At 31.9% G+C, this 72089-nt stretch overlaps 1 protein-coding gene and 1 pseudogene across 1 annotated transcript; one reads left to right on the forward strand and one right to left on the reverse strand.

The window, feature by feature from the left end:
- The first annotated feature begins 9068 nt into the window (after nucleotides 1-9068).
- On the forward strand, nucleotides 9069-53387 carry LOC149552926 (endoribonuclease Dicer homolog 3a-like). The gene is made up of 31 exons (XM_089790260.1): nucleotides 9069-9106; nucleotides 15539-15710; nucleotides 15835-15930; nucleotides 16020-16154; nucleotides 16230-16299; nucleotides 19896-19960; nucleotides 20209-20283; nucleotides 29181-29310; nucleotides 29793-29877; nucleotides 29964-30177; nucleotides 30428-30588; nucleotides 32143-32173; nucleotides 34316-34373; nucleotides 34513-34571; nucleotides 34690-35156; nucleotides 35263-35554; nucleotides 35695-35904; nucleotides 36401-36608; nucleotides 36712-36830; nucleotides 36948-37236; nucleotides 37619-37944; nucleotides 38155-38241; nucleotides 38344-38710; nucleotides 39228-39325; nucleotides 43548-43602; nucleotides 49721-49827; nucleotides 49929-49949; nucleotides 50032-50092; nucleotides 50642-50706; nucleotides 51879-51907; nucleotides 53291-53387. Exons 1-31 carry the CDS (start codon nucleotides 9069-9071, stop codon nucleotides 53385-53387), a joined length of 4287 nt encoding a protein of 1428 aa, XP_089646386.1.
- Nucleotides 53388-57177: 3790 nt separating this feature from the next.
- LOC149552927 (DNA mismatch repair protein MSH2-like) overlaps nucleotides 57178-72089 on the reverse strand; it is a 17428-nt pseudogene continuing 2516 nt past the window's right edge.

A 72089-nucleotide genomic window follows, 5' to 3' on the forward strand; every position in this document is an offset into this window, starting at 1 on the left:
CAAGTAGACAAAAGATCAATGAACTAGCTTAGGAATCTATAGAGGCCAAGAGGACCTCATATCGACAAACCCCAATGTAAACCATAAAATGCGAGAAAGAAGGGGTAGAACAAAGCACAATTGCACAAACACCTTCCCAAAACCATCAGAATGATCCTCCTCATCAACATCATCCTCCCTGGAAAATTCACAATTTCAAAACCCACCATCCTTCCTCTTCCCACTTAGAGCCATAAATCGAAATGCATAATTTTATATATTGGTGATAGGATCAATACTATTTTTTAAAATATAAAGAAATTATTAAAAATGAACTTGTTAAAAATATTTACAAATTCATTAGTTTGATATACAAGTTCATCAAACAAATAATGGTATATATGTGACTTAATCTAAGTATGTAGGGTAAATCTTGAAAACTTTTGGAATGGATGAGCCAAGACTAGTCATTACACCTATGGTGATTGGAGTTAAATTGTTAAAAGATGATAATACTGCAGATATAAATGAAACTCAATACATATCAGTGATTGGTAATTTGCAATGTGTTGTGCATAGTATGCAAGATATTGCACATGTTGTTGGAATTTTTGCAAGATTTTCATCCAATCCAAAGGAAACACACATGATAGATGTCAGGAGAATATACAAATTTATCAAAGGGACTCAAGATTTTGGACTATGGTATAGAAAAGATGGTGAATTTACTCTTAAAGTCTATACAAATGATTATTTGGATGGTAATTTTGATGATAGAAAAAGCACAAGTGGTGAAGCTTTCTTTTTAGGATAAATATTGATAACATGGTTAAGCAAGAAAAAAAGTTTCATTTCACAATCTATTGCTGAAGTTGAGTATGTTGTTGCTGCAATCAATTATTCTAATATTATTTTGATTAAACACCTATTGGAGAGAATGCAAGAAGACATAAGTGAGCCTATTACTATTTATTGTGATAACACTAGTGCAATAAATATATTAAAGAATCTAGTGATCCATGCAAAGACAAAACATATATCAATGAAGTATCACTATTTGAGGGAGAAAGTACAAGAAAAACAAGTAAGGCTTGAATATGTGAAGTCTAAGGAGAAATTTGTAGACATATTTACCAATTCATTTCCTAAAGATACTTTTGAGTATCTAAGAGGTAAACTAGGGTCTTTCTCCTATCCAAAATTCACTTAAGTGAAGATGCATGTTGTATCAATTCATGGAAGAACAAAAATATATTTGTGGAGTTGATGCAAGAGTTCACACTTTAAGAATAGTTATGAAGTTGTGAAAATAATTGGAATAAAATTGATAGAAATAGTATGTGCAAGGTAAGGTATAACTACAAGGCTTTATAAGTTTCACATTGGAACTTATAGTTGCATTTGGCATTGTTGTCAAAGTGGGACACAATCTGTGAGAAACAAAATAAGTTGAGGAGATTCAATAAGGAAGAATAAGAAAATGGGGAGTGATATACTATGGGAGAGAATTTGTAAAAATAATGAGTAGTAGATGTAAAAAAAGGGGGAGAGAAACAAGAAACTACTGCAAAAGATCAAAGATACTGCTGAATAGAAAGAGATTGTATCCTATGGGGGAGAAATGTTGAATATTATTACTACTGAAGAATTAGACCGAGTACACTTGATGATGAAATTTTTTGTAGAGAATTTAAATGTCATGCCCAAACTATGAGGCAAAAGCACACATATTTTTTTTTTTTAAAATAATAATTAAAATGCTCTAGGTTCGATATGGTTGTAATCACAGTTTAAGTAAAGGTTCTCTATATTACGTCTTAAGTTTATAAACTTGAGAAGGAATAAATCGTTAAACTGAAACTCTCATTATTAAAAGGATATTGATGTTTATTTCATTTCATAATAATCTTAAAAAAATAGATTTAAATTTCCTCTATAAAAATATAATTAAAGATAGAATTAACGTTTATTACATAGTATCTTTCATCTCATACAAGGTTAACATTATAAAAAAATAATTTTTATAATCTCTTTGCTCTAAAAAAAAACAACATCTATCAATTATAATTTAAGCATTTTAAGAAAACTTTATGATTACAATAAAGAAATAATAATTAAATTACATCTAAATTGAGAATCTAACTTAATTAAGATATTTCCATTAAAGATAACGGTTACCAAAATCAAACCAAATAATAATTAAATAATTCTTATATATACTTGAAATTAAATAATGCTAACTACTAAACAAAATTAACTAACTAATATAAACTATCTTTACAAAACAAAACAAATGAAAAACTAAAACAAACTTTAATTACCTATTTACTAACTAAATAATCATAAACTAACTACAACCAAAAAAACTAACCTATACTAAATTAAAACATATAACATAAAACAATGCTAACCTAACTTAAACTAAAGAAAAACTTAATAAAACAAAAAACTAACACTACCATCTACACCCTACTCTACTCCCCCCACTCCCTCACATCACATCGACCCCCCCATAAAATGCAGTTTCAAAGCACTTGCTCAGTGTCCCAAACATACTTGCAGCAGACCCTACGTCAGTCCTATTCCCAGACATGTGGGCTCTTGGTGGAGGAAAGGTAGGTTGCAAACTTGCTTGCCTTTTTTTTTAAAAACTAATTAAACTTTTCATCCAAGTATAAGGTGAGCACCCAAGATAAAAAGGGAGAGGGTGATGGGATGTTGGACAGGTGACGTCATCTTTCATGATGACAATTGACTTTGCTTAAAACATAAAAACCTTTTTAAAATGCCTCTTTAGAACTGACGTCCACCATGGGGAGATGGGTATGCATTAACACATAAAGTTTATTAGGTAGCAAGTAGATATTTAGGATATTATGTTTAGTTATAATTTTATTTTATTTTTTTGATATTTACTTTATTACTATTTTTAATTTTAAAAACAATATTCAATAAAGAAAAAAGGATACTAAGGGAATCTTCTAGATTCTTTTTCACCAAAGGCATTTAATTTGTTACTCCCATACAAATTTCAGAGACTATTTGGCTCTAGGATACAACTTTTTTTTTGACATATTTTTCTAAGTATAGATTTACAAGGTAATGTATACATTTTTTCAAGGGGTATATTATTTGAATGGATTTAAAACATGGAGTTAATAATTGTGTCACAAAAATACATGATTAATTTATCTACTAAACAACTTGAATTGAACTATCAACCATAACCATTTTTCTTTCCTTAACATAATTTTAATTTTTAACATATAAAGAAACTTGAAAGTTTTGCTTAACTAAACCATCATTATTTCATCCTATTTTTTATGTGTATCCATAGAATTGAAAATTATGATTAAATCTCATGATAAGCAATATTACTCAATCACCATTTTTATTGGCAAACCTGATTCAAAGGCTCAGCCGAGAAAGAACCAGGAAGAAAACCAAGTGTCGTTGCCATTACAACAAAGTTTGAAATACAAATTACATAGGATTTCAATCCCAAAATTACAACAATGCAATTGAATTTCCTTTATGACCCTCATCAAGGGTTCCATATCAATTTTTTGCAACACATTTTTAAGAATCATGGAGAAAACAGAATCTGATCAGGTGACAACAAGCATGACCAAGAGATAATTCAAACATACATATTCATACAAGGTTTTCACAATAGGATTCACAATGAATCAAAACTAGGGAAAGGTGGATTCTTCCAATAGGAGAAGTCAGACACAAAACCAAAATAGATGCCCAATCGGGGCTATAAACCAAAAACTTCTATTCTTCCATTTTAACATGCCATACGCATACGAGGTTTGTACTGACAGGTAGGGGCTCATAACACCCTACCCTCTCTCCCTCTTCTCATCTTGAGAAGAGACTCTACATTGGTTGGAGTCCAACTAAAAAGACCATTCCCAAAATTGGTCACTTTTGCCCTATCCAAGGGTGAGTAATACCAAAACACCCATACAAGAAAGCTTCAAAATGCAAACATAAACATGAAAGAAAAATATTTAAAAAACCATGGTTGCAATCCTTCCCAACATACCCAACATACATACAAACTTCCAACTAACACCACCATAGCATAAGGATGAAACAAGCATGAAAATCTGAACAAGGGAGATGAAAATTCATACCTTCACAAAGAGGTAATGGCAAATGAACAATTTGAGTAGAGCTTTTCCCTTCCTTCACTCTTCCAAGACTAACCTCTAAAAGTAGAGATTGGGTAACCACCTAAACTACTCCAAGAAGGGCCTCTAAATAAGCCTCAAACTCAACCACCAAAAAGAGCAATAACTTCTCCCACCCACCTACTAATCTAGAAGTTCCTAACTCAACCCATACTCTGGTTAACCACTAAGTGGAGTTGAGGTGATGCAACTCATGGTAGCCATAGTCAATATTCGCACAAAGGCAAAAAGATACTTTTTGAGTGATCTCAAAAGTCAATAAAAGGGGCTTAGGGGTTGGAAAAGACCCCCAACCCATACCCATACCCTTTGGACATAAATATTTCATGTTTTAAAGCCTTAGGAATAGGTTTGGGACCAAACAAAAGCTAAGAAATAATTAGGACCATCTAACAACTCTAAAATAGAAGATTAAGCACTAATCTGGATTAAGGGTGACTAATCTCAATTAAGAACCAAATTAGCAAAAAGACACTAACTTAATCCGACTTAGGTCCAAGGGTTACACAGCTAACCCTAACTAGCACGCTGAAGATCACAAACAATTCACAAGTGTCAAGCGACACTAAATGAACATAGGTACGAAAATTAACATTTACTGATCATAGAAAGATCCATACATACATCTCACAATAAATTTGATTATGAACAACAAGGTTTCCACAATTAGCACATAGGGATCAGTTATGTTCCTCTATCGCGTTTCTCGGCTAAAATATCCTGCACACTCATTGCACCCATCAGTAGTCCCGTAAAATCACATGTACATATGTATATACGTATCAAAAATTCACATAAATTGAAACATACATCAATCGGGGTTTCTGTCATCCTACTTAATTCTTAACCATTTAAAATCTCTTAAACCAAAATGTTAATCCTACCTTTTACTTAATTCATCAACATACATATACATAAAAAATTAAATGATGAACATCAAATATTTGAAAATAACATCACACAACATGAAATAATATGATATATTCAAAGCATCAGATAATGTCTCGGCATCTCGAGTCGTGAGTATCAAAATAATAGTAATGTATCACTATGCTATGATGGGTCGGGGCGAGGCCTCACATTAAATGAGAACCAAGAGCTAAAAATTTGAATTATTGTCAATGCATAAATGTGATTATCTTATGTATTGTTTTGTAATATAAAATCACATGTTGACATGTTGCCATCAATTCCAAAGGGGGAGATTGTCAGCCCCAACTGATGATGTAACAAGAACGCTATGAATGTATGTGAAACAATCATACTATTTGTTATGTACTTTTCATTGATTCCAAAGTCTAAGTTGGCTAGACACTATTCTAATTCAATAGAGTGCCATAGCATTTGATTGATGAAGAGGATTTGAAGAAAGTATAATGATTCAGTAGAGTTGATAAGTATGGTATTCAATGGTCACTTGAATGAGTTGGAGAGTGATAATGTAATATTGGTTTGATTGTTTTACAATCATGTTATCCTATAAGTAATGATGAACTTTATGTATTCACTAAGCTATGCAAGCTATACTAAGTGACAAGGTTAAATAAGGAGTCCAATATTGCCTGAGCTACTACAACGTTAACCAAATAATTCATATATTAACTGAGTAAGGAGTCACCAGAGTAAAATTTAATGTTCACCAAGTATGAGTTGGAAGAAAAAGTTAAGAAAAATGGAATCTAAGGCCAACTTATGGCGAAAATAAATAATGTTTGAGAATTTCAAAGGTGTGAGTCAAAGTTTGTTACAAGATCAACGATTGAAAAAATACAATGAAAATATGATGATAGAGATTGAAACAAGATAAGGATGAGAACAAAATTTAATGAAAGTTCCATTTTCTAACTAACTAAGTATAATGAAACTGATGTCTATTTATGTGGCAAAGTGACAAATTTTGAAAGAATTTGGAAACAAAAAGTTTACTATTTAAGGAGATATAGAAAAAGTTTTTGGTTGTTAATTAAGTCATTGGTTGAATGTTGAATGGGTGTGAATTATTGATAGAGAAGGAAAGAAACAAAGAGAAACAAGAAGTGTGGAAGGAAGATCAAGTAGAGTTAAGGAAAAGTGAAAGTGTGAAGGAGTGAATCAGCCAAGCAAAGATCGAAGAAGAGAGAAGACATAGCAGAACTGAGATCTAAATAGGTAAGGTAGTGCTAAATTACAGATTGTTTGACTATTACTTTCTTACCATTGTAGAAGAAAATTATCTTAAATGAGTGGACCTAAAATTTTTGTGAAATCCTATGGTAACATTGATTAGTGATGCTTGTAAGTCCTTTAGAGTGGGCCACTCTTTAGACAAGATCACGGAGTGATAAGGTCTAGATGATCTTTCTATTAAAACCCATTAACTAGGTCACACTAAAAATGTCCATGTAACCTTTAACAAGAATCTCTCCTAGTAGAGCCCACTTCAAAATAGAGAAATTATTTGGGTTGTTAGTCCCAAGTGTTTTTTTCCTTTACAAGATTTCTACATTAAATCATGGTGTCAAATGTGTGAATGTTTTTATGTTGTAAATTGATTTTAATGGTATTTACTTATTATTACAAATTGGTAACAACTAGATAATAGTAAAGTAAAAGATAAGCTATTTTTTTTTATACTCGATAATAACAGAAACAATGAGATAACAATTTGGAGTAAACTATTTACAAGTGTGAATTGTGAAGTTGAACAAGTTCACCCAATTATTTATTTAGATGTTAATAAATTTTTATTGGTACTAAAATATTTTGGAGGCCTACAAGATAATTGGTTATGACTAATTCATCCCTCTCCCCCTGTCAATATCTAACAATTGATATTTATTACTATGGAATTATATCAAATCTAACATGGGCTTGGCCAAGAAATAGTGAATGCAAAATGAATTATGTGGGCATCAAGCAAGAAGTTATCGCCGCTAGAAGTTCATCTATCAAAGTGAAAAGATAGTAAAGTTAGTTTACAACACACCAATATCATAGATGTAAAATGAGGGAAACCTTCATTATCTTCAAATTCTGCTAAAAGGACAAAGACCCAATCTTTTATTATTATAAGAAAAATGAGCTAGGCCACATATATTAGTAGTTGAATGTGGAACTTAAGACCTCCTATATGAAGGTTACCCCAATTCACTGGTAGACTGTCGAGGAGCTCTCCAAATGTACCAATCTTACTCCATGTATGTAAAATGAAGAAAATCGTCAAACTTAAGGATATGAAGAAAATCCTCAAACTTAAGGCTACGTAAAAAGGGAAGTGCCCCTATATAATTTTGTGTATCTATAGTGGACAAATGTCCATGGACTTGACTAGAGGTTATCTTGACTCCTTTCTTTCCTACTAGTGCCTATTTGAATGGAGGAACCATGCAAATTTTTTTTGATAATTTATAAAAAGTTTGGACTAAACCATTTAGCGATAAAAATAAGTGGCAAATGATTGCTAATGTGCAACCTAATTCAATAGGTCTTTTCAATAAATTCTCTAGTTGGGAAGTGAAATCCATGGTCAACAGTTTAACTCAAAACATGTCATCGCCTAAAGGGCAAAACGAGAGACAAAATAGTAGATAATTAAATAATATAAAGAATGTGTCAATGTTAAATATGTAGACATGATTTTTTTATATTTCAATTAATTATCTAATCCTCATTTTTGTCAAATTAGAATTAGAATGGGAATTTGACCAATTCTACCTATTTAGATAGAAGATGGAATTATGGTTTTGGGGGTTAAATGGGGATTCCAAATTCTAATTTATCTAAATTCTAATTCCAATTTTGTACACCCAAACACTAGATTTGAAACTTTCTAGATTTACGAAAGTTAATTCTTGTCCAATTTCAGCGACCAAACATGCCAAAGGCACAGTGTTCAAGGCAAGTTTGAAGGTGATTAACACCAAAAAGTACTCCAAAATTCCAAACAAAGCCTCATTGCTGATAACATCTTTGATAGAAGGCACGAATCTTGGTCCACACCTTACCAAACACAAGTCTTGGCTCAAGGAAGATCTCTTCAAATGGGTCCATTACGAAGGGTATACAGATGAAAAAAATTCATCAAGATAGAAAATCGAGCATCTAAGCAAGCAATCAAGAACTCCAAGTAGGCAAAAGATCAATGAACCACCTTAAGAATCCATAGAGGCCAAGAGGACCTCATATCCACAAACCCCAATTTAATCCATTAAATGTAGCAAGGAAGGGGTAGAACAAAGAACAGCTGCACAAACACCTTCCCAATACCATCAGAATGGTCGTCCTCATCAACATCATCCTCCCTAGAAAATTCATAGTTTCAAAACCCACCTCCGTTCTTTTTCCCACTTAGAGCCATAAATTGAAATGCATAATTTTCTCTATTATTAATAAGATCAATTCTCTTTTTTAAAATATAAAGAAATTATTAAAAATGAACTTATTAAAAATATTTATAATTTCATTATTTTGATATACAAAAGTCTTCTATAAATTTTTTAAATACAAAAAATTATTCTTGAATATAATAATCTACTTAAATATATTTGTATTCACATTCAACAAACTCAAATACATCACTTCCTCAACAATCTTGTCAAGGATAAAATCATTATGAGGAAGCCTCCAAAAGAAATCCTATAACACCGAACCAAATCAACCAATAATAATTAAGATAAATAATTTATATAATATATAAATAAATACAAACATGTAAAATAGTTTTAATTACAACTAATAAAATAATATTATAAATTGTAAATCAATTACTATTTACCACTTCAGAGTTCTTGAGTTCTTACTATACTGTGAACACTAGTGAATAGTCACTACTCCTTATAGAGTTTTTCGCACAACATCACATCGGAAGGAAAATTCAGATTTGTTGTAACTGAAGATCAATTATCTAACATGGAAGCTGCGAAGGAGGACAGAATTGTTTCAAGGAGGTATGGCAAGCAATTATTTTTTTAATAGACATGATTTACCTACAATCAATAATGACAATTTGAATTTTCATATATATGTTTTCTATCAAGGAAGATGAGGTAAATTTTCATTGAAAGTTCAGTAAGAAGTTGTTTTACAATAGTAATGAGAGCACTGTTTGTGATTTAGAATAATGATGTTCTTTTGGGTTTTACTATTTTTTAAAAATAAATATGCGTGAAAATAGCTATATAAATTGATTTAGGTTTCCCTATTGTGTATGTGTTTCTAAGTATGAATATTTCCTGTCATTCTCAGTAACAAGGATCATTTTTTTTTGATTTAGAATAATAACATTGCTTTGGTTTTTAATGTTTTTTAAAAAATAAATATGTGTGAAAATAGTTATATAAATTATTATAGGTTTTCGGATTTGATTGGTACATGTTTTGAAGTATGAACATTGGGGATGAAAGATAGCAAAAGATGTATAACTTCTCTTGCTATCTTTAATTTTCATCGGGATGATACATATTATCTTGCGATCTTTCATTTTCACCCTGATGATGGACCCCTACTTGTGATTGGAAGGGTTGATGTTAAATAAAAGAAATTCACAATGGAATCGATAAACCTATGATCTTACTATCTTTCATTTTCATCCCCATGATGGATCCCTAAGTGTGATTGGAAAGGTCGATGTTAAAAAAACACATTCACAATCGAATCCAAAAACCTATGATAACTTATGATAGATTATAAACCTAATATAGAAAATATGTTTGAAAATAGTTACATAAATCTAATATCTCTTTGTATCTTAATAGTTGATCCATATTTCTGACAATGCTCCAAACTAAATATTATCTATTTAAGAAACATTCACTAATCCCATCACAAAATTTCTAAGCATAATAATTTGTAGAACTCATGATATTAAATTCTGAAAATTTATAATTAAATTAATGTCACTTTCAAATATATTTTAGGTATGATTCTAAAGGTTGATGTAGATAAAATTGACATTCTTGAATCCACAAACCAGGACAATAAGTAAGAAAAAAGATAATAATCATCCAAGTATGTTTTCTACACAATCTTTTAAAAATTGATTTAGATTAAGCAATTGTTTCTCCTTACATTTCTATTCTAATGTAAAAGTTCTTAGGGTCCATTAATCTTGATCAGCTAATCTTGATCTATATATTTTTTTAAAATATATTATCTTAGACCTAAAAACTAAGTTTTATATGATAAATAATAATATTCTTGTCGTCAAATCTGATTCTGGAATCTATTGTGTTTTATTTTTCACATAACTTTCCAATTACAGAATGTGATCCATATTTAGAATGAAAGAGAGAAAACATAATGATAGGTAAAAGAGTGATATGAAAAGTTGATGTAGAAAATAAAAAACAATACGATCCAAAAACTAGGAAGACATTCTTTTAAAATGTTGCATGGCAGCCAAAAAATTAATACAAGGGTTGTTAGGCCCTTACCTGTGGGAAGCCATGATTGTAGAAGAAGAAAATGCTATGTTCCAATGGAGGGAGGATGTAGCCCTCAAAATTTCAGAGGAATACAGAGAAATAAGTAAACTTAAATGAGAACAAATTTGAGAAAATTGGCAGGAAAGTCTAGTTGGAGACTCGTTCTTCTCAGCCAGGCCTTGGGTTTCTTATATACAATGCAACTCAGGCGGGTATTATTAAAAAATAGAAATAAGAAAAAACATGGTGACAACAGATCACAAGAAATTATAACTTGCATTATTCATATTGATCTGGCTGCACGCAAACAACCAATTACATAACCTCTATAAATAGAGGACTTCCAGTTGTTTAGAGCTTACATGTGGATCATCTAATGTGACAGCACTAACACTTCACTTAACAACCTTGCCATGTGTTTGGAGACAAATTCAATTGTGCATACATGTAGTGGAGTTAACTACAATCCTACAAAACTGATGGCTAGAGAATAGGGAGCAGTAGTCAACTGTTAAACAGAATAGCAGATTTGGTGCAACAAACTAGTGACTTATTCCAACATCCTCCCTTAATTTCTACCACTAAAGACTCTTTCAGTGGGAGAAATTACAATAATAAATTTCAACATGATAGGTCCCGACATTAAGCCTTTTGAGGTACCCATTTACAACATAGAAATTTTTAGTTTCCCTTATCACAATCACTATGAAAAATTCATTTTTCTTGTTAAGTGGTTTTAGCTTACCACAAACTCTTCGGAAAAAAATGCTTTAGGATCTTTCATGCAAACAAGTGGTTTTGGTTTACCACAAACCCTTCAAGACTTTTAGGTTTTTCACCTAAATAAGTGGTTTTGGCTTACCACAAACCGTTCAATAGATTTACTTAAACAAGTGGTTTTGGATTACCACAAACCCTTCAAACTTCACAAAACCATTGATCCAATGATAGGTAAACCAACTCTAAACTTTTCTCTAGCATACTAATATTGAGTCCATATGAAAAATAATCCATCTACCGAGTCACATGGGTACTCAGCTGCTTGCTCGCTAGTTCTCTAGGAATATTTTTCAGATACATAGTTCATCAATATAGTAAAAAATTTTGAGGTGTTGGGTACAACCGATAGTGCACCTCTTGCTACAACCATCACTATTTTGATCTTCATATTGCAATCATTGATTTCAATGATCAGCCTTTCTTTTCATTTGACAACAACATATCTTCTAAATCACATTTAAAACAACAGCTTCTTAAAAAGTCACAGCCCAAAATTCCAAACACACCATTTCCAGCAATATATTTTCCTTCAACAAAACCCTCTAGCAATATTTCTAGCTGAACTTCTAAATGAATCTCCAGTTGAACCTGGCTAAACTAGGCTCTGATACCATATTAAAAAATAGAAATAAGAAAAAACATGGTGATAGCAGATCACAGGAAAATATAACTTTCATTATTCATATTGATCTGGCTGCACACAAACAACCAATTACATAACCTCTATAAATAGAGGACTTCCAGCTATTTAGAGCTTACATGTGGATCATCTAATGTGACAGCACTAACACTTCACTTAACAACCTTGCCATGTGTTTGGAGACAAATTCAATTGTGCATACATGTGGTGGAGTTAACTACAGTCCTACAAAACTGATGGCTAGAGAATAGGGAGCAGGAGTCAATTGTTAAACAGAATAGCAGATTTGGTGCAACAAACTAGTGACTTATTCCAATAGGTATTACTCTGGTCTATTTAGTTGAGGGCATTCATAATCGTTAAGTTGTTTTGTATTCTTCCTTAAAGATTTGTTCCTTTATGGGTTTTATGGGTAATTGATAGTGGCTTGGCAAGCATATTAGCACCCTTTAAGTTTTATGGATATTTGATAGTGGCTTGGCAGGCATATTAGCTCTCTTCAAGTTTTGTGTAAATAGAAACCAAAGAATTTAGAACTAAAGAGGTGATAGTTGTGTCTGAAATTATATTGAACGCAATTCTTGAAAATTCAAGGTTCACTTATGGCATATGTGAGGTCATAGAAAAATTGGTCCCTAAACATTCTTGAAATTTATCAATTACTCTCAATGCAAATGGCTCACGCGTCACATATATCTTACAAGATACTGGTACTTGGAAATGTTTAAAAAAGCTAAAGGGTAATTCAACTTGAAATTGACAGTGTCTCCCAAAAAGTGGGTCAATATGCAGCTAGTCATTACAGAGAAATTTTGAATTGTTCCTGACTGCCAACAGCAACACAGATTAGAAGAACAGAAGGATCTGCTTTGGTATTCAAGTGTTGTGGTATACAAATTGCATCTGGTTTCGCTATAGAATTTCATGTTTCAGGGAATGCAATCCACTTGTCAGCTGTTAGGTCTCATCAAGGGCTAGCCACTTGACACATTTGTGCTAATCTGGTATATCATATTCCTTGTGCTTTTGGTAAAAGAAAGAGGAAACGATATTCTCTTTACTTTTTTGGAGACATTCAGTTGCTAAGTTGTATTGGATGTCTTCAGGCTTAATCTAAATTTATCTTGACTTCCTACTCTCTCTCATGAAATAGATAGTCAAGGAAGGCTGTAAAATTTGGGGAATACAATTACTTGCTAGCTATCGGGTCTTCCAAGCTAGTTGATAATAAAAATGGCATGATAATTTTCTTAGCAAAGTTTGTATGTTTGCTGAGTATACCCTGCATTTGTGTAGCAAGACTCCCTCATATCTCATTGTTCATCCTCTTCTGCAATGACCAACATTAAAATGCTTTGAGATTGAAGGTAGTGGTGCTTTGTCATGCTTGAAACCTGCAAATGTGAAAATAATAGATGTTTCTTTAGTGTCCTTTGCATGATCATCTTAATGGTGGTTATTGCTACTACAACTTTATTTTGTTAGCTGAAATTTTATACGTTTTTGTGATGCATGAAATATATTAAATTATTGCCATGGGCTAGAAACTACAGTGCAAGAATCGCTACAATGTTCTGTTCATGTTATAACTTTCTGATGCATAACGCTTTTGGCTGTACATTGTTATAATATTTCTTGTCAACTTAAAGTGCTACAAGGAATACTACAACAGCTGAGATTATGTGGATTCTCATACTACAACCATGCACATGGTATACCTTATGAGATTTTGTGCAAAATACAATTATAGTGACCATGTAATCAATGTTATGATGCGATATGAAACTTCCTCTTTTGGAGTGCTCCACTTCTTCCACCCTTCTTGTTATGCACAAGTAATGATTGTTTTTCTTCTCCTACTTTGCATAACCAATTGAAGTTGGATTTTTTTCCCATGGCCATCAATGATAAGCACGGTATCTCCCTCAGTTTCCCATTACTGTACAACATGTGGAAAAAATAAATGCTACAAAAATGCCATTGTCATGGAAATATATACATGTTTACAACACAAGAATGTCTTGTAAAGATAGTAATAATTGTGAACTTTGCATATATTTCAGATTCATATCTCCTATGAGTGTGTTCTGACCTTCCCCTTCCTATTGTCTTGGAGAGTAGATGGTTCTTTTGTCATCCTTGCTATGGAACATATATTCCTTAGTGGTTTTGTATTGCACAATATCAGAAGCTATTTCACATCTGACTGGTACAAGGAACAAGATACTTGTGTTCTTTTGTAAAATATCCTTCTTGGATTTGAAACATTATGAATTAGTTACGCTTCTTATGCCATTCTTGATTTCCCATACGTTGGGTTGCCTCTTTCCTAGGCTTGGCTAGTAGTTAAGTTGGCAGAGTTAAATCCCTCCATTTCTCTTTCACATATACTGGAAAGAGTAGTCTCATATTCTTCTGCCTTATTTGAAAGTACTCTGTCTCTGAAGGCTCTACTTTTCCATCTTGAGGCAGAATCTCACTCTCCTCTACTACATTTTGCTTGTGTTAATCTAGTAGAGACAACCTGCAAAATGATGATTCATCAAAACAAGAATAGAGTATATTTTACCTTTCTTGAACCATTCTTGGTCTGTGCATGGTGTAGACTCCTTCAAACATTCACCAATCTCCATGTTCTTGATTCCAGGGCACTCTTATTGAGATATTTTCTCAACTCAAACTGTGATGCTTTGATTGGCCGTTGATTCTCCTTCCCTTATACTCTATCATAGCCCATCCATGTTAGTAGCTTGGAGCCTACACCCTCAGTATGCTTTTCAAAATTGCCAACAGATTGATCAGATTTCACATTTTGGAAGAAGACATGTTTGTTGCTCTCTTTGCATGCATTTCACTATCTAAGAATTGGAAATTAGGTTCATATTGAATAAATACTAGTGTATATTTTTCTTCTTTTAAACCAAAATAGATAACTGTATAAAAATCGATATTCCTAATGCTGATGTGTAGAAGGCTGAAAATATTAGAATTGTATGTCAAGATGAGAGGAGCACCATACTGCAGAACAATGTAAGTTTGTAGTTGCGTTTGTAGTTGCGCTTCATATTGTTCGAAGTCCATCTTCACATTCTGTGCAATCAAACACATTTTTTTCAAAGGACTTCAGTACTACCTTAACCATTCAATCGATATTTTCATTTTTCAATGCAATTGAGGTTGGATATGAAGAGTTAAAATAACTCTGAATTTTTTTCTTATTCTCTCGTCCATTATACTCTTTGCCGTTCTTAGTACTATTTATTGAGTGCCTGCTAGAAATATTTTAGGAGTCACTAAGCTGTAGGTCTAAAATGACCATTCTTCTACTTTAGAATGTGTTAGCAAGCTATGACATTTAGTCTTGTCTGTGTTGATGCAAAATAGTGTACTAAGCATAAACTGGTCTATTATCTGTAGAGTGTTTTTATGTGTCTTTGGGAAAGCTCAACATCTAAAATGTTTTTCAGAAAGCTTAGACATGGAGACGTAGTTGCGTGATTTCATTGAATGTAACTATGGAAATATGATGTTTACAGCTATCAATTGAAGATTCTTGCCACAGCTATTGAGAGGAACACAATTGTTCTACTAGAAACAGGCTGCGGAAAAACACATATTGCAGTTCTCCTTATGAAATATATCGCCCAAAACCTGCAAAAGGAGCACAAAGAATGCCTGATAATATTCTTAGCACCTGCAGTTGCATTAGTCAAATAGGTAATATCGAGTACACTAGTCTGTCAATCTAAAATAACATGAGAGATACGATGTGATCAAGTGCCTGATTGAGAACATGATCATAACCTCTCTTCTTCAACTTTGAAAATTCCAGCAATTTGAATATATAACAAGACATACAAACTTGCAAGTGGCATGTTATATTGGAGGGAAAGCAGTAAAAGACTGGAAAGAAGCAACATTGAATGAGGTAACTAAATGAAACTTGAATATAACATACCATTGGATTCAAATTGCTTTTCTATTTTAGTTCTGAATGGTGTGGGGATCAAATTGCAGGTGCTTGTGATGACTCCTCGGATTTTATTTGATCGCTTGGATAATAATTCAATAACCCTAGAGAAAGTCAACCTCGTGATCTTCGATGACTGCCATCATGCAAGCAAACATCATCCATATGCTAAAATTATGAGGGTAAGTGATTGAATTTGTTTCTAAAATTTTGTTAAAATATGAAACTAATTAACAATTTCAATGTTTGTATTGAAGGTTTATCAGAAAACGACTCAACAAAAACTTAAAATATTTGGAATGAGTGCATCGTTGGTCACAAAAAAGGGTGAGTACACTATCTTATATAGGAAAATAAAAATAAAGGACTATCATTAAATTTAAGAGACATTTTTCCTGAGATCTCATCTTTCTAGCTGGTATGCATATGCATCATATATTCTTTTAAATTGTATGTACCTGGACCTATTAAATTTTTTGTGATCTGACAGTTACTGTCTGTGCCTCATCTTACAAACATACAATTTTTTATCATTATTCATATTCTTGACTGATGATGATATGGAAGTTGTTGTGTCTTTGGCCCAACACTTCATGTCCTCCTTGTTTCTGGATTTTCATGTCCTCCTCATTTCGTGTTTTTATGGATGATGCTTGAATGATTATCCCATTTCAAACTTGTCACATCCCATCAGATGCCTCCACAGTGAATGTGCAAGAAGAAGATAAAATATATATTACAAAAAGAGATAGTAAACAAATAAATAAAATAACCAATTAGTATGATTTTTCTATGGATTGATGTGGAAATGCTATACTTCACCCTGTTTGGTTGAGGACGAACCCCTGGTGTAGTATGGGATGCACCAAATCCTCTTCCCAAGTATATGACAGAGCAAAAGAACAAGGAAAGGAATGAGGCCTATGGTGTAGTACACAATGCACTAACATCTTTCTCTTTTGGGGATGCACTGGGGACAGTGGATAGTTATGCACTGTATATGGGGACAGTGGATAGTTATGCACTGTATATGAGCTGATCATTATTCTTAGAGTGATTTTGTAAGAGCCAATAATTATTGTCTGGTGTATCCTCTATTAGTTAGTCACTATTGCGTAGTAATATATGATGGAGCTTCTCCCTGTGTATGCGATGAACAACAAGCTAGTCAGCTTGTACTGTACCTGCACTGAGAAGGACCTAGTCCTTGCATAAGGAACACCTTCTTGAGACCTCTATGTTATTGGAAATGTTGGGCAAGCATAACATAGTGGTCCAGACCACTATGTTATGGAAAATGTCAGGTAAACATTAATGTGTACCTGTGATGTGAGGGAGTTAGTCCTTGTACCCATGTGCATATGGCTAAGTGATAAAACTAATGACTGATAAATATGGGTATGGAACCAACATTGGATGTTAGTAGATATGTTTTATTGGATGGGACCAAGTTCTTAGTATCACATAATTAATAGATAAGATTAAAGATATCAAGATTTCATCAAGAGGAGAGAGTAACCTTCCTTTGATTGCTAAATATGAAGCCTCTAACTTACCTTGGGAGGATACATAGGGAGGGTTACTAGGAGTGTTTATAATCTCCACTTTGGAATTAAACAAAAGTTACTTGGTTGTTTTAGTGAAAATCAAAAGTAAAAATAAAAGTTGCAATTGAGGGTGGTTGCTGCATATGCATCAGGTAAACAAAGTTCAAACACTAGAGACCTATGAATCCCACTTGAGTTTAGATTAAGGATATAATATTGTACCATTGAATGATCCTAATTAAGTCAGACTCTTGGTCCACATTTTCTTTGAAATCCTTCAATAAATTTTAAGCCTATGAGAATGGTTGGCTAACCCTAAGACATCCTAGGGAGAGTTTGAAAGGGAATATTCTTATAAGAATTGTCAACAAATATCAGAGTGTGTAGTGAAATTTGTGTTATTTAATTTTTATTAATTTGATGACCAAGTTTTACTCTAATTTGAGATCCTGTCATGTCTGGTAGTTATCATGGTATATCTAAAAATACTAAAATTTGTCTCCTTATAGGAGCATGAATTGCTCATTATACAATTGGCAACACCCTCCATGGCTAGTTTGTAAAATAGTAACGAGACTCACCAAGGAATTTCTATTAATATACCTGGCTCTCTGAGTCACTGTTTAGTCACCATCGAGTCCGAGCTAGGTCACGAGTCTAATTGCCCTTGCTGAGTTAGAGCTGGGTCTGAGTCTCATTACTTTGGTTTGTAACTATCTTAATACTTGACATTACTATATATTTGAATGAGCAAGAGAGAATGCTTACAAAGTAAACGAAATTGAGTTGGTTGATTGATATCCTTTATTTAATGGGACCAAGTTCATAGTATCGCTTAAATCAATAGTTAAGGTTAAAGATATCAAGATATCATCTAGAGGAGAGAATAAAATCCCTTTGATTGCTAACTACTAAGCCTCTAATGTCCTACAAGAGGATAAGTAGGAAACATCAGTAGGAGTGAACTGTCAAGGCTTTGATCTATGTCTAGGGATGACTCTAGTTATGGAGACTGAACACTATCATGAGTGAGCATGGAGTGTGATATCGTTGTTGCCAGCATGGTGAATGGAGGAGTATTTATAATCTCCACTTCAGAATTAAAAAAAAGTTACTTGGTTGTTTGAGTTAGTGAAAATCGAAAGTAAAAATAAAAGTAGCAACTTAGGGTGGTTGCTACATAGGTATCAGGGAAACCAAGTTCAAACACTAGAGACCTATGAATCTCACTTGAGTTTAGATTAAGGATATAATATTGTACCATTGAATGATCCTAATTAAGTCGGACTCTTGGTACACATTTTCTTTGAAATCCTTCAATAAATTTTAAGCCTATGAAAATGGTTGGCTAACCCTAAGACATCCTAGGGAGGGTGTGAAAGGGAATATTCTTATAAGAATTGTCAATGAATATCCAAGTGTGTAGTGAAATTTGTGTTATTTAATTTTTATTAATTTGATGACTAAGTTTTACTCTAATTTGAGATCTTCTCATGTCTGGTAGTTATCATGGTATATCTAAAAATACTAAGATTTTTCTCTTTATAGGAGCATGAATTGCTAATTATACAGTTGGCAACACCCCACATGGCTAGTTTGTAAAATAGTAACGAGACTCACTGCAAGTCACCTAGGTTGGTGAGTTAGGTTACCCATGACCATGACCCACCAAGTTGTCAAATATCTTATATTTCTATAAGGCATTTCTATTAATACACCTGACTCTCTGAGTCATTGCAGAGTCACGATTGAGTCCGAGCTGGGTCACGAGTCCAATTACCCTTGCCGAGTCAAAGCCGAGCCGGGTCTGAGTCTCATTGCTTTGGTTTGTAACTATCTTAATACTTGACATAACTATATGTTTGAATGAGCAAGAGAAAATTCTTATAAATTAAAAGCAATTTACTTGGTTGATTGAGTTAGTGAACATTGTTAAGTAAAAATAATAATAGTAGCAACTCAGGGTGGTTGCTAAAAAACTGAATAAAATTTGTTTTACCCATAAAATAGAGGAATTTGTCTTATCTCATGTATTTAGGAATCATCGTAGGTTTACCCTTGGTATAGGCAAAATAATTTAATATGTAGGTGAATAGAGGCTTTTGCACTGAGATATTAGATTAGTAGTAGTGAAGAACGGACACCAAGAACAAGAATAAGTGGTACTGGTGATTAATCCTTTTTTAAATTAAGTCTATAGAAATTTCCTAACCATAAATATTGATTCATTCCATTACTAATCTAATCTAATATGATACAATATACTGTAATTATGAAGTATATATCTCTTGGAAATAACACTCAACAGTTCGTAAATAATATATTTAATGTTGAGAAGATGCTATTAGCTATTTATATTTGCATTGATATCCACAGGGTTTTCTTCCAGCAGTGATTGTGAGAAACAAATAACACAAATTGAAGAAATCTTGGATGCTCAGGTAAATCTGATGACCCCTATTGTGAGAAACTAGTAACATTTCCGTCATTTCTTGGTGTTTTCTTCATTTCTCGGATCTTACTTGTAACCGCATTAATTAACATGCCCAAACAGACCATTAAAGTGTAAGAAAAGCGTGAACTTGAGTCGACTCCAGACCCTCCAAAGCAAATAACTAAATTTTATTCCTTGTCAATTGAACATCAAGCCCTACAAAACAAATTGGTTTTTGTGCATCATCTTTTTCAGGAAAGCAAAGCAAAAAGAATCAGAGCAAATGTTGAATATTGTCTTCAGAATCTGGGTTTGCTCTGTGCTTTAAAGGTATGGTTTTTTACTATTTTAATATTAAAGTTTTATTTCAGTAATGTTCTGTTGAGATTTTCATTTGTCACACTGAACATATATAGGATGTTAAAGAAAATATGTTTGTAGTTCTCATGGTATTTAAGATGGGCAATTGGAGATGGATTTACTGTTGCTCTAACTAAACCCCTTCTATTATTATACCTCATCATGCAGTCATTCCTTGGCAAGTCTCAGTATGGTATCTTCCATGCACGACTCTATTGTTTGATCCAGCTGTCACTTGCATCAAGTGCCTTTTTGTGCAGTGGCTACATGACCGTGTTATTCATCTTGATATTTTTTTATTTCGACTTATAAAAAAATCAGTTGATCCTTTCGGTTGTTCATTAAAAATCATAAAACCAGTTTCTTTAGATTTAGAAGGTTTAAGCACTCTTACTGCTACAACATTCACATGAGTTTATCTCTGAAAACTTCTAATCCTTTAACCGATAGTGATGCTGATCAAATATTCTAAAAGCAATTTTTAAAAAATATTTAGAAAAGAAAACTATTGATAAAATTTAAAAATGAAGGAGAATAAACCTGCTACTGAATCTTTTGTTTTCTACATAACTCACCTCCTTCTCTGTAGATGGAGAAACGATGTTTTCATTAGACCACCAGAGTTGCATTTTTCATTCACAGACAAACTCAATGTAGTTCTGATGATCTAACTAAAAAATGATTTCAACACTTACAACTACAACCTCACTTATTTTATAAATGAATTCATAGTCTAATGAAAATACTAAGTCCTGTATGAAGTCTCCAAACACATGCTTCATTAATAAACTAACTGAAAATGCTTTGAATGTTACATGAATTCAGAGCCCGGATATATATAGGAGCGAGGACCTTGCATGCAACTTTACTACTGAGATTTTCTCCACGTGTCTTCCACAATTCTGCTAAATTATCATTATTATTATTTCACACTCTTAACCAAATACTTGCGCATTTGCTGAATCGTGGATTACTTCATCACTGCTTGATGCCTCCATGTGTGTGTACTATACCTGCAGGTTGTGCCTCTTCCACAGTGATGTAGCTAACATGCACAGATCAATCACCAGGTTGTTCAGACCTAATTACATTATGGTGGGTTCTTTTGATATCCACAAAGTAGATTCTGTCATCATCTAGATTCCTCTCACTTTGTTTTTTCATGGTTCTTTGGTCAACTAAACTTCATCTTAGTGACTGTTCCACTATTTGATCCAATGAAATTTCATTTCAACTGTGCAAATTAAGTTTCTTATGATGAATCCAAAAGCATACCTCAAACTGTTGTCAAGGATCAAGCTTACCTATACCTACTTGGCTGTCGTAGCTGGGTGTAAATCTTTTTCTGCCTGTAATTAAGTCTAAGGCAGTGCATCGATTGAGCATACGTGCAGGTGTAAATATTTTTCACTTTTGTTATCCTCTACTCCTTTACGATATACTAAAATGATCAAGATTCAAAAGAGATAACAAGACTTGCAAATAGGGCTTGGGAAACATGATTTTGTGTATGTTAAAAAAGATAACATCTGGACGACATCTTGATATTGGAGCTTTGCTCCTTGAGAATGATGTTTTGTTCTGCTTTCAGTTGCTTGAGCTATATCCTATATGTCTACACTTTTGCCTTCACACACTTTATAAAGGATAGCCTTAGGTCTAGTGGTTATTAATAATAGCTAAGTGAATTTAATTGTTTCTTTATGATAATATTAATTTGTTCAGAACTTTTATTCATGTCTTCTTGTTACGCCGAGAGGCATTCTATACAATGGCAGCACAAATGCCCAGCACGGGAATATGCCAAGATTCCTTGTCAATAAAAAAGAATTGGGAGCAGTTACAAACTTCCAAATTAAATATTAAAAAATAATTCCCGAAATAATAGCTGGCCGAAATAATAGGAAGCCAAAAAGTAGGGCCCGAAAAAGCAGGACTCGAAAAAATAGGGCCCGAAAAAATAGGGGCGAAATAATTTCAATATGATTTTTTTTTTTGTTAAATATAATTTTGCATGCACATTCATGCTTCTTTTTTGTGGGGAGTGGGGGAATTTGAAACAAATTCGTGGAATGTGAAGAGACGTCTATTGGGGGATATGAGGAGCCTCTCAGAAGTTATAAAACCAAGGCTCCTCATTTCATTTTCATTTTATGTTTTTGCAGGAAGGAAGAGGTGGAGGTTATTGGAGGATTAGATTGGAGTTTTTGAATAGGAGTAAATTGAAGTTTTGGAGTAACATTTTTGCAGGTGAGATTTCTATTTTTTATTTACATTTTCATTTAGATTTAGATGTAGAAGTAAATTGAAATTCAAAATTAGTTATAATATTCTACTTTGATTTATATTTCAATTTTAATTAATTTCATTTAGATTTAGAATTCTGTTCATATGACCGAAATTGAAGCCACTGGAGGACCTGTGCAAAGTTTTTTGTGGAGATAAGCATGTGGGTACTGAATCAAGGCACATTAGGCCTCTTGGAGATGTAATTGCGGTGACTTCCATGGCTTTTTGAATCGAATAGGGCAATCTAAACAATCTCAAATCTGAAATTCTTTTTTTCCTTTTCAGCCGAAGACAGAACAAAGATTGCTTGCAAGAAAATTTGCAGAGTTTAAGATTTGATTGCTTATGGCTGAGTATTCTTTGTAACTGATATTTCTATTGTATATTCCCGTGCCCAGCACGGGAAGTTTTAATCTATACAATTTATTTTGTGCATTTAGTGCACAAACTAAAGAATGCATATGCAATCAATTTTTTTATCAATCTTTATGATAGCTTTTTTTTTAAAATAGAAAATAGAAATTATTCTTTTATGTATGTAGAAAAAAATTAGAAAGATTTTATGTATGTAAAAAATTAAAAGAATTCTATATACATCTAGATTTATTGAAAAGAATTCTATTTACATCTAGATATTTTGATTGAAATAACCATAATGTAAAAACAAAATATAAAATAGAAATGTTAATATATGTATGTAGAAAAAATTAGAAAGATTGCATGCATCTAAAAAAATTCTATTTACATCTAGATTTTTTTAGAATGGAAAAAAATGGATAATAGAAATATCAGTTGCATGTTTGTAGAAATAAATTAGAAAAACATGTATCTAGAAATTAAAAAGATTCTATATGTGTCTAATTTTTAGATTTTACTTTATTCTAAACTAATTATTGATGGATATATATTTTAAAAATATTTATGTAGTTTAAAGTTTAGATTTTAATTAATTTGTATGCAAATAGGAAAAAGAATAAATATTTTATATATATGTAGATTAATTTCTATTTTTAAAATTTACAAGTAAATGAGTACTTTATTCATTTAAAGTAAACAAGTTTTTAAGTAATATATTTTTATTTTAGAAATATATTAATCATAATGTTCATTTATTATTACTTATTTAATATACTTACTCTCAAATCTAAGACAATAGAAATGATATTTTATTAACTTTGAAATAGGGAAGTGTTAAGCAAGTTCGTTTACAAAAATACCAAAAATATATTTGGTCTTTGATCAAATTGGAGTTAATATAAGAAATATAAATATGATCATTAACAATTAAGCTAAATTCAGTTCAAAACAATAATGTTATTTAAATTTAAATAAATTTTTTTGAAAAGAATTCTATTTACATCTACATATTTTGATTGAAATAACCATAATTTAAAAACAAAATATAAAATAGATATGTTAATATATGTATGTAGAAAAAATTAGAAAGATTGCATGCATCTAAAATAATTCTATTTACATCTAGATTTTTTTAGAATGGAAAAAAATGGATAATAGAAATATCAGTTGCATGTTTGTAGAAATAAATTAGAAAAACATGTATATAGAAATTAAAAAGATTCTATATGTGTCTAATTTTTAGATTTTACTTTATTCTAAACTATTTATTGATGGATATATATTTTAAAAATATTTATGTAGTTTAAAGTTTAGATTTTAATTAATTTGTATGCAAATAGGAAAAAGAATAAATATTTTATATATATGTAGATTAATTTCTATTTTTAAAATTTACAAGTAAATGAGTACTTTATTCATTTAAAGTAAACAAGTTTTTAAGTAATATATTTTTATTTTAGAAATATATTAATCATAATGTTCATTTATTATTACTTATTTAATATACTTACTCTCAAATCTAAGACAATAGAAATGATATTTTATTAACTTTGAAATAGGGAAGTGTTAAGCAAGTTCGTTTACAAAAATACCAAAAATATATTTGGTCTTTGATCAAATTGGAGTTAATATTAGAAATATAAATATGATCATTAACAATTAAGCTAAATTCAATTCAAAACAATAATATTATTTAAATTTAAATAAAATAAGCCATGTTTACTTTGAAACATCAAACAACTAATTAACTAATACAATAATTAAAATAAATGAATCTATTATGACATAGAAAAATATTTTCGAAGTATAATTTCTTTGTTTTTGAATCAATATGAGTTTTTTTTTCTACTTGAAAAGATAAACCATCCTAATTGTCATCCTTAGTTAACCCTAACAACAACCCCTACCTTAGCCCTAGCCCCAACAATGATGTACAATATAACTATAATCCAACATTAAACTATAATTATAGCACTAAAACATATCCTTATTGATATAACAAAAATCTCAGTCCAAACCATAATCTAAACCAAAAACCTACACACTAATATTGGTTATAGTCCTAACCCTAAAATCTAACCCTTAACTATAATGTAAAAAAAAAATCCAAATATTGATCAAAATCCTAAACCTACCTATATGGATAACCATGATATTAAACTCTAAATCTAGTCCCAAGGTCCTAACCATGGTGTAAACCTATAACCGAACTCTTAAAAAATTTACTAATCCCTGATCCTAATCACATTCCCAACTTTAAACTTGAACCATAAACCATAGTTGTAACCATAATCATAAACTTAAACAAAACCCTAACCCTAAAGGTACAATCATAAAATTAATCATATCTTAGACCCTAATCCTAGCACAAACCACAATCATGACCAAATATAAATCTTCACCTTACCCCTAATCATAATTTCAATGTTAACCCTAACATTAGTTTCAATCCTACCATGATATGAACCCTAATATAGACTTCACCTTGATCCTCACCCTAATCTTAAGTCTAATTAAACCCTGACTAAAACCTAATCTAAATGATATATCTAACTATAATCCTAACTGTAATTATCATACAACCCAATGCTAACCCTCATGTATATTTAATCCCTAATCTTAACTCTAAATATTCTATAAACTCTAGAATTGACCTTGATTCTAACCATAACCCTAAAATCTAAATTGTAACCATAGCACGAAAGGTGGGGACCCCCGCTACATGGCACAATTTTGGGTCTTGGAGCCTTGCAAAAGCACTACAGAGTGAGGAAATGTCATAAAGGTTACATGTAGTAGCATGATGCAATTTTGGGCTTTAGAGCATTGCAGAAATAATGCAGCTTAAGGAGGCGCTAGAATGGAGACTCATGGAAAGAAGAGGAAAGACATTCATGTCGCTGGAAAAAAACTATGAAAAGAGATAACATGATGTCTTAACCTCCCACAAAAAATGCAAGGTTGATCCCAAGGGGGAATTTGGTTTCCCCAAAAATGAATGATGGTCATCGATGAAGGTCTTCCTCTCGAAATAGACGGCATAGATACATCGTGAATCCTCACCAATGAAGGATTAAGTCGCAACCGTCGATGTAAATTCTCCCCTCAAAAAGGATGATTGAGATGCAACGAGGAAACTCCTCCCAATGAAGGATTAAGTCACATTCGTCGATCAAGATTGGCTTTATTTCCAATGGATGACTAAGATGTAGTGAAGAGATTCCTCCCAACAAACAAAGCAGATAGCACAAAAGGTGTGAACCCCCTCCATGTGGCACAATTTTGGGTCTTAAAGACTCATGAAAGCATTGTGGAGTGAGGAAATGTTGGAAAGGCAATGCGTGGTAGCATGATGCAATTTTGGGCTTCAGAGAATTGAAGAAACAATGTAGCATGACGATGCATCAGAATGGAGATGCATGGCAGCATCTTGTGCAATTCTAGGCTTTAGAGTGTTTCGAAGACACTAGCATATAAAGAAACGTTAGAATGGGAATGCATGGCAACATCTTGCACTTTTGGGAAGATGGGAAGATAGCTCGCGAAGAAATAAGAGTTATCGAATCTTGTAGCATGAATCAACCCGACCAAGAAAAAATGATCCAGCGTGGTCAATGAAGAAACTGAGCCAACACAAAATGTTAGCCGCCAACTTTAGCAATGTTAATCCTCTGCAAAGAACCTATCCCATTTAAGGTCTCTCAGATCAGACATCAGTGATGGGTTGAATAGGGGGAAAAAATAGCACACAATGCCCTCCTAAATGAAATTCTAAATGTAACACTAATAACCACAGTCCTACTTCTTTCCCTAACCTTATCCATGAGCGTGGGAATATACATATTATTATATAGGGCACCTTATATAATAATAAATATAATCTAAAATCCCAACCCTTACTCCCCTCCTAACTATAACTGTGACCATAAGAAAACTTCTAAATATAACCCTTCCTCTAACTCTAACCCTAACCCTAACCCTAACTATAATTGTAACCCTATCCCTACCACTAACTGTAACCCTGAATCTAACTCTACCATAATTAGAATTTAACCCTAACTATAACTATAACCCTAAACCTAACTCTAACCTTAAGCGTAACCATAACCGTAACCCAAAACCTAACCCTAATCGTAGCTAGGATTCTAATACTCTGTCTACCCCTAACTCAAACTATAGCCCTAACTATACCTCAAACTCTAACCGTAACTCATATTCTAACCCTAAAACTTAACCCTAACCTTGACCCTAACCCTAACCCTAAGCCTAAGCCTAACCCTTTGTCTACCCCTATCTCTAACCCTAACCCTAACCCTAACCCTACCCCTAACTCTAACCCTAAATCTAACTCTACCATAATTAGACTCTAACCCTAACCCTAACTTTAATCCTGACTAAAACCCTAACCCTAACCCTAACTCTAACCTTAACCCTGACTCAATCCCCTTACCCTAACCTTAACATTGATATAACTCTCTCTATATATAACCCTAACTCTAAATATAAACCTAACCCTAACCCTAACCCTAAATCTAACTCTAACCCTAACTGTAAGCATAACCCTACCACTACCCATAACTCTAACTGTAAATCTAACTCTACCATAATTGGATTTTAATTTTAACCCTAACCCTAACTCTAACCCTAACCTTGACTCAAAACTCTAACCCTAACCCTAACTCTAACATTAATCCAACTGTAAAATTAACTCTATTGGTAACTCAAACCCTAAAACTAACCCTAATTCTAACCCTAACTCTAACTCTAGCTCTAGCTCTAACCCTAACTCTAACCATAACTCAAACTCAAACCCTAAACCTAACCCTAATCCTAACCCAAATTATAATGCTATGTCTACCCCTAACTCAAACTATAACCCTAACCCTAACTCAAACTCTAACCCTAACTCATACTCTAACCCTAAACCTAACCCTAGCCCTAACCCTAACCTAGAACCTTACCCTAACCCTAACCCTAACCCTATCTATAACCCTAATCCTAACCCTAACTCTAATCCTAATCTTAACCCTAATTCTAATCCTAACACTAACCTTAACCCTACCCCTAACTCTAACCATAAATCTAACTCTACCATAATTAGAATCTAACCCTAACCCTAACCTTAACCCTAGCTCAAACCCTTACCCTAACTTTGTCCCTAACCATATATCTACGTATGACTATAACATTTTACATTACAATATCCCAAAAATAAAATATATATTTTTATCTAAATTAAACTCCTTATATTAAGTTTAAAATAATATTTGACTCAAACCTTAACCGTAACCCTAACCTTAACCATGAGCATTACTCTAACCCTAACCTTAACCATAAACATAACTCTACACCTAACTCTAACCCTAATTCTAACTCTACCATAATTGGACTCTAATCCTATCCCTAACCCTAACTATAAGCATAACTCTAACCCTAGCCTTAACCATGAGCATAAATCTAATGTTAGCCTTACTATAACCCTAACACTAACCCTAATCATAACCATAACCATAACTCTAACCCTAACCTTAACCATGACCATAACATTAACCCTAACCTTAACCATAAACATAACTCTAATCTAAACCATAACCATAACTCTAACAATAACCATAACCATAACTCTATCCCTAACCTTAACCATAGCTCAAACCCTAACCCTAACTCCAACCCTAACTCTAATGCTAACCCAAACCCTAATTCTATCCCTAAGGTTAACATTAGCTATAATGGTAACTTTGTCCCTAACCATATATCTATGTATGACTATAACATTTTACATTATAATATCCCAAAAATAAAAAATATATTTTTAATCTATATTAAACTCCTTATATTAAATTTTTAAAAATATTTTGAAGCATAATTTTATTATAACTTCATACAACTCTAATTAAAAATTAATTAACAATTTTATAGTAACCTTATCAAAATAAAAAATAAAAAGTAAATATTTTTCCTATTGCGCCGCGACTACCACTAGCTATATATACCTCTATATATATTACGCTGAGAGTAATCGTTCTCGAGGCGCCTATTTTTATTTTCATTAATCCCAACTTCGATTAAAATAACTTTGGGATTAAATAAAAATAGGCGCCTCGAGAACGATTACTCTCGGCGTAATATATATAGAGGTATATATAGCTAGTTACATAACTAATTATTAGACTACACGAGAATGGTTTTATACATTAACATGAAATCTGTCAATCATACAGGTTGTTCAGCTATACAGTGAAAAAGAGAAGTTACGTGAGACTGCTACTGGAATGGTAGAAATGGAGGAATATGCTCTAGATGATTATCTAAAAGATGCTCGTAGACTCTTTGAAGAAGAATTACCATCTGGTATGCATGTCCACCACACTTTCAAGGGGTAGTAAATCATGAACAATAATTTTCACACGAAACTTATATGGTCAATTGAGAAATCTTTATTAATTTTTTTGCTTGCACTTCTAGAACCTAGAATAACTGACATAACTGCTAGGATGGTCAGAGTGCCATCATGCAATCCAGGCCAATTATATAACATAGATGTAAGATTGCTAAATATTTGTATAAATAGGCATTCTAACCACTCTGAACATTCATAACATGGACATTGAGGAGTCCATTAAGAAATGCAGCTAAAAGTGATCATCATCAAACAAAAATACATCTGACTGAATCCGACCATCTTACTCTGAATTCAATTGTCATGGATTTTCATAAATCCGAAAGAAACAAATTACAGCTGAAAAAATAGTTGTTGATTTTCTTGTAGTATAAAATGTTGTTACTTGTTCGGTGTAAACATCAAATTAAAAATATTGAATTTGAGACTTCAGATGTGAACGAATTATTCAAGACACTTGAAGGAATTCACAATGCTGTTAAACATGGCATTTTAACTCAAAAGTTGGAGCAGCTAGTGCATTTTTTAATATAGAAGAGGTACGAGAAATCATAGTAATGTGATATCAGTGTCTATTTGTAGTTTTTTTATTGCATTTTGATAGAAGACTGACTCCTAGTTTTAACAATGATGAAGATCCCAGAAAGGTTTCCTGTATAGTATTTATGGAAAGAGTGATTGCAGCTGTAGTAATCTCAAGTTTGCTACAACAGATTGATTGTTTGAAATGTCTGAAGACTGATTTCTTATCTAGTTTAAGCTCTACATTTGGTAGCAAGACACAGAAAAAAGCTTTAGAAAACTTTTCTTCTGGAAAGGTTGGTTGGATCTTTCATTTACTAGAAACAAATGTTAATTTGATTACGACCATGCTATTCAAACTTACCTAGATGTTAAATTTTTCTTAATACGTTGTTAAAAATTTTTCTTAATACGTTGTTCAAATGTTACATCAAATTTTCAGTTGCATCTTTTTCAGAAATATATTTATAAAGGTTATTGATATTGATTTTTCAAAAATCTATGGGCTGTATTGAATTATGATGTTTTTTGAATATGAATGTGCAGGTTCAAGTTTTAGTTGCAACAGATGTGATTGAAGAAGGTATTGATGTAAAAAATTGTAACTGTGTCATCCGTTTTGATTTACCCGTAAGCCTGCACAGTTATATTCAATCTAGTGGACGTGCTCGCCATGAAAACTCAGAGTTCATCTTATTTGTTGAGAGGTAATTTGCGAATATAAATTCAAGTAATTAATATAACATTCAAGCTTACAGGTTTTACCTTGGAAAAATGAATAAATTTTTTTTTAAAAAAGTAAATTACTACATTCTTATCTGTTTAAAAAATGCATAAAATACGTTATTACAACAAGCTTTGAGTTTGGCATCATAGTTTAAACCATGGTCCCTAGGAGATGCATGATGTAAATAATCACTTTGCTTTTTCAACTTCAGTAAAATGTGAGTCTAGCTATTAATTATCGAAAATTTCATCTGATGATTTCAAATACCATAGAAGTCATAAGGCATTTGCAATTTGATAAAATCTAGAAAATTCATAACCAATGTTAGTGTTATACTTTTACATTAAATATTATCAATTTTTGAATTTCACAAAGGTAATGAGAAGCAGAAGGATGACTTATTTGATATAATAAAGAGTGTAGCCATAATAGAGGACATAATATCAAGTGAAAATGATGCTTCTATAACGAAGAGGAGTTCAATTGAAAAGGATTTGTCAGTAGATGTTGAACAGCTTCCAGAAATCACAACCATTGTAAATAGACTGCCTTACACTAAGTAGAAAAGTGTGGTTGAAAAGGATAAATCTAGAACTTCAAATGAAGTTGAAGATTTTGGTGAAGATCTTGGAGGAGTTCATGAAAGAGAGGATAGCATTGAAGAAAGAGTAATTGAGAATGGGGATGAAATCGAAGAAGATTGCAATGACAAAGAGGGAATAACATCTACGAAATCAGGTGTGAAAATAATTCATTCTCTTGTATTATTGGAGGCTCTGACATTAGAAATAGTTTTTCTAAACTTTTAGTATTATGTAGAAGTAAAACTATATTATTTATTGGAATGAAATTGATATTTGATAAATTTGATTGTGATATATGAATTAAATGTGTTTTTTCTAATAGCAGTTGAAAGTTTTCTCTTATATTTCCTTTTATTGCTTATATTTTTTTTAAAGAAAATATTTAACTTTTTTGAAAATTTTGAAGTCATATTGTATATCCCAAATAATAATAGAGGTAATTAAATTTATATTTCATATATTAGTTATTTCTTAAAAGTGTGTTTTCAATAAACGTAATTATTTATTTTAATTACATTTTATAAAAAAAATTATTGTCAAATAAAAAAATTAATGAAACTGAATAAAATGTCAATATTCTTTGGAGAAAATTTTGTTTTGATGATATTTTTGTTCTTTTATAATCTTTATTAATGAAAATTATGCAGGATTTTGTTTGATGATTAGTAGGTTGTGATATTTGAAGATTTAATTGTCTGACATTATTTCTTTTTCTTTCTGCAAGGTCTACCTGAAATAAGGGAGTTACATTCAACTGTTAAAATAGACACATTATCTGATAGTTGGGATGAAGAGGGGAGAGAAGTTAGTTTGAAAGTTTACGAACTTCATTTTATATCTAAATCCAATGATAATAAGACATATTTAAATTTTTCCATGTTAATTAAATCTGAATTAGATGATGACATTGCAAATACAGATACAGTGTTACATCCCAAATTTTGACCTAGCTTGAAATATAGCCGTTCAGGTTCACATGAGGTCAGTTGGCAGTTAATTTGATATTTAGTCATTATGATTTCAAGTGAAGATGACATGTTAATTGATCATTAATTGCGAATTCATGGAATTAAGATGAAAGGTAGATTTGATCATTTATAATTTATAATTTAATTACAGAGAAATTCCTTGCAGAGAGCATGTCAAAGGAGTGGAAACATTAAAGACATAAAGAATGTGCCATTCCGTATGCGAAGAAATACACGATAATATGAGGTCTGAAGCTCTTCTGTATTGGAAAAAATAGCTCATTATAGCCTAGTGCCAAATGTTAAATTAGACCTAGGAAAACTGGTTGTTACATATGGTATCAAAGCGCTGGGTTCAACCCTAAAACCTTGGGTCCAGCACTGTTTCTAAGAAACTTAAAACATAAATGTTGAAAACGATCTAATTTTTGCATATCCGGATATTGCAATAAAAAAAAAAAAAAAATCATACTGAAAAATCATTCAGAATAGCCCAGAAGGCTGAAATGATATAAAGTGAACAAATGTATAAAGCAATTAAAAAAGAAAAAAAAAAGGGATTGGCAAGCTGAGTGGTGGAGATCGGGTTTGACGACCCAAATTTTGAAATCCTTGGCCAGGGTGGAATTAGGTAGATTTGCTGGAACAATTGATCTTGTTGATTGTCCTGATGCTTCAGTTATTTTGTCGAATAACTGTTGGGACTTCAACCCACCTGATTACTCAATGGCAGGACCATAATGTTACATATGTATTATCCCTGGTGGGAGGGCCATTCTTTGTTGAGAATGAGAAGATTAAAAGGGTCCCGATGCCTAGACTTGCGCAATCCAAATATAGTTTATAATCTTGATAAAATGTTATCTAAATCTATCACGAGTGGGTTTGTTGACCCAAGTTAATGACCGAAATGAATTGTTGTCTATTTTGAACTTGAATTGAATGAAAATAAATTGTGAACCATGATCCTTTCTGATGTTGGTTAAACAATCAGATCATTATGTGCTCCAAAAGGAGTTGGAACTATCAATGCTTGTTTATAGATGTGAAATTTTGATGAAATGGGCGTGGAAACCTGAATCATAGAAATGGAAAAGATGAATTTCCAAGTATTTGAAATGATGAGAATCTTATGAATTGTTCCAAATGCTTATGATCTTGATTTGATGATCTTGCATAGTATATCATTGTTTTTGCCCTTTGACACATTATTATACATGTATAATACACATGTGATGTTGACTTTACTTATTGAGCTGTTGTATATTGTTTTGGAGATATCCTACCATGAAATGATTATTCTAATGAAATATTGGGCTTGAAGGCCAAGGATTACAATGGAAAAACATGGATTCACTAACCTATTACAAGTAATCTATAAGTTGCAAGGATGATCTATCCATTAATATGTATGAGTAATTTAAATTATGATCAAGTTATGATCTGGAACTTACTGGTTGAAAAATTTGAATTTTGAATACTTATCTTACTTTCAACCATTGAACCTTGTAAATAAAGAAATCAGTATGGAATTATACTAATGATATGGTGAGTGTCAACATAAGTATGACAGGAATATGAAACAAAATTGACTCAATCAATGCTAAGATGACCACTATTGCGGTAAAATGAACTCAGGTAAGTACGTGTTCAATTTTGTGTTACCATGCAAGTATCTTTTTGGAAGCTTTAAAGTAAAAAGGGATCTTGAGTTTTGACTATGATTTTCATTTTGACCCAATTGAGAAAATAAATGATATCACAATGATTATATATATGTATCTTATATGTGGAATCTTCTTTTAGTGTCTAAATTGCAGAGGTCATCGAGGACGATGAACCACAAGGGGAATGGTACGTTACATTCCAATTTCTAAAATACTCCTTTATAATGTTCGTTGCAATTTCAAGTTCATCAAGGACAATGAACCACAAGGGGAATGGTATGTTACATCCCAAATTTTGACCTAGCTTGAAATATAGCCGTTGAGGTTCACATGAGGTTAGTTGGCAGTTAATTTGATATTTAGTAGTTATGATTTCAAGTGAAGATGACATGTTAGTTGATCATTAATCGAAAATTCATGGAACTAAGATGAAAGGTAGATTTGATTATTTATAATTTATAATTTAATTACAGAGAAATTCCTTGCAGGGAGCATGTCGAAGGAGTGGAAACATTGTCAGAAAAGACATAAAGAATGTGCCATTCCGTATGCAAAGAAATACAAGATAATATGAGGTCTGAAGCTCTTCTGTACTGGGAAAAACAGCTCATTATAGCCTAGTGCCGAATGTTAAATTAGACCTGGGAAAACTGGTTGTTACATATAGATATGTTTTTAACTACAGATAAGCTTGTTAAGGCAGAATTTTTACGAAGAGGAGAAATGACTTTGGATTTAACTCAGGTATTGAAAGACAAACAACTTCATCTTCCAATTTATATATTACAATTTGCTTCCAATAAGTTAATTACTTCTTTTTGTATGAAACTGATAATAGTTCTGTCACTTGTGTATTAAACAGATGAGGAATGCAAAAGATTTTCAAGAAATAATTTTCAATGGAATTTTTGGAAATCTGAGGAATAAGAAAAAATTCATGGAAATGAAAAACCTATGGTGCACTTCCTATACTTACTTACTTCTGCCCTTAGAATCAAATCAGTCTAGTCCAACTGTTATTGACTGGAAATGCATCGAAACATGTGCAACAAGAGCTAGAGAGTTTAAATTACTTTCAACTATTTTAGAAGAGGCTTCTATGATAGGAACAATAGATTTGCACAGTCGAGAGGACTCTGAAATTTTGATTTTGGCTAGTGACATCTGTGAATCTTCACATTTGATAGATAAAGCAGTGCTTACTGTTCATAATGGAATGCTTTATCAAGTCGTAGAAATTATTCACGAAAAAACTGCTGAGAGGCCCTTCCCTCCCAAAAAAGTTTCTAATCCATGTTATGGTAGCTACAGTGAATATTTTCTGAAAAAGTGGGTATCTCATCTTTGATAGTCTTAATCTTAAATGCCCGTCCAGGTGTATTCACATAGAGTTGATTGCAATGGTTCTAATTAATTTATCATGATGATTTTGCAGGCATGGAAAGAAACTGAAGCATTTAAATCAACCACTTCTTAGGGTGAAGCATGCTAAGCGACCCCGTAATTGTCTTACAAAACACCAAGAAAAGGCAGTGGAGAAAGAAGGACCATTTGTGGAACTTCCTCCAGAGTTGTGTTTGAACTTGGATGTTCCAAGCTCATTTATGAGATCATTGTGTTTGCTTCCATCTGTTATGCACCGCCTCAATTGTTTAATGCTCGCAAGTCAACTTAATAAAACAATTAAGATAGAACGCCAAAATTGTCCACCTGTATCCATGCAACTGGTAATTTCATTGCTAATCATTTCAAACTGATGTTATTTTGTTTCATTTATTTATTTAAGATTAATTGTTTCACTTTTGTTTTTCTATGCAGAAGTAAATTCTTCTTAACCTCTTACTGAACACTTTTTCTTTCTTCATAGATACTGGAAGCAATCACTTCACACAAATGCTTAGAATGTTACTCCTATGAGCGGTTGGATTTATTGGGTGACTCCTTTTTAAAACATGCCATTAGTCGACATCTTTTTATGAAATACGAAAATGAGGATGAAGGACAGTTATCATATCGTAGAGCTAAGGCAGTCTATAATAAAACGCTTCATGATTTGGCATTGAACCGTAATTTGCAAGTACTAAAATGCTATATTTTAATAGTTAGTTGATAAAAAAGAAATTCTAAATTAAAAATTCTACTGGTAAAATGAGCTCCTGTTTTTTTAACTCTTTATTCATAGTTAGTTAATAAAAACATCTTAGTAAATATACTATAGATTAGAAATCCTACTGCTAAAATAAATTGATATTTTATGTTTCTTAGACAGTTTTCTCTCAAGTTTTAAGAATTAGTGACAAGTACAATATGACCCTTAATATGGGCTGAATATATTGATATCCGCCTTCTTTGAGGAAAAAGATGTGCGTCTTTAAACAATTTTCTTTTTCCATCTTGATCTTTTACTTCAGTCAATTGAGTTAATAACAGCTGATACTGTTATGCTGATTGAAGACTATTGCTTGTTTACGTGGAAGAATTTTGATTTTGATATAGTCTATATTTAATAAGTTGAGTATTTGTCAATTTCAAGTCTAATCTAATAACTTATTCCTCTTTTTCTTTGTGAAAAGGGATATGTTTTAGATGATCTATTTGATGTGTGCAAATGGGTCGCCCCTGGGCTACATTGTAGAAGCATTGTTCCCTGCCCTTGCAACCCAGAAGATTCCAACAGTCTTGAAATGGGCAAAGTTTGTGACAAGAGGCATCGATGGATTCAATCCAAAACAATATCAGATGTTGTGGAGGCCCTAATTGGAGCACATTTGATCGGAGGGGGTACAAATGTAGCTCTTGAGTTCATGAGATGGATGAACATGGAGGTTAATGTTGAAGATGAGTCAGTAGATATTGCATGCAAACGTTCTATAAATTATCCTAGTGTATGCACGTTTGGATGAACTGGAATTGATCTTAGACTACCGCTTTGAGAACCGATGCCTCTTTGTAGAAGCAATCACACATGCTTCAATTAGTGAAGAAGGACGACATTCTTACCAGGTAATTTTATATTGAACTTACCTTGCACAGTCCAAATAGTATATTTGATAGTACTTGCACAATTAATTTTTTCTAGAATGTAGAACTGAATGTTGATATTATGTGCAAATTTTACAGAGGTTAGAATTCCTAGGTGACTCTGTACTAGATCTTGTTATTACTAAGCATCTGTACTCAACATATGAGGAATCATCCCAGGGAATTTTATCAGACTTACGGCAGGTAGCTGTTAACAACGAGAACTTTGCTCAAGCAACAGTGAAACACAATATTCACAACTATCTTCGTCATAATTCAGATGAATTAAAAAATCAAACGTTAAAATTTGTTGAGGAATTTAAACAACATAGAGGTGTTGACTGCAAGTTTATATCATTTGGAGGAGGAATGCATGCTCCAAAGGCAAGTTAGTTTAACATTTGTGAGAATTCATCCTTGAATTTTCGTTTAATCAGCTCACTTTTTTTTGGTTATTGAAAATTTTCTATAATGCTCAATAGCATGATTGAGGAGCCTTATTCTATGCATATTAATATAATTTATTGGACCGGAAGTCGTGGAAGTCCATCTTGACTTTTATTATTGAACATAAAAAGTACATAGATAGGTATACAATAAAAGATTTCCAGTGGGTAATTGTGTAATAAATTTCAATTTATTTTATTGTTTGGTAATTAATTCCTAGATATATTACAAACATTTTATTAGCATTCCTCTTATTGCATGTTAACATAAATGTTCACTTTGATTACAACTTATGTTATTTTACTATATTTCTTAAATGCAAGTATTAGGAGATAGACTAGAAAGCATTTCAGGTGCAATATTAGTGGATACTCGACTAAAACTTGATGTTGTCTGGAAAAAACTAAAAACTATTTTGTCTCCCATTGTTACACCTGAAAACATGGAATTGCAACCACTACGAGAATTGCACGAGCTCTGCTCTTACCACCATTATGAATTCAATGTGGCCACCACAAAGACAAGGAATGTTCATGTGGCCACTGTACAAATAAAGGTGAAGAGATCAATTATATCTGGAGAAGGATCAACCGTGAAGAAGAGGTCTACAGAAACTAAAGCTGCCAAACATGCATTGGCACAGTTGAAGGTATTTTCAAAATTTTCTGTCATTCTATTTGTCAGAGAGGGTTTAGCAAGGAGCCTCAGTGCATAGAGTCTTAGAAGCCTATCATAACCGAGAGATTAAGTTGTTTAATTGGTGAATCTAAATTTATTTTCATTGATCAATAGCATCACATGGACAAGCCTTATTATAATTGGGAGTTCCTGATCTTGGAATGGTGGTTTTGTAAATAAGGTAATGGGAATATTTCATAGACGTTCAGTGGACGCGACTGGGAATGAAGCTTTGCATGCATCTAATCTCATTGCTCAAGAAAACATGGTCTGTCTCTTATATAATGTTTATTTTAATTATGCTGGCTGAAATTTTTCAAAGAAAAAGTTGTATTCAGTTAATGGAGATAATGTTTTATTGTTGGGCCAGATAACTGCTAGCAGTACACAAGTAGATTCAGGAGAAGTGGATATGTTTGTTTCACTCGATCAGTGTCACAAAGAAAAAATACATGAGGAAGTCTTATTTTGTTCCAGCAAATCAATGCAAGGTAAAGACCTGGATCTACTTCCACATATAAAATCCACTAACAAGCGTAAATTGGAAGAGGGAGAGGAAGGTTTGGGTATGATAGAAGAGCCTATACATGAGACTATAAAAAGTAATCGTCCAAAGAAGAGGACCAAAGCTAGAAAGATAGATGTAACTCTACTGGAGGCATCAGTGAATTCCTTGATACCTAAAGATCATATTCATGATGCAAAGGATGATTCTAATAAGAATTGCTCCCTTGAAGGTATTTTTAATTTCTTTTAAAAAAAGTCTTAACATATCTTGTTATACATGATTAAATCCGTGGGATTTCTATGGTAACGTAACTTTATATCTATGTGAAGTGGAAAAGCTATTGTTGGAATTTCAAGCTACAGGCACCCATTTCTAATCTTTTTCCAACAATAGTAATGTACTAAACAATGGATATATAAGAATGGTTGTCCTTTGAAGGTTTTCTTTTGCTTCTTTCAGTACATAAATTTCAGGCCATAAGCTATAGTTATAGCTCAGGAATTGTTAAGTAATGAAGTAAAAAGTAGATATAAAAATGGTTGTTCTTCAAAAGTTTTCTTCTTACTTCTTTCACTCAAATTTTTAGTCATAGGCCAGTTGAATAGTTAAAACTTGGAAATATGCATGAAATATGTTAAAATACTGAAATTTTCATTAAAAATGTGAAGAAATGAAGTTATAAATTGCATATTTATATTTTTTTGTTTTTATAATTATAAAGAATTATTTTGCTATGAACAATTCAGGTGGCTTCTTTAGCATTCCGAGTGAGAATGTAGATAACACGCTTTCCTTGAGGAAGCATATATTGGAAGAGGGAAAGGAAGATGTCGGAATGGAATATGTGCTTTTAATCATCCAGAGAAGAGGGCCAAAGCTAGAAAGATGCATCTATTGGAGACATCGGTGAATTCCTTAATATCTGAGGACCATAACTGCGATGAAGAGGATAATGCCATGGGGAACAGTTGTAAAGATGACTCTAACAATAATTGCTCCTTTGGAGGTAGTTTTGTGAGTTAATGTTTTTGTCCAAAAACATTAATCTGTTGTATTACATATGATTAAATCCATGGGAAAGTCTATGGTGATGGACATAATTATCTATGATAAGGGGAAAAGTTGTCCTTGGAAGTTAAGGATACAAGCACACTAGTCTTATATTTTCTTTTACAAACTATACTAATAACTAAAGATACATATTTATAAAAATGATAATCTTTTAGAGTTTTCTTTTACTTCTCTCCTACATAAGTTTCTTGGCCGTCAGTTGTAATTATGTCCTAAGAATAGTTGAACTGTTAAAAGCAACACAAATTTATCATATATATTGAAATTTTTCGTAAATACATTTATATTCTTCTGATTTGATAATTAAAAATAATAATTTTTCTATGAGCTATTTAGATGGCTCGACAAGAATTTCAAATGAAGACGTTCTTCTGATTTGATAATTAAAAATAGCTATTTTGCCTTGAACTATTCAGATGGCTCAACAAGCATTCCAAATGAAGATGTAAAAAGTAATCTCCCCATGAAGAAGGCAAAATGTTGCCTCTCATGTACACAACATTTATTAAGTGTAATCTTAGGTTTGAATATTTCTTCAAAATCTAAAGGACAATTTTAAATTTGAGTCATTGTTCTCATTATGATTTAGCTATATGTTATAATTATTTTAATTAATGATTATTAATGTTATTGGATGAGGGCTATCTGTTTTTTTAAATAATGAATAAAAAAATTATTTAGTGGCTAGCCAATATTTGTCTTTTCAAAAAAATAAATAAATTATAAACTAGCGCAGTCAAATGATGTCACTAAGTGCTGGCATGGAAATTTTGTAACATTTTGTGTGCAAAGTAAAACATTGGTAAGATAATTTATATTTTTATTATTTTCTCTTCCTTGGAACTAATGAAATACACATTGATAGACTTTTCCTTCATTGAGGCTCATCTTGTCTTTTCAAGAATTCATTTTCTTTGCAAGTTTTACCAATATCTTGCACCCTTTTCATCTGTAGTGAATTTTATAGGCTCTTGGTTAAATGGCTTGTGCTTTTATTATCCTTCTTTAAAATAATGGGTGAAACATGAACATCGACATTGTTATTAATGAAGAACAAACTACTGTAGTAGTTTCCATCATTATATCATGTACATGAAGTCTGTGAGCATTGTAGATCTAATGTAATGTCTACCCCTAATTTACTTTTCATGTTTTATTGCATATTCTTTTAGGCCAGCTTTATGGTTATGTTTTATGACTATTGGTGATTGATTACCAGATTGGATTGGATGTTATTTCATACTCAGTTTATATATCTGATGAGCTACTTAATGCTCAGTTATTTTATGTGTTCATAGTTAGTTTTTTGATGATTATATGTGTATGTTCATATAGTGATTTCAGTTATTTTATGATGATAGTTAGATGAATGATTTATATCCAATTTCTATTGTTACCTACCCCATACTTGCATGTGTATGGTGTACATGCATGCCTTTTTTATGGTTGACATTTTTGATGTAGTTGATGGAGGCAGTCATAGTCATGTACTAGTCACGATCTACATGATGCACCACTCCCTGTCATTGTCTATTTACTATAGATTTATATGTATATGTATATGCTTGGCTTTTATGCAGATTGCAAGTGCTAGTATCAACTTCCCTAAATTGTTTGAATAAGCATGCCTTATCGCAGTATCTCAATGGTAAAAGATGAGAGAGAGTTCTTAAGTGCAAATTTTAACCCTAAGAAAATTGTCCTATAAAGTAGGACAAGTATCTGAGTTATTTACCCTTCCAAATTTGTCAAGTGACGCGAATCTAAGACTTTGACCCTTTGAGTTTGATTTAGTACTTTATCTTTAAAATGAGTTTTCTTTATAGTTTTGTGGGTTTATTGTGATTTTCAATTATAATTAAATCAAATGAAAATATTAGTAAATAATTTAATTTTTAATTACATTTAATTAATTAAATAAATATAATAAATAAATTTAAAAGATTTAATTAAAGTTTTAATTTTGGCATAATTATATTAATTTAATTTAATAATAATTTATTTAGGAGGTTTATCTTAATAATAAACTCTAAATATTATTATTAGTTAAATTAAAAAATAGATTATTAAAAGTGTGATTGTAAAAATGAAACCCTAATGGGAGCAAGCTCTTTATTAAGGAAATATAGCTCATTTCTACACATATAGGTGGTTTGTAGGAGCAAATTTTGAGAAAGGGGGTTTTCAAGAAGACATAAATTCTTGCAAGTTTTGACCATTAATTTGGTTAGCATCAGCTTGAGGTAGGACCTTGTTGAGATTTGCACAATAATTTTTCTTCTAAATATTCTCTATCTTCTCTGTGTTTGTTATAGATCTGCTTTCAGAAATAATTCTGGTTGAAACCCTTGTTAAAATTTATGTTCTTTATTATTGAAAAATATCTATGAATGAAATCAAATTGGAAATCCTTGATTGAGAAATCCTTGATTGAGAAATCCTTTTTTTTAATTGGATTGATTTTGGAAATTATGAATTAGGATGGAGTTTAGAAAATAAAACTAAATTTAATTATTAATTTTGATTGTTTTTATTTTGTTGCCCTATCAGGATTAAAATTAATATCTATAATAAAATAAGGGGGTTGCTCAAAATTATCCATACACCATGCCTTTACTAAGTTTTATAAAAATACTATTGTTAAATGAAGTGGGGACATTTGTTTTTATTCAAGTGAATTTATTAATAATAAATAAATTTAAAAAAAGGAGAGAGGAGGGGCTGTGACCTCCCCCCTCGACTATGATGGTAGGCACGCTGCCAAGGCAATGAGGCCGCTTGCGGCCTTCACCCATGGGGTTGCTATATGAAATCACATAAATTTTTATTATTATGTTTTTAAAAAAATTAGAATATTATTATTATTATTATCACCATTATTATTAATTGTTATATTATTTTAATATTTATGATTATTATTATTAATAAATTAATATATATTATTTTGTTAATAATTTAATAATAATAATTTTTAATAACTTAATAATTATTACTAAAATTTTAATAATAATTTTTAATTATCAAACTTTCTTAAATAATATATGCTTTTAAAATATGAATAAACTTTTCTTTTAAAATTTTGAGAATGTTATTTTGGAAAGGGTAAAGTTAATATGTAAATGATTTTATACTAAATTTGAAAACCATAGTAAATATAACACTTGATGAATAAAAAAAGGCAAACCTCATGATAGTATCAAATTTGCTGAAGAGTAGAAAAATCTTGATTAACAAAAAAGTGATCAATACCTATCATCAACAACCACAACAGATAAGATAACAAGAAAGATAGAAATAAAAACAAATATGGAACCACAGAAATGCCCTAGAATGGCGCAAATCATGTTAAAATGAATTTTACATCCTAGAAGAAAGGCATGAAGAGCACATCAAAGAAATAGTGGTTGACTATAGGAAAAATGATTCAAGAATATCTAAGAAAATCATCTTCAAGCCAAACAAATAGATTAATCAAAGGCAAAAAAATGGATGAAAAGGAAGGATGGAGGCCGGTTCGACCTCGGAAGTAGAAAAGTTCAATGCAAAATTTTCAAAAAAGGAATAAGTGGGGACAAACAAAAACCTGGATGAAAACAAGGACGAAAACTAGAGAAAGTAGACCATCTTCAGAAAAACTAGGTATGCAAAAGAGATACAAATGTTGAAGGCAAAATTGGGAAGGATAGCCCCTAAAATCCTAACCCTAAACTAGTCTAATCCGTATTTTTGCCAAACCCTCTTTCATTTCGAAAGCCAATACTGTCCCATTAAATCTCAACCCTAAAATTAGCACCCTAACAGGGAGGAGAAAACATCAAAACCACTTCACGCTAGATTCCAATTTGGCGAATTTCAATACAACAAAATAATCAATTAATAGCAAGAAAACCATGAATCAAAATAAAAAATGGATAGCACGATAATCATAAGTGATAAAAATATAGGAGAAAAATAGTTTGAATGTGAAAGAAGTGGACTATATGCTATCTGGATAGGCATACAGAAAGACCAAAATTGATGAAATGGCTCAAATCAATGGACGTGAATCAGGTAAGTATATCCCCCCTTTTGGATTCTTTAATTTATATAAATTGCAAAGATGTAAAATTTAGAACATATTTTCTTAAAAGAGAATTAAAAATTAAAAATGGTTATAGTTTAAACTTTGTAAAATAGAAGCCAAATTTCAATGATATAGAAATTAAAAATTTCAATATAACTAAGTGGGTATAATTTTAAAAAGTTTTAGTAGAACTATGTGACATAGACATATTCATTAAGATTGAAGAAAAACTTGGAGGAATAAAAGAATTTGAATGACATCATTTGAAAACAACTAATGTGAAATTAGATATGTTAATTATCTTAAAAAAGGAATAACAAAAGCATCAACCTATAAATATTTTGAGGAAGTAAGGAAAGAAGATCATGTTGAGATTCACACCATAGAAGAGGTAAATGTAGAAGAGAAATTGAGGAAACAAGAAGAAAAAAGAGCACAAAATAAAATAGACAACATAGTTATTGCAAAGAACAAAGGGACTGAAGTAGGGGAGATTACAGAGCCTGAAATCATCCAGAGTGTTCTTAGAAGTATAGTAATGAAATGAAAAATAGTAGAGGAAGAAGATGCCAACCAAGAAACTCAAAGCAGATTTAGGGAAGGAATCTAACTACTGAATGTACAAGGAAGAAAAGTTGAAAATCTAAGAGAAGAACCTAGGCATTCAGAGTCTAGAGGAGAACATCAGATAAATTAAAAAACTCAATGAAGATATAACTCTAGGAATTAATGACGTCATAGATCAAATAGAAATTATGTGGACATCAGAAGATGCATAAAAAGAGAGAGGAACAAGGGAATAGGTAAATACAGAATAAATAAAAGGATATCCAATAGAATGAAAAAGATCAAACTCAGAGAGAACACTTTGATAGTGAAGAAGATCAGGAAAAAGAGAAAAATTAGAGAATAGAGAAAGCAAAAAATTCTTGGCTAACACCTAAAAATGCAGATAGAAGTAGATAAGAACAATCCAAAGAAAAAACAACAATGGAAGAACTCATAGAAGTAACTAGTGAAACAAATGGTGAATGGAATGATACTATTCCTCCAACAACTTAAAGCCAATGGTGTAATATCACAATAAAAAAAAGAGCCAAAAAAAAAAGCTATAAATTTTGAGAAACCCCAAAGAAATGAGGTGATCCTTTCAGAACACAAAAAAACACAAATGAAGAAAATGAAGAAACAATAGCAAACAAAGTAAAAGTTTGGAGTATAGAGGACTACAGGGTAGCAATAGAGAACCTAGAACAAAGTAATGATCAAAATACTGATAAAGAGGATAAGACAAACTTAAGGAAAAAATGTGAAGAATATGACATAATGATTGATTTAGAACAAAGAATTATAGAAGAATTAGATGATCGGGAAAATGTACAAAATGAAAAACAAAGGATACAAAACAAAGAGCAGCTGAATTTAGAAAAATAGATAATAAAAGAGATGGAAAGAGAAAAGGAAGAGGAAGTAGAAGGAAGGCAAACAAAATGTATCAGTAATGCAAATGAAAATCTAGAATATTTAGGCATATTCATCAACCAAGAAGGTATTATTACTCTTAAATGCGATAAGAAAAAGATGAAGAGAGGAAGGAAATCCCTAAAAGAGATGAGAGAAGTAGATGGTTAGGAAAAGGAACAAAAAAATATTAGTCAAATTCTTAAAGTAGGGAAGGGGAAGAGCCTTCTTGGGATAGTATGAGAATGAAAACTTAGAATGGTAGGGGTCTCAATGCATTAGGAGGATTAGGAATAATTTGGAATCCAAGAATGATTAATGTAGACTTAATGAAATCTAATCAATATTGGATGATCTATAAAGTTAAGAGCATCAGAAATGATCTACAAATAATACTAATAAATGTATATGGCCCAACTCAAAGTGCAGATAAAAAATAGTTATGGGAAGAAGTTAGCCTATTTATGTTTTACTTTGTGTTTGATTTGGGGTTGACTTAGTATGTTGACCAAAGGCCTAAGAGTTACTATTTTATGATGTTATATGAGATGTGGTTTATGCTTTGATCTTTGAGATATGGATCAATGTTTATTATTTGGTCACGATCTTTTATTTTCAACCATGGTGATGTATTTATGTATTTTTATGATGAGTTTTGATCAAATTTTTGTTAGTGCTTTCTAGTTGTTTGTTTAGGACTAAGGTGAATGGTGTGATTTTTTCAGTGTAACCTTTGAGTTTCGATCAATTATCCTTTGGTGTTTTCTAGTTGCTTGTATATGGCTGAGGTGATTATTGTCAGTTTCTTGTTATAACCTTTGAATTTTTCATCAGCTATCTTTTGGTGCTTTCCAGTTGCTTGTATAAGGACTGAGGTGAATATTTTGATTTTATGAGTTGTACTTTTCATTAGCTTAGGGTAGGTTATCTATGTGTATGTTGGGAAGTGGCTCACAATGGAAGCCTGAGCCATAAAGAGGTTGCTTGGGTAACCCATTGTAAGTTATTTTAATAAGTGAGAACATTTCATTAAATGGGTTTCAAATGAATTACTAAGAATTAGTGTTTTCCTTGCTCATGCCTTCAGTCCTAGTATAGGCTAGGATGAGAGTAGAGAGGATGCTTGGTTGGGACCTTGCCATGCTAGTATGCATTGTCTGTACGAAAGGATATTGATGCCACATAAAGATACTAGGGGGCTAGAGTCTAGAGGTTGCCAGGGTAACCTTAGAGTTGACTCATGCCATGACACTTGCCCACTTACATAGTAGATTTCCTATGTGTCTTTGTTGCCTCTAGGATTAGATGATACTTGTGTCTTGATACCCTTTGAGATAGTTTTCTATCAAATTTTCCTTGACCTAGATATTGGTTATGACTTTTGTGGTTTTATATCCATATGGAACTTGAGATTATCTCCTCAGCATGGTGGGAGTGGGCCATTTAGGTTCCATAAGGCCAGGTGGTAGTTTTTTTTATACAATTGAGACAGTTGGATGTAATTGTCGGATGTACTTGTGCAGTCGTTCCTTTCATTTTGATCTTATGTTTTTGTTGGATGGTTATATTATGTTGTACTGTACTTGAATAATCAAATATCTTATGAGATGATGTATTATATTCATGATGTATATTATTTGAGCTTTTCATACCCTGCAACTTGTACATTGGATGATTATGCATTATGGTTATGCCAAGTAACATCTTATTTAATTGAATTCATACTTGTGATTATATTATGATGTGAATTTTGATTATGTATCAGATTTTGTATCAATGAAAACTCATGTATGTGATTCAACATTATGTAACCCTTAAGAGATGTAATCTATTTTTGGTTTTTTTGTATGTATGTGAGTTATTTCTTCCACAATATTATCTCTTGTTGTTTTAATCTTTCAAAAAAAATGTTTGTAAAGATTATAAGTGACACTTAAGGTTTTTTTTTTTTTTGGGTTCCCTTGTGGGGTGTTACATCTAAGATACTTAGCCCTTCAACTAATGCACATGAATGTTAGTTTGAATCACCATGGAGGCTTCATAAATCTCACAATGGTTTGACCAAGTTCCATCTTATGCCATTTCATTGAGATTTAATTTCCTCTTGGCTCTCCTCATTTTTTGGTTCATCCAACATGACACTTAATTGAAATTGCTTGCCTCCTTATTTGGTGAGCATTTTAGGCTGAGGAAGAGATGGCCTTGCTGAAACTTTAACATATAATTTAAATAGATAATAAGATGTATAGTTAAAACTTGGCTATAAACCATAAATATTTTATTTCAAAAGAGAATAATGTTGAATGTTAAACTATTCTATAATAGTACCTCAAGCTCTGTATAAATTGTCAAATTCATTCATGTGTAATCCTAGAAAATACAAAGAAGATCAATTGTAGAATTCATTCATGTGTAATCCTAGAAAATACAAAGAAGATCAATTGTAGAATTCATTTAAAATGAGAAAAAATGAAATCCGTCCCTTATAAAACCAAAAAAATCTCATATTCACAGTTTGCAAGTCTATATTAAACTCCAAAAATAGAAAGATGCCTTCTCTGTACAACAAACTGCCTATTCTAGTTTTAAAAAATGCATTTTCCCCATTTTCTCATCTATATGAAAAGAACGCAGAACACGTCAAAATCTTCACACAAACATAGCAAGTATCCTAGAGATAAATGAAAGATGCCTGGTTGAACATCAAGCTACCTATTTCACTATTAGAAATCGAAACCCTGAAGAACACATTCAAGGCAACAAAATATGAGACCAAAATGATTAAAATAGGGGAAAACTAAAAGGACGTTGTTAAAGGAAAAGAACATATCAACATTGGATTTATGTTGGAGCATCAAAGTACTCCTCTACCAAATGTAGTGACTCTTGTGATAACCATAAATTTTTTCCCAAAAGTTTAACACTAACGAGCTATGAGTTAATGCACAAAACAAATGAGAAGCTTATTCAATTGAGGCTACATCATTACATATACATTTCCTTAATGAAGTTTTTAAATCACACATAAATAGAAAAGGGAACCTATTAGCTATGCCCATTTTGCAAGTTTATACTCTCTTTCTCCTACTCTCCAGTAAGCTTTCTTGATCATCTCCAACTCACGTGCCTCCTTTGACCGCATACCCCCTCCGTCGATGAAATCATTCTCTTTTATCTGCGGAATAATTTTTTTTGTCTTCCGAGATGCAGTTGCAATGGAGAAAGAGAAAAATGAGCATCCCTAGAAAAGGGCAAGCACCCCCTTTTTAATGAAAGACAATCCTACCATTGTAATGGACCCAAGTGATTCTATTTGACGCATATGTTCAAACAACTCCGCATTTTTCTTTACTAATTAATAAATTTTCTAACAAAATTTTCAAACAAAATCTGTGTGGCATTACATTTTCCATTTTGTTCAGTTTGTGAACAAATGGGTTGTGACATCCTCCCCGACTTAAAGAATGCATTGTCCTGATGCTAGGTCAATATGTACAAGTACAATCAATGAGAAAACAAATAAATAATTTGAATTTAGTCAAACTTTCATTGTTCAATGTTCTAAATAATACATGTACTTCTATTTAGATTCTATCATAATCAACAAGATTATTTAATATGAATGCATTCTAATACAATCAACACACACAAATACTCATAAGACGTTATTTTTCAATCCAAAATTTTAACACTTATTTGAAGCAATCAATTCTGGAGAAAAATTAATACACATTTTATATAAGCACAGGTATAATAATCATCAATCTAATTAGATTTCCACAATCCATTAGACATTTTTATCTTTTGCTTCTGGATTTGATTGTGTTCATTTTTTTATCATCAACGTTTCGGATCACACTCTGTGATCCATCTCAGGATGAGAGAATGCAAGAATGAAAAAATGCGAGCAGATCAAACCAGTGCAGGGGTTAATAAAGGAAAAAGGTTGACAAAAAGTGAGGTGGACAAAGGAGAAGAAAATAAAAAATAAAAAATAAAAAGCTTATAGGGGTAGGACCCATGGGAGAGAAAATGAAGAATAAACAAAAAAATGAGGAGTAAAAATTGACATTACCCCTAGGAAATAAAAAAAAGAGACAAAATTAAAAGAGCCTAAACGAGAGCAAGTGCAAAAGCCTCCCATGCAATGAATTAGAGATATTAAATAGTAAAGAACAAAGCAATCGAGAGGCAAAAGCATGTAAAAACAAATAATAAATGCATTGAAAATGAAAGGAGATATTATATATAAATTAATAATAATAGTATGTGTATATATATATATATATATATATATATATATATATATATATTGATACAAATATAGCATAATAATAATAAACAAAAAATATTATTAGTCCCTACCTTTTAAAAAGGAGAGACTATTGTTTTCATATCGATTAAGACAATTAATTTGTGCTTTCAAACTTTAAAAACAATAATATATTAAATATGTTTCATACTAGTTCATGTCTCAAATTTTGAATTTTATTGAAATTTTTAAATTTTCCTATTGGTCGGCTGGTTTTTCCTAGTGGTTTAATTAATTCTCTAAATTAAATAATAATATTAATAAATAGCTGGAAGAATGTATACGTGTATTGCTTGTTTTAACAGCTACATCCTTTTATTAATGTTTGATAGGACGCTTGCCGACGTTTGCTGTGTTGGCCTGCGCACAGACCATAAGAAAGCAAGCTAGGTTGGCACGTTCACCCAGTAATTATCTGCTCTTGCCAACTCTTACACGAGTACAATTAATTTGAGCTTATCTTGCCTGGCTGTCGCATTTGCCATTCATCTTGAAATCTAATTTTTGGTATAGAAATAAACAACATTTGCCATTTCACAGATGCGAAAGTATTTTGAACAGGTAAATTTTTGTATGCCCTCTTCATGTAAGCTTTCCTCTTTTCTTCATCTAGAATTTCTGATTGTTCTACTTTTTTTTATAGGCCAGTAGCCATATGAAAATATCTTTACATCATTCATTTGTTAATAGTCGCTCTTGGCTATGTATTTATGTAGATGTAGCTCATTGGTGATATCCATGTGACCTTGATGATAGTTTTTGGTTTAAAATATGCTTCCCTTCACCAGAAGCCATAACTTTCCTCTTGCATTTCATATAGCTTTTGTCTTTTACGAATGCTATGGAAGACTAGAAACTGAACACTGGACTCTTCTTGAGAAGATTAGAACAGAGGTTTAGATGATAGATAAAGTCTATTAGAAGACTGACACAAAGCCTGCAAAGCTTCTTCTCTGCAACCTCAAATTGGCAATCTGCAAAAAGTAGCTCTTACAATACAATCTTTTTCTCCTGAACTTTTTATTTTCTTTCAATTTATCAAACTCTAAAAATTTCATTTTTGGGGCTAAAGATTTCAATATCTTCTTTATAAATTTTCTACAATCCATTAATTGATTATAGTTAAAGGTTTCAATTTGATTAAGTAGTAAAACCTTTGAAATTTTGGTTCTATAGTTTTAGTCAACTTGATCAAACCCTAACCATTTTATTTAAATATTTTTTTGATCAACTTGTGTATTATATTTTGGCAGACGAGGTAGGTGGAGAAATTGAGCAGCTATTCATATACGGTTCAGATAACGGCGAGCTACTCTCCGTTCGTAGGAACAGATGACAGAATTAGTACTTTTGGGTGCTTTGTAGTCAAGTGTTATGAAGACTAAGCAACGCATGTAGCTACAATTCTAATGGTATTTGGTTGCTATGTAAAAGAAAGCTGAAATGAACAGTGGCTACGTGAAGTCTACTACTTAGTTAGTGTGTAGCTCAAGACCAAATTTGAAAATTACCTAAAGGGAGACCACTTCGTCTTTCTTCTCCATGATTTCTTGGGTCAAGGCATTTTCAATGCTAATGGGGAGCTATGAAAGATGTTAAGTCCCTCAGAAGCTTCATGGTGGAGATGATGCAGTGAGAGATTCAAAATTGCCTCTTGCCAGTCTTCACCAATGCAACGAAAATGGGTGAGTGTTTAGTCGATTTTCAAGACATTATGCAGAGATTTGCATCTGATAATATATGTAGCCTAGCATTTGGGGTGGATCCTGCCTATCTTCTCCCATCAATGCCCATTTTTATCCATAATTGCTATATTCCATGATAAATTTCTTGAATGAATTCTATCATCTGCTAAACTATTAATGATGTAATCTTAGGATGCTTCCCCCTAATTTCAAAACTTCACTGGGTTTATAAAATTTCACAAAAAAAAACAAACTACAGTTAGATGTCATACAAATTAGACAAAAAATGTTCTGAAAAAAGCACCAACTGTACAAAGTAGGACCAAAAATATCTGTACTAGTCCAGCTTTTTCATAGGTATATACTAGCTTTACTGGTCTTGTAGATATCTTAAAAAAAACCATTCGCATGAAAATCAATAATCTGCATCCTAGCTTTTTTTTTCTATCAAGTAAAAATATTGCATTTAAGCCTTGCTTCAATAGATTACAACATTCTTCCTCCATAGAAATCTCCCTGAGAAAACCTTCATAGCGACAAACAGTTGAATGCTTTCAACATGGACACACAAGAATTTAATACCTTTTTATAATGAGTTAGCAAAGAATTTCTGGAAAAAAAATATTATGGGATTCAGGCTTCTCTTCGAAGGTCTTGAGTTTGTGCCAGAGATGGTCAATACTAGACTTAATTCTAATTTTGAGTTTGTCAATTGAAAGTTAATATTATGGTTTTTTAAAATCTTGCTAGTTTTACTAAATACTTTTGAGATATAAATTAATGCTTGTTTGTTTTTACTGTACAGGTTATGTTGTGCAGGACAATGCAACACAGGTGATTGTTCTGTCCTCATTTTTTCATTTCTCTATGAAAAAATTGCTGACTAGAGTTGTGTCAAAGTAGGCTTCCTAGTGCAGAAGAGAGTTAATGGGGTTCAGGTCAGGGGTTCCTTTCTTCTAAATATAGATAGAGAACTACATGAATAATAACATTGCGTGAACAACCAATAGACAGTGGTGAAACAAGAAGTTTAAAAGATAGTTTTCATAGAAGCATTATAGCAATAATGCATAACTTAAAAATTGGAAAAAGTCTCCATATAAATAATAACATTGCGTGAACAACCAATAGACAGTGGTGAAACAAGAAGCTTAAAAGATAGTTTTCATAGAAGCACTATAGCAATAATGCATAACTTAAAAATTGGAAAAAGTTGAAATTAAACGAGCGCTCAGGGTTTAGAGAGCATCTGACACTTCTCAGTGAACTAGGTTCGAACCCTTTGGAGGAGATTTCCAATGGCCAATGAATATAGACTCAACTACCAGATGTTCCACAGGCAGCATTAGAGGACCACTAGCATTATCATAGTCAGTTAATTTTACCACATTGAGAGTTCTGCATGAATAATTATATCTGCCCCCAGTATGGACAATGTAGAAGCACTAATAATCTTAAACTCGATATGGTGGGATGCCATGAAATTATTCCTAATAAGATTCAAACCCTTACCGTCATGCAAAGAGTGGGCATACTCCATCAAGCTGATACCTCAGCATTGAGAAGCTGGAAATCAATACCCTGTCCTACATATTGCCTTCATTCTACTGTCTGACAAAGATAAAGCTGATTTTATCTGTTGACAGTCCTAGACATTTCTACCTCCTGCCCACCAAGAAGCAGCTCTTCCAGGCTAGACCCAATTTTTACATTCTCACAGCCCTCTTCAGCTTTTACTAAAAATCCTTCAAACTAAACCCGTGCAATTGAACACTAGCATGGTCACATAGTTCATCTGGTCCCAGATTTGCTTTGATGACCTTGGGGGTGCCAGGTGACAAAAAATTGAAGCTATTCTAACTGATGGTTAGAGATTTGCCCATGGTAGAAAAGATCTTTACCACTTCCTTTGGAACTTATCCAGAGAAAACACACCTACTAAACCTAAAACAAAAGACACCATAAATAGAACACAGACAACCATCTAGAGAAATAGCACAACATAAGCAGAACACAGACAACCATCTATAGTCATAGCACATTGTTGCTTTCAGATATTAACAAGCATTGCCCTTACGTTGGTACCATTCACTCCATGAATTTGAATAAATAACTGCTTGGTTCTTCATACAAATATTGGCATTGTCTTTGAATCTTAAAATAGATAGGTCACCTAAAACTCAATGGTATTTAGCCTTTGTCTTTTGGAGTGTGCAGAGATAATAGAGCTTTTGCCTTGTGGGTGGTTACTCTTAACTTGTTATCGGTTAGAGCATACCCTCAGCCTGCAAAGCAGAATCCTGAAGCTGTGTGACAAGGGATTTTACTTTTTAGAGACATTAAACTTTTCCTCTGCCTATTGACAGTATGGCTGGGACTGCACTGATGGTAACAAAACTCAAAAAGTTTCTTGATGCCAGTCATTATATCATCTGCTGGGTCAACAAGGGTAGATATTGATAGCAGTTCTCTATGTTGTAGATTGTGGTTACAGGACATGTAAATACACAATCAAGTAGTGTAACCACCATCGCAACCAAGAAATATTAATGCTCATAACTATTTTAAAATGTGCTTACTTAAGGATGTGGTGAGCATCTCTTACAAATTTCTCTGTAATCTAAATTCCAAGTATACTTAGGATTAGATATGATATATGTGAATAATGCCAATTAGAGATTACAAATTTCTCTGTAATCTAATGCTATGCTAAGCCTAAAAAACAGACCACCATTCTGACGTGAAAACACTATTTTCAGTTCATTGACCGTAACTTACAGCAAAGCCAATAACAAAATTCCAATATGCTATGACCATTAATTTCAGATAGCACAGGATGCATTTACTCACATCCCAATTTTGTGATTGATCATGAAAGAGAAACAACTTGCTAATTAGAATTATTAGGCTCAAAACGTGTCACAGTCACATGAGGTGTAACTGCAAGCAACAGTAGCGACATCCACCTGTCCCCTATATCATGTGAAATACACTTGCAAAACACTAAAATATTGACCTTTCAAAATCAAATCTTCTGAAACAAAGATTGGAACTTTTAAATAAATAAAAAATTAACAATAAAAATTAACTATAAATTGACAATTCAATTCAAAATTGAAAATTAAGTAATAAATTGATATATTATTTTAAAAGTTATTTTTTAAAATAAATTAAAAAATTTTGAAGTCAAATTTTCAATAATATTTATGTATAATAAAATAATCAATTGAAAATCTAAAAATAAAATATATGAATTAATTCTAATATGAAAAAGTTTAAATTTCCAATGCTTATAAAATCTAAATATATTTAACAATTATATAATAAATTCCAAGCTATTGAGCACCATATACTCAAACTAAAATAGAGTCTAACCTTATAGTTTCTTTTTTGTGGTTATTTCCTTTAGTATGTTTTTACGATGTAAAATATAATTATTAATTTAATATTAAAATATATATTTAAGTTTTAAATATATTTAAACTAAATGATAAATTATGTAAATATAGCTACACATATATGTAATATTCATAATTTGTTCATTTATATTATGTTTAAAATATGAGGCACTCTTCTTAGTTTATTCACTTGATTGTCTTTTTCAAATTAACATTATGTGTTTGATATTATATACTATTTTGAATTATTTTAAACTCTTGGTAAATGATAAATTATGTAAATATAGCTACAAATATATGTAATATTCATAATTTGTTAATTTATATTATGTTTAAAATATGAGACACTCTTCTTAGTTTATGCACTTGATTGTCTTTTTCAAATTAACATTATGTGTTTGATATTATATACTATTTTGAATTATTTTAAACTCTTGGAATCAAGAACATTACTAACTAGCCATTTAAATCTGATTCTCAAATTTTTAATTCAAAGCATAACTAAAGATCTCAGAAAATTTCTAATAGCTGATAGCTCCAATTTCCACTTTCAAATTTTATTAGTTTTGTTTCATGCTTCAGATTGAAGATATTAGCTATTTTTTAAGTTCTCCCATTCTCTACAAGGCAGGGACTCTAGCTCTCACAAGAGCTCTTGTTACTATTGCATCTATAGCAATAAAAATAATACTATTGCGGTAATAATAATGATACTATATATTAATACTATATATATATATATATATATATATATATATATATATATATATATATATATATATATATATATATATATATATATATATATATATATATATATATATATATATATACACTATTATGGCATAGTATTAATATATATATTAATACCATATATTAATCCTATTATAGCTGTAATAAAAAATAAAAAAATAAAAAAAATAAAAATAAAAAATAAAAAAACTATTATAGCTATAAAAATAAAAACTATTATCATCTTTTTGTCTCATGCTCATTTGCTTATCAATGCTGGAGTTTTGTCTTGAATAAGCTGCACTATAGTACTCCTCCAAAATAATTTGTGGGATCTTTTTCAAGCTTGGCCATTCCTTTATCCCAAATCGTTATTTGCAAACCTTTGGAAGTGTATCCTGGCATTGGTAGTTTGGGCTATTTGGTGGGAACGTAACAAACACATTTTTAGAAAAGAGAGCCATTCCTTAGAAATTATTTTGGAGGGAATTGAAAGATCTATCTCAGAGGTGACAAATTCAAGTTTGCAAAAAACAAAATTTAATCCTATTGTTACTTCTTGGGACTCTCAAATTATTCAAAGATAGAAACATTTATTCATTCCAAATGGATGGAAAATTGGTAATTCTTCCACTTCTTCATTATCCCGTAAGCAAATAGGATGGAGGCCACCAAATGAGGATATTGGAAATTGAATTTTGATGGCGCATCAAGAGGTAATCCTGGCCCTTCTGGTTTTGGTGCATGTATCCAAAATTCAGATGGAGATGTTGTGGCAATTACAGTATCCCTTTTGCCTATTAATACAAATAACATGGCAGAGGCACAACCTCTGTTAGGTGGTCTTATTTTAGCAAAACAAGGTAATTTTCGGTTGCTACATATTGAAGGGGGCTCCTTTGTCATTATTAATGCCTGTATTCATAGGACTATCTTCTCTTGGAAGTTAAAATATATTTTTATTCAAATTTGGAGGCTACTAGATGAGTGCTTGGATGTTTGTATTTCACGCACCTATAAGGAAGGAAACCATGTTACGGATTTTCTTTCGAATTTGGGTTGTGATGGGTTGTTGATTTCATCACTTCACCCTTTATCCATAATTGAGAAACATACTGCCCTCAAAAAATTAATTCAGGAAGATAAGTTTGCTGAATCGTGCTCATGTATACCAGTTTGAAGGAAGGTGATATTCAGTTCTAGATATACTGATGGGTGGTACTTGATTCACCCTTTGTAATTATTTGTTCAAAATATCTAAAACTATGTATACATTAGGGATGATGTTGGATTTTCTTCACTGATTCTTTCCCAGTTGACCTCGTTGAATCAGATTAATAAAATATTACAGTGGCTTGCCACTTTTGCCTAAAAAAATAAATAAATAATTAAAACTATATATTAATACTAATGTTATAATAATAATATATATATTAATACTATATATTAATACTATTATAGCATTGTGTGTGTGTGTGTGTGTGTGTGTGTGTGTGTGTGTGTGTGTGTGTGTAAAAGCAAAGGGGCACGAAACAATGAAAATGAAAATGAAAATACCAATCAAAATGAACCACAAAAAGAATAATAACAAAAAACTAACAAGGAAGAAAAAATAAAGAAAAAAGAAAGAACGCTAATATAGCATAGAGTTAATCTATATACTATTATAATGAAGTGTATCTATATATATATGCAAAGAAGAAAAGAAACAAGGAGCATGACGCAACGATAAAGAAAAAGGACACCAAACATAATGAACAACAAAAAAATAAATTAACAAGGAAGAAAAAGGAAAGAAAAAGATAAAAAAGGACGAAGAAAGGAGGAACCAAGAAAAGAAAGGACAAGAAGGGGGAGGTTGAGGCAGAGAACAAAAGGGGGGAGAGCCACGACATAAAGGATATGATACACAAGAGGGAGAGGAGTGAGCAAGACCAGGGAAGAAGAGAGGGGAAAGGATAGGGAGGGGGACAGTCAAGGACGGTGACGACTATCTAGCGAACTTAATAATGGTTGCCAAGACTGGCTCAAGGACCATCCATCCTCTTGATTGAGATTAAGGGGATGGTGATTAATTTTGATGGCTTCCATTAACTTTCTCTTGAAGTAGTTATCTTCCATGACAAGGATTTGGGTGCTCTTGAGACAAATATGGTGTTTGGTTGCAGATGAGTGCTTTACTAGACCAGATTTTTGGACCCTTTCATGTTTGATGCCTGCACCATGCTCCCTAATTCTAGTCTGGAATGAGCGACTCATTTCTCTTATGTAGGCTACACCACAAGAGCAAACAATCTTGTAGACTCCTGAGTCTAGAAGAGCGTCCTTGGAGTCCTTAAGAGGGGGAACAAAGTTACGGACCCTGGACAGGGGCTTGAAGGCGACCCTGAGGCCCTTTTTGGACAAGATTTTGGCAATCTTTTAGGATATACGATCAACAAAAGGAAGGGCAACATTCAAGGGAGGTGGAGAAAAAAGAGGTTTGGGGTTGGCATTGGTGAGAAATAAAGATTTGGCTTGGTTAAGCACCTTAGATATTTGCTTATGAGAGTAACCATTAAGCTTGAAGACTTGGCGGAGATGGGTCAACTCCTGGTTTAAGTTGTCATCATCGCAACTTCTAAGGGCTCTAAGAGCAAGGGTCTTGAGGATGCCAATCTTTTGGATGGGGTGATGGTGAGATGTAGAGTGGAGGTATAAATCAGTGTGCATGGCCTTGCAATACACACAATGGTCGAGGGTTCCATCTGCCTTCTTGATGAGAACCTTGAGGAAAGGTAAATGGTTGTTTGACTCAAATTCCATCATGAAGGAGATGTTAGTGGATAAGTTGTTGATGTGCTGGTGGAACTCCACAAGCTTGTCCTGACCATGTGGCCAACACACATTTGTGTCATCCACATATCACTTCCACCATTTCAAGAACCTTTTTCTATGCGAGTGTGTGAATTCCATTACCATCTTTAGTTTTACAAGGTTAGACTATCTCTCTCCAACAATATTCCCCCTTTCTTATAATGTGTCATTCTCTTTGTTCATTCATAGGAAAAACACCAAATGTCAGTCCATCATATATCATAAATCAAATCAAATTTTCAATGAAATATAAAATCAAATACTTTCTTATCTCAAAAAGTCTCAAAATTAGTAACATATTGCCTTAAAATCACATGATATTACACACATACCTATGCACTTACCATACCTTGGCATCACCTGTGGATTTTTCCTTGCTAGTAGGTACTTCTTATCCACAACCTACCATACTTTTACACATGCACTCACAATATCATTAGCTCATATATAATATCAGTATCTCAAGGAGATCAATTCAAATATTAGAAGTCAAAATTTTGTTTAACTTTATGACTTCTTAACTTATCTTTCAATCACATCTTGATCATGAGTAACATAAATAATCAACCATTCATACCATGTGTACCATACATACCATCTAATATGTGGTACATGCTAAGTGAGTACCCATCCACATCAATAGGTCAGTGTCCATGAAACATAATCAAGTAATGTTATCCTGATACATCTAATTCGTCATTGTTTAAATCATCATGAAATACACAGACATCCACACATAAAATCATCAATGTACTCATCAAAATTTGATCATCATAATGCATACATATGCTTGCAAAAGGTGACATATAGTGCAATTATATCATAATGCGTCATATAGCTCCAAATTAACAACATACATTTAACCAATATAATAGAAAGATCAAGCATAAAAAGTCACACAATCAAATGTGTCAAGTAACATTAACCCAAGTTCTACATCAATAGATTATTCAACAAAATCCCAACACACATGTCGACCAAAGGGTCTAAGTTTATGTCAAACACGATATCGACTAGGAGTCAAACAAATAACTCAAGATGACCACATTAATGATCATTATTCATTGACCAAATTGATTAAATAAAAGGATTCAACAACTTTCTATAGTAGAAATCACATGCATGTTGGATCATCACATATACATAACACCAATGCAAAAATATTATTAAAGTAGGTAAAAGAGGGATCTGTACATACATGTTTGCACTCTCATAGGACAACCACATATCCATATACTTGCCACATAGGCCAAAAAGTCAAGTTAGGTTAGTCCAAAATTGTCTACTATTAGTTTAATTTAACAAGTACATACAATATAGATTCTAATTAATTTTTCAACTTCATTCTACTTTCCAACTTACATGTTGAAATGATAGGTATAAGAATAATTACATTTCATAAACCAATTATCGACCAAATTGTTGAGCACAACATATCATCACATGAATATTTCATACATGAATATATTGAATAAGTTGACGTACATGTCAAACTATATTTCATAATATGTAAGAACCATGTCCTGCTAAACAATAATAATTTTCCATTTGAGAGTGACATTATCCAAGGAATCCATCCATCAAAGTGTGTGATTTAATAAATTTATGAAGTATAATTTAAAGCATCATACCTCAATGGCATCATAGAAAATGTCGACCTACACATTGAACATGGAATAATGAGCACATATACAAGTGTAATGTCATCTACCATATGATCAATACCATTAAGTAAATCAGCTAGGTATGCTCACCAATCACCTACAAGGATCAGTAAATACAATTTTTATCAATTTAGTGACCTTAGGCCCTCAAGCCCATCTTGTCACCATAGTATACTTAACCAACATATAAGCACATGTTGTGATGTATGACCTTCATGCCATTAAATCATCACATAAAATATGGTTTGAGGCACTTTAACCTCGCCAACTATGGAGTGATTTTTTCCTGGGATTCTTCCTAACACGAAGAATACCCCTACCCTAGCAAGAGACACCTAGCTTCCTAGAACAAGATGGATTTGTTGCGATTGTGAAACACACTACATGCAACCATGTGCCTAGTAGCCTAATCACAAATTGTAGTAAGGAATAAAAATAAACTACACATCTACACATATGTAGTAAAATCAAATAAGCATAACCATATGCATATATGCATTATTTGGAAAACAAATGGCTTGGCCAAGCACTTTATAAAGCCAGATTTATTGGTAGAGCAAACAAGAACAACATGTAACCATTATACAGAACCGGCAGATAGAAAAACTAAACATGAAGTATCCATCTATCTTTCCCATAACTGCTACATTACATCTAGCCATGAAGGAAAATAACAACATTTTGTAGTGTCAGTATTACGCTGATAGGTAGAGTGGAAAATGAAAGCAGTACTTGTACCCTTCTTGTTTGTCCACATTGGGGACCCACACTGGAAGGTAAGCTTCCAAAATAATAAAAATAACATAAAATAAATGCGAAAGGAAGAATGACATGGTCTTCACAATCTACTCCCTCATACATCCTATCAAGGCTCCACAATAAAGATCATAGATGACATCACTTCGAAATCACAGGACTAGCATCATCAAAAATACACACACCCTAGCCACCTCAAGATCAAAGAAATCTTGAAAACAAGATTCATAATTCTCAAGTCAAAGTCCAAAAAGGAGATACAAAACCAAAATAAAAGTGAACAAGAGTCACGTTAAATAGGTTACATAAGAAATTGGTGGCTTGATGGTCATAAAGAATGTAAAATTTTAAGCTAGTCTTTCATCACATCCAAGTTCATGAAATTGAACATAATAAAATAAAAACCAAATTCACTTAAAGCACACTGACTATCACTAGTCACCAAGAGGGAATAGATGTTTGAACATAACCAAATTTCTCATGCATCACATACAATTTATTTTGATAATCACACATTTCTAAATGCATAATGGAACATGCAATACTTTTGTAATCAAATCCATGTTCTTCCTACTTATTATATTAAGTTAATCAATGAAACTCATGAATTTGGCATAAAATAGAAATAGATTCTTGCACCACATGTGCATCACATGTCATTTACATAATAAAAAGATATTTTTTAGTGCTATCACAAGCCAAATCTTCATTTGGTAGGCTCTCATAGCCTAGTGCAAAATTCAACCATCCTTTGACTATCTCAATAGTTCAATTTTAATACTTCAATATGCATATTATACCATCACATGGTTTTAAGTAAATATAGTCATAACATATAAGGTACACAATTTACCAGTCATTCCATAAATTTCCCATTTTTGACAATCTTTAAAAGAACGGAATTTTAACTCAAAATCATGACATGCATAAGAAACATCATATCCTTCTATGTCAAAAGTAATCATAGCTAAGAGGCACAACATGCAATCTATGTCATCAACTCATACAACATAAAGTAAACTAGTTGACTTATAGTTGTGTGTCTAGCATAGTGAACTCAAGGCCCAAGTGTAGAACCAAGAGTTCTAATACCATATGTAAGGATTGCCCCTACAAAACCAATGCCACATCAGAATTCTCCATAAAATGAAAAAAATTTCAACGAGAGTCAAGTCCTTTGAATATTGAGCAGTCAACATTAGTTGATTTACGTAAACTATCATTAGCTTTAACTAAAACGATATATATACATATATGCTCAAGTTCAAAAGAAATCAAAATTTCATTGCTAGATTACCAATACCATATACTGGATACCAGATAGTTTAACCATGATGAACAAGTTGAAATGAGCTCTAGAACTTGTCTAGGAACACAAGGGAGAGAATATTGTAGGAGTTCTTTACCACCCTACCTCGAAGTTCTTAAGCTTCCCTAGAATCTTTCTTGAAATGAAAAATACCCAGCCCAGCAGTGAGATAGTCTAAACAAGTAAAACTTAAAAGAATAATGGACTCATGCTACACAAATAATGTCAGAACATTAATCAGTCAACAAGATAACAAAACAACATTTTCTAGTTATCACCTCAGTATCATAGTTCCATCTCCATCATTTATAAAAAATTAAACATAACATGGTTTATCCAACCTTGAGTTTCATATACCCATCAACATACAAGGTAAAACTATAAAGTCCACTAATCATGAATTAATTTAATTACATCATCTTAGCTCATGTCTAACAAGAAAATTAGTCCAACTTCCAAAAGGGCATACAAGTACTACCATCAATTCTCTATTGACACATGTTATGATTTTGCATATATTAAGCCAATTGTATAGCTAACGATGAAACCCTTTTTTTCATCAATTAATATTATGTTATCCTATCATAAATCCTCTCATAAAACATAAATACACAAAATGTATACAGAAAAATGCATTCTCTAATATCTAAATAAATAGGAAGACCTTAACAATAAAAACCTAAATGCATGCATGTCCATAAGAAAAACAATAAAATAATCACGAGAGGAAAGTTTTCTACAATTTATATAGATGAAGTTTCAGACAAATAGCAGATGATTCAAGGCATAAACAGATCGACTGTGTATCAAACTGAATTCTCTTACATGATAAATAGTGCTTCAGAATTATGAGTTACCAGCTTGTCAAAAGATTAACACTAATATCAGTCATTCCTTGAATTATAGTTGCTATTTTTTTTCAATGATTAAATTGTAAGTTTTGTTAATGGCTTTAAGTACCAAAGAGAAAAGAATGGGATTTAAAGTTTGGTTTAACATGGCAAGTTATAAGAGTGTCAAGTAAAACATGACAAGTTTGAGTATGTGGAAAAACAAAGTAGGAAGCAACATATAAGTGCTAGAGTACTAATGTTTTAACAATTAGTACAAAGCACATTTTAGCCTATCAAATTACTAGTAGAACCATTTATTGTGAAAAGCAGAAATGGTGAAATCAGTACCAGTTTCAATTGAAAAACTAGTAGTGCTTTAGGAGCAATGTTGGAATGAGTAATTTCTCCCTCAAATGAATTGTAAAAGCATCATTGTTAGGTAAAGTTCTGGAAGTCATAAATAATTCTAAAAAAATCTATTTGTGTTTTGTCTGCTAATTTAGATGTTTTCTAAAATGATCTAAGACTTCTATTAATAGAAGCATCATGTAATGTAATTGATATGGACAAAATGATTATTGAAATATATTACTGCCATAGCAGATTGAGTATTTTTTTCATTTTTGTTTATTTTGTCCAGTCAACTTTCTTGATCATCTCCAGCTCGCGCACCTCCTCCTTTTACCTTATACCCCCTCCATCGATGAAATCGTTCTCTTTTATCTACTGTCTTGTGAGATGCAGTTGCAATGGAGAAACTAGAAAAGGGCAAGCACCCCTTTTTAATAAAAGACAATCCTACCATTGTAACTGACCCAACTGATTTGATTTGACGCATTTGTGCAAACAACTCTGCATTTCTCTTTACTAATTAATAAATTTTCTAACGAAATTTTCAAACAAAATCTTTGTGGCATGATGTTTTCAATTTCGTTTAGTTTGTGAACAAACGGGTTATGACACTACTGAGGCATCAATGAATTCCAGTCACCCTTAAACATCACACACTAAGGAAGAAATTAAGTTTGAAAAAAATAAGTCAACTTTGACTATTTAGCACTTTTAGTCAAGAAATGAAGTGATGTTTAAGCTGTCGGGTGAATTCCTTGATATCTAAAGACCATATTTATGATGCGAAGGATTATTCTAACAAGAACTGCTCCCCTGAAGGTATTTTTAGTTTCTTTTTAAAAAATTCTTTAACATATTCTGTTATACATGATTAAATCCATGGGATTTCAATGGTAACATGGCTAAATATATCTATGGTAAGTGGAAAAGCTTTTGTTGGAATTTCAGGCTACAAGCACCCATTTCTAATCTTTTTCAAACAATAGTAATGTACTAAACAGTGTATATATGAAAATGGTTGTCCTTTGAAGGTTTTCTTTTGCTTCTTTCAGTAAAAAAAAATTCAGTCCATAAGCTATAGTTATAGCTCAGGAACTGTTGAAGCAATGGAGTAAAAAGTAGATATAAAAATGGTTGTTCTTCATAAGTTTTCTTCTTACTTCTTTCACTCCTTAAATTTTTAGTCATAGGCCAGTTGACCATTAAAAATTGGAAGTATGCATGAAATATGTTAAAAGTACTGATATTTTCATAAAAAATGTGAAGAAATGAAGTTATAAATTGCATATTTATATTTTTCTGATTTGATAAATATAAAGAATTATTTTTCTATGAACAATTCAGGTGGCTTCATTAGCATTCCGAGTGAGGATGTAGATAACACGCTATCTTTGAGGAAGCATATATTGGAAGAGGGAAAGGAAGATGTGGGAATGGAATATGTTCTTATACACAATGACACCGAAATTAATCATCCAAAGAAGAGGGCTAAAGCTAGAAAGATGCATCTATTGGAGACATCGGTGAATTCCTTAATATCTGAAGACCATAATTGCGATGAAGAGGATGATGCCACAGGGCATAGTTGTAAAGATGACTCTAACAATAATTGCTCCTCTGGAGGTAGTTTTGTAAGTTAATATTTTTTTCAAAAAACATTAAGCTATTATGTTATACATGATTAAATCTAGGGGAAGGTCCATGGTGATGTACATAACTATCTATGATAAGGGGAAAAGCTTTCCTTGGAAATTAAGGATACAAGCACACTAGTCTTATATTTTCTTTTACAAATTATATTAATAACTAAAGATACATATTTCTATAAATGAGCATCTTTTAGAGTTTTCTTTTACTTCTTTCCTACTTTCATTGCATAAATTTATTGGCCATCAATTGTAGTTATGTCTTAAGAACAATTGAATTGTTAAAAGTATGCACAAATTTGTCATATATATTTAAAGTTTCCCTAATGTAAAAAAATGGAGAAATAAAGATATAAATAATATATTTATATTCTTCTGATTTGATATTAAAAATAATAAATTTTCTATGAACTATTTACATGGTTGGACAAGCATTCCAAATGAAGACATTTTTCTGATTTGATAATGAAAAATAGCTATTTTACCTTGAACTATTTTGATGGCTCAACAAGCATTCCGATGAAGATGTAAAAAGTAATCTCCCAATGAAGAAGGCAAAATGTTGCCTTCCACGTACACAACATTTATTAAGTGTAATCTTAGGTTTGAATATTTCTTCAAAATCTAAAGGATAATTTTAAATTTGAGTCATTGTTCTCATTATGATTTAGCTATATGTTATAATTATTTTAATTAATGATTATTAATATTAATGGATGAGGGTTATCTATTTGTTAAAATAATGAATTAGAAAATTATTGAGCCATAAAGGATGGCTAGCCAATATTTGTCTTCTCCCAAAAATAAATAAAAATTATAAACTAGCACTTGTACTTTTGAAGGGTGCACCAATCAAATGATGTCACTAAGTGTTGGCGTGGAAGGTTTGCAACATTTTGTGTGCGAAGTAAAATATTGGTAAGATTATTTGTATTTTTATTATTTTCTCTTCCTTGGTACTAATGAAATACACATTGTTAGACTTTTCCTTCATTGAGGTTCATCTTGTCTTTTCAAGAATTTATTTTTTTTGCAAGTTTTACCAATATCTTTGCACCCTTTTCATCCATAGTGAATTTTATAGGGTCTTCGTTAAATGGCTTGTGCTTTTATTATCTTCCTTTAAAATAATGGGTAAAATATGAGCATTGACATTGTTATTAATGAAGAACAAACTACTGTAGTAGTTTCCATCATTATATCATACATGAAGTATGAAGTGTGGGAGCATTTGATCTATCAAATTTGTAGATCTAATGTAATGCCTACCCCTAGTCTACTTTTAATGTTTTATTGTCATATTCTTTTAGGCCAACTTTATGGTTATGTTTTATGACTAATGGTACTTGATTACCAAATTTGATTGAATGTTATTTCATACTTAGTTTATATATCTGATGAGCTACTTGATACTCAATTATTTTATGTGTTCATTATTAGTCTTTCGATGATGATATATATATGTTCATATGGTGATTTTAGTTATTTTATGGTGATAGTTAGATGGATGATTTGTATGCAGTTTTCATGGTTACCTACCCCATACTTGCATGTGTATGGTGTACATGCATGTCTTACTTTATGGTTGACATTTCTGATGTGGTTGAGGGACGGAGTCATAGTCACCTACGAGTCAGGATTTACATGATGTACCACTCCCATCATTGTCTATTTAGTGTAGATTTATATGTATGTGTATATGCTCAGCTTTTATGAAGATTGCAAGTGCCAGACATCAACTTCCCTCAATTGTTAGGATGAGTGTGCCCTATCGTAGTATCTCAATGGTAAAAGATGAGAGATAGTTCTTAAGTTCAAATCCTAACCCTAAGCCATTTGTCCTATAAAGTAGGACAAGTATCTGAGTTATTTGCCCTTCTGAATTCGTCAAGTGATGTGAATCTAAGATTTTGACCCCTTGAGTTTGATTTAGTACTTTATTTTTAAAATGAGTTTTCTTATTTAGTTTTGTGGGTCTATTGTGATTTTCAGTTATAATTAAATTAAATAAAAAATTATTAAATGATTTAATTTAACAAAAAAAATTATATTAAAAAAACAATTTTTAATTATGTTTAATTAATTAATTAAATATAAGAAATAAATATAAAAGATTTAATTAAATTTCTAATTTTGGTATAATTATATTTATTTAATTTAATAATAATTTATTTAGTAGTTTCATTTTAATAATAAATTCCTAATATTATTATTAGTTAAATTAATAAATATATAATTAAAGGTGTCTTATAAAATAAAAGAGAGAATAAATTTAATAAAGTTTATTTTAATTAAAATATAAAAATAGTTTGCATATAAAATTAAAATAAAATAAAATAATTTAAAAAAGGACACCTAAGAAAAATTCTCCATATAAACATATAGCATGATCTAGGAAATGACAAAAACATCCTTCAAGATGATTTCTTTTCTTGGCTCTCTCAAAGAGAGATTTAAAGATTTTAGAAATAAAGATTTTCCATGTATACTTACATTTCTTTAGGATTGGTAGAACTATTATCATCTTCTAGTGGCAAGAATGTACCAAAATGTTTATTATCTCGCTTTGTAATGTAGCATTGAAAGATTAAATGGTTATGCACCATTCTTGTGTATCTGAAGAGTTGAGATACTCCAATTTGTTTGATAGATTGTGATGTCCCCAAATCATAAAGGGCTATTCACACTGATAGTCTTCCTCAGAACTTCCTTTCCATTTGTATCACATAAAGAAAGGTCAATGTGAAATTGGGATACCTAAATAAAGATGGGCAAGAAAAATGAATAACAACAAGATACCTATTGTTAACATCTCAATGCAGTTTTCGAAAGAGACTTGATTATTTTGAGATTATCAAAATAAAAAATGTAGCCAGGAGAACAAAAAAAGAACAAAGAGTTGTAAGATGGTGGCTAGAATATTGTTTCTTCTTTTATGTGAGTGGTTGTGTGAAGGAGAAAAAAAGCTCCAGATTGTAATCCCAAATATATATATACCTCAACATTCTCATAGTAATCAATATAAAACTTCTCAACATGAACTTTGGTTTGAAAACTAGGAATTGGTTTAGACAAAATCCCATTTGGAGTAAGCACATCCCCCATCATAAATTTCAAGCCTTGAGGAACTGTAACTGAACCCAAGTAGCCCCCCATAGAACTTAGAGGTTCCCTTACCATTATGAGCAAAAGAGCTGCATGTACACCAATAGGTGCAACCCTACTAGCAAGCCCTTTGAATCCATATAGACCTGATTCGCTGAAGAATGCAAGCCTCAAATTTTGAAAACAAAAGATCATATTATCCATGGAATAAGAGAAAAAACATTGGATGAATGCTATGCGATCATTTCTTCCAAATAATCACAATTAGGTTACCTCATATCTTGAACCCATTAGAAGAACACCAAGGTCTTGAATATGAGTTCAATGAAGTGATTCTGTAACTTCTAGTTTTAGGATGGTGGATCCAGACTTCATGAATGCCAAGGAGAAGGCTATAAATGTCCTAGGGAACCCTAATGCAAGGGTTGTTAAATGCCATTGTACAACTATAGTATGGAACAATAGATTGTGCCTAGAATTGCAGTGACAGTTACTAGTTTTTATTAAGTTTTGAAGTGAATAGAGAAGTATTTGTGGATTTTATTAGATGGAATAGTGTGTATAGTGTTAATACCTCCTTGTGAAAGCATTAAGTTAGATCTTTTCAAGTTTTTCAAGTGCTTTGTTTAATTCTTTCTAAGAAGACTATGCTCCCCATCTAGTATCTATGATATCATTATCATGACATTATAATTTGGAAGCATGGAATGTTAATGTAATTCTAGAAAAAGTAGAATGCAAATTTTAAAGACAGACAAAATGCAAGCATCCCCTCATAATAAAGACAATGCCTTGAATAAAATCTGGCATTGAAGAATCCCTCATTTTGGTAAAGATCATCAAAAAACTATAAGAGACCTGAAATTTCCACAGTTCATGATAGTTCTAGTGAATGCTTTTGGATATAATGATATAAATTTTTTTAGCATCAACAATTTGGATCACACTCACATTTTTTCTCAAATGCTGATGCCAAAAAACACTACACAGTTTTATCCAGAAGCATTCGTCAATACCATAAAACTATCCTTGCTTCCTCTATAGGTTGTATTCTAGATGCCTGTATGAAATCTCTTTCTTGAAGCATATAGGGGAAAGAGTAGCTATAAGTCATATATTAACTATGGCATGGAATCCTTGTAGCACTGAACTTTTCAAAGATTTCTTAAGTGATGTCTTTAAGGATGTGAAAATTTTAAAAGTAGACCATGACTAGAATGGCCCATTACCAATCACAACAGATAAAGAGTGTAAGTAAATCAAAATTTTCAAACCTGAACCAAGTCTTCCAACCATTCAACCTCTAAGCTGAGATCTTTCAATGCCAAACATTAATACCTAACTCATTTAAACACATAATGAAACCAACATCATATGAGGAGTACATTACCATATCACTAGACTAATTTTTGCTGCCTAATGATCTACATGTTGCCAGACATTGAAGCTATTAGTACAAAGCAAGGAGCTATTAAAATTATTATCTAGGAGAGAAAATCAAATAAAAATAGCAAATGATTATCTTAACTTACCATCTATGGCTATGCAATGAATTTGTGCAAAGCATTTTCTGGCCTTAATTTTGACATAAATTCCCACCAAACATAATGCAAACACAGCTCCACCAACTACTCTGCATGCTATGGTTATTGCCAATTTTTTTGCCCTACCTGTAGAATAGAACACTTTGTCTTTCATAATATTCCCAACAATAGGTTAATTTGCAAAATTACGGGTATCTTAATTTGATATATAGGCAGCCTAATTAAAAACACACCTTTGTTTCATGTCAGAAAACTTACTTCCATTTTTGTTAAATGCTTATTTAATAGTAAAGTGATTGAATCATATACAAATGGTAAATAGGCATTCATTGATGGAAACAAAGTAAAGCGTTAAATTACTCTTCGTGAACCAGGCTTTAAAGGAATGCATAGAATTATAAGATCATTTGTCAAACCCAAAATAAAGAGTAGTATGACAAATACTAGTGCTTAAAGATCTCTATCTTTCATAGTCTATATTATTAGAAAAGTATCTCTTGGTAATATACTATATAGAGTGTTTGAATCGAGTAGTCTTAGATAACCCTGAAGAGCACTCAAGTATAATGAGAAACCAGCCAAAAGGGTGTTGTACATAACGAGCATAAGTAGACTGTGCCGCTGTGAAAACAAGAACTAACATGGCTGAAGTTCTGAACATACCAAAATTAGAGAAAAGACACTAAATACATATTAATAATGAAAGATGAATCATCGCATAGCTGAAATTATAGTTCATATAGTTTTGTCTTGTCTAGACCAATATAGAAGATTAAGCAATCTAATACATAGAGAGCAGCTCAAGAGTTTTCTATAAAGCTGAAATCAAGACAAGTAACTATTTGAATTTTGACTACAATACACGAATCCAATCTTATTCAGTGCTTGATCACAATATTTCTCCAAAGTAGAAAAATTAAAATAGATAGCCTAGATAATATAAAAGCGAAAAAATTAGAAGGTACAGTCTGGGTGCACATATGGCAAAAATCAAAGTGCGCCCCAGTATTTTATTCAACAGCCCAATCACTAAATCAGTCAGTTCCAACTTCCACATATCAATGAATATTCACCATCAAAAGCATCACAGTTTAGGAGAGGGGTAAGGTTTCAAGTATTTGTCAAACAGTCTTGTCTGTCCACATTGAGGTGAGCATGTCATATTTACAGCCAATTCTTACACAAGACATGAGCAAATCCACAAAGTCTCTTGAAATATGAGTTTAATTATAATTAACTATTATATAAATGTGTTATGAAAAAGATTTGTAAAAACCATACTTGTTGGATGATTATGTGTCTATTCATGCCAAAAGCAAAAGGATAGATAATGACACTACATACACGTTATAGCTATACATCTCTTCCACTAACAGCTATGCATCCTTTCCACAAACAAGTCTCTAATGTCCATGACTTGCATTCAACATTTTTACATACCCATAGCGGTGCAATAAACAGCAGTGCTAACAAATTAATTTGTTAAAAAATAAAATTATTATTCTCCAAGTGCAGCAATGAAGAGGTCCAATTCTCGCAACATATTAAAAAAATTAAGCTTGTAATTCTTGCAAACATATAGGTTTGTTGAAGACGTGGGACTGACTCCTAAAGAAATATGAAGCATAGAGTTAACTGCTTAAGTGTTAACATAGACTGTCATTGTATGGTATCAAATGCCTATTAGTTCAAGAACCAATTTATTCAAAACCTGTCTTACAACATTACTTGATATCCATACAATATCATCCAACTGGCATTAAGAAAATTTCAAATCAATCATCACCTACAAAAAAATTTAGTTTTCCTGCAATAATACATTCTTTTTGGAAGATTCAATAAGCATGCAAAAGGAATAGCTTAATCTAGTCTTTATTATTTGAAGTAATCATGTAAGCTTTAAATACTTTAAATAAAAACAGTCAGGACTCAACAATATGAAGGCATATGAGTTAAAGCAATAAATATATTAAAAAGGAACACAATATCGGAAATTTTTTTATTAAGACTATGTGTAGAATTATTTCTCACAAAGATTAAATAGTAAATAAGGTAAAAAACAGACTAAAAAAACTTACCTCAGTAAATGTTGCTGCTGTTTGTACCACAAGGGTAACAAGTTGCCTTTGACTACTTGAATATTCATCTGATAACTTAATATATTGCTCCCCAAGTCCCTTAAGTTTTGCATTTGTGAATTTGACTCCATCCTTCCATGTTTCTAAGACTATATGTGATGTATTCAACTTCTTCTGTACTTTTGGTTCCTCTTGTCCAAATTGTGTGCCTTTGACAAGTTTTAAAGCCTTGTCAATAGGAAGATCTAGATCATCTACTGCTCTATGATGTACTTTTTGAATTTGTTCTTCCACTTCATCTTGTTCACTCTTAAGTGTCATCAGACTAGGATCGTAACCAATTGAGATCATGTACTCTCCATTGTCAAGTTGATCGAGATCAACAACAACCTCCACAAGTGTTGCAAACTTTGTCAAATGCTCTTCATCTGTCCAAAGTTCAAAGGTATCCAAATATCTTTCCCTGATCAATAAAGAAAAGTCCCCTTGATATCGTTCAAGTGAACTTTTGATTATAGGAAGTCATATGCTTGTATATCACATGTAAAATAACTATAGTGAACAAAAACAATCCAAAAATAGTTTAAGTGCTTGAAAACCATAGTTCTCATCTTGTAAAAGATGTGATATCTGTAAACTGCAAGCTTAGCATGATAGCTAAGAACAATCATAGATGATGAAATACACCATTCAATCAGTAAGTGCAATTGCACAGCACAAAAATAAATTTAGATACAAAGCAAT

This window comes from Cupressus sempervirens, chromosome 6 (genome assembly GCF_028749045.1).
Source record: "Cupressus sempervirens isolate cs-2001-9-10 chromosome 6, ASM2874904v1, whole genome shotgun sequence".
NCBI lineage: Eukaryota > Viridiplantae > Streptophyta > Pinopsida > Cupressales > Cupressaceae > Cupressus > Cupressus sempervirens.

Bases quoted from the DNA above. Each gene is read 5' to 3' on its own strand.
- LOC149552926 (XM_089790260.1), top strand. From the start codon at position 9,069: ATGGAAGCTGCGAAGGAGGACAGAATTGTTTCAAGGAG. The intron at 16,300-19,895 runs GTGAGTACACTA...TGATATCCACAG, and splicing joins ATCGTTGGTCACAAAAAAGG to GGTTTTCTTCCAGCAGTGAT. The intron at 29,311-29,792 runs GTATGCATGTCC...TTGAGACTTCAG, and splicing joins TGAAGAAGAATTACCATCTG to ATGTGAACGAATTATTCAAG.